Source organism: Desmodus rotundus, chromosome 12, assembly GCF_022682495.2.
Source record: "Desmodus rotundus isolate HL8 chromosome 12, HLdesRot8A.1, whole genome shotgun sequence".
NCBI lineage: Eukaryota > Metazoa > Chordata > Mammalia > Chiroptera > Phyllostomidae > Desmodus > Desmodus rotundus.
This window is the reverse complement of record NC_071398.1, coordinates 71,576,851-71,647,086: the sequence shown is the minus strand read 5'-3', so window position 1 is coordinate 71,647,086 and position 70,236 is coordinate 71,576,851. Positions and strand designations below refer to the sequence as shown.

The following is a 70,236-nucleotide window of genomic DNA, read 5'->3' as shown; positions in this document are numbered from 1 at the left end:
TGTCTCTAAGGTGAGAATAGTCATTGGGGAAACTACCAACCCATTTAGATTCCTCTTATTAGAAGAAAATACGAGGTTAATAATTTCCATTGCTGATTCCTACCCCCCACCGTCACCTTCATGCCTGTCTCCACCCCAGCTGTTGACTGATAGACTAGATAAACTGTACTCTCCCCCTCCCACTTGCACACTTAAACATACACTCTGGGAGGCCCTAGATAAATAGGAGGCAAAGGCAAAGCTGTGGAATTATTATTATCATGATGATGATTACTCTGCTTTCAGCATGAGAAACAGGAAGTGAAACTGACTAAAATGCCTGGTGCTAGATGCCTGGCTCCAACTCCTCAGCCAGACCTGAAGGCAAAGAAGCTAGCCAAAGACAACTCTGTGTGTTTGTGTGTGTATGCGCTCGTGTGTTTGACAAGGAGTGTCTTTAAATAACTAGTTTCCAGGACTTGTGATCTTTCAACCTCACTCTAATACCATGCTTCCTCCTTCATGCGATATCCTCAGTGTCCTTCCTCACTACTTCCTTCCCCATTTCCTAGAGAGAGTTTCCCACGGCTGTCAGAAGATGTTAAAAGACACGTCCAGTGATTAATTGGTCCCTCTACACACGTGGTACCTGCCGAGGTCAGGTCTGAGCCCTACGCCTTTCTCTGTAGCCCATTCTGTCCTCACAGGAGAGACATTCCCCGGGCCAGAGCCGTCTGCTTCCTCTCTCTTCGGGGAGTCATGTTTTCCCTTTTGGCCTGGCCACCTGACGCTCCATCTGCTTGGCTGATTATTCACCTTTGTCTTTTTCAGGAATCAATTATGGGTAAGTGGTCGTCAGAAAACAGGGTGTCAGGGCCAATGTAATGATCACAGGTTGGCATTTCCATCTGCAGTACCATGGCCTCTGGAAACTCTGAAAAACAGTGCAATGACCTAATTTTCATACCACCTTGTTAGCTCAACTTCCCAGGGAGAAAAGAGCAGGCAGCTGTGTGGCGCGTAAATGAGCCAAGCTGGTGTTTCAGAAATACCTCCTCACTTGTCCAATGGGAACGCAAAGAGGACAGAAGGAGAAAGGCGTCAAGGAGAGATGGTCAAGAGACAGGGAGCAGGGTCAGGCTTTTGTTCTCGTCCCTGGGCCCATGCCTTTTCATGGCATTCACACCAAGATCTTGAGCCAAATCCATAGATTATTGGAATTTTTGTTTGGGAAAAGCATAACCATCTTAGCCTCACTATGATTTTTTAAAAGATTTTATTTATTTACTTTGAGAGAAAGGGGAAAGGAGGGAGGAAGAGAGGGAGAGAAACGTCAATGTGTGGTTGCCTCTCACACACCCCCTACTGGGGACCTGGCCCATGACCCAGGAATGTGCCCTGTCTGGGAATCGAACCTGTGACCCTTTGGTTCACAGGCCGTTGCTCAATCCACTGAGCCACAGAAGCCAGGGCTCATTATGATTTTTTATGAGCCTAAAATAGGGGTCCAGTGGAGCCCACCCAGGGGTTGGATTGGAGATGAGGCCACAGCAGGGTAATGATGGAAGAAGGAAGAGTCTCAGGTAGAGCTATCCTAAGTGGCAGCAGCTGTCTGCCTTTGGGTGGTCCCTTTCTAGCGGCCCCATTCCCTGTTCAAGAGAGTACAGTGTCTAAGGAGACAGTGTGGGGTCCTAGCTTCCTGCATTCAAATCCCCGCTCCTGTCCTTACTTGAAGTCACTTAAATTCACACCGGGCCTCAGTTTCCTTATCTGGGCTACCTGGAAGGTATTAGTAACACCCACCCGGTAGGGTTGTTATGGGGATTGACTGAGCTAACACAAAGAAAGCACTTAGGACCAAGTCAGAACATAATAGGCACCCCATTAATGGGCGCTATTATCATGGCTTGTATTTGTCTTTCTCAGAGTGCCACCCCCCCCATCCCATCTGTTCAGCAAACTATGTGTCCCGTGCTGTGATAGATGTTGGGCAAGTCGCTTGGGCTAGGTGCAAAGTTTACAGAACATAAATCTCCTCAGTGGCTTCACTGCCTGCCCAGGTTTCTCTTATTTTTTAACACAGTATAGAGCACATGAGAATCCAATTCTTCCTGGTTCCTTCAGTGGTTCCTGACCTGTTCTCCTTCATTTGCTTTTCCGCTTCCCCGTTCTTTCTTTTCCCAACTTCCAAGAAGGTAGGTCCCAGGTGAGTCACAAGTCCTGCCAGATCTTTCTCCGACTTGTCCTGGCGAGGGTGCCTGGGAGGGGCAGGGTCCCGGAAGTCTGCTGGTATTCCCACTCAGCAGCTCTCCCTTCCCAGGCCCTGGGCGCCTCCGCAGGCTCTCTGGGGAAGCTGGAGGAGGGCCATGAGGCACTGTAATAACCACACTTCTTCGTAGTAAACAAGAGCCAGATTCCTGGGGAGTGACGTGGGGGAGAGCTCTGCGGCCCAGGCAGCTGTGATCACACCAGCACTTGAAGAAACACCTCTGCTCAGCCCTGACCTGTCTAGTGAAGGCCTGGGGAGGGCTGCCCCCACATCCTCCTTTGCTACCTTCGCAGCACTCTCCGCCTGAGCTACAGGGGCCTTTGCACCAGCTGGCTCTACAGATGCCCGTGAGCAGCTACATTCAGCCCCCTGGTTCACACTCAAAACCAGGGATCATCTGCCCCCATCTCTCCTGTTTTTTTAGGATTTGTCTCACTGTCTTCCCTATTCATGGATCCAGTTCCCACCCTTGGCTGTCATCCCCTAGACCTTATCACTCCAGGAAGAATTGTATGCTTTTCTCACCGGTGCCACAGGAAGTGCTACACTCCTGGGAGGACACCTGGGTCCTAGGCACCCAAGAGCAAAGGCTGAACTGGAGGTTGGCGCTGGCCAACAGGCTGCCCAAGCTCTGACTTCCCGTGGCCTGGCTGGTCCAGGGCTTTCCTCCTGAGTTTAGAATCTGATATCCTGGGATTTGGGGCAAACCCAGTCCCTGCTACTTGCTAGGTGAAAGGTGGGACTGACTGGGACACCTCTAGAAGGCTACGTGGGGAACTGGGTGGGAGGAAGTAGTTTACTGGATCTCCTTTCAGGCTATTGCATTTTGTACTGTGTGAATGTATTAAAGGTTAAAAAAAAAAGAATTTGTGGCTTTGTAAATGTCCTCTATGTTAAATATAGAGTCCTTTCCCCCTCCCTTTATGGCAGAAGGGACAGGGAGATGTCCGCACTGGGGAGGCCTCATTTGGGCCCGATTTCAGGCTTAGAAGAGGCTGTCAGAGGCAGGTGGCTGCTCAGGGTTGCAATTTCCCCAGAGTCTGGCATTAGAAGGGGACACATTGGTGAGTGTCATGGTCCAGGAGGGGCAGGATGGGCCTGCTGCCCTCCTGGGGTCCCTCTTGCCTGGACATCAGGACTCTCCCATGTCATGGACAGCAGGAGGCCTGCCATCCCCCACCCCACCCCAAACACACATTGAAGAAGTTAACAGGGGCAAGCCACTCGTGCTGCTGGCTTACCTGTGTACTTGGGAACCAACAGGAAGGAAATGAGCCAGTGTTAGGACCCTGGGGACCCAGCGTCCTCCCTGAGAGATGCCAGAAGCTGCCTCCATTTTCCAGGCATTGTGTATTAGTCTTTAGCACCTTGTTCCCTTAAAACACGTTTCTCTCTTTTTTGTTCTAAGTTCTTCCATTGATCAACTATGTTGAAGTGTGCCAGGCACTTTCACATACATTACCAATGACTCCCTATTGCCCGAAGTCCAAAGCCTTGGTGGAATTTCTAGTCCTTAAAATCTGCCTCTTGCCCTGGCTGGTGTGGCTCAGTGGATTGAGCGCGGGCCTGCGAACCAAAGGGTCACCGGCTTGATTCCCAGTCAGGGCATATGCCTGGGTTGTGAGCAGGTCCCCAGTAGGGAATGAGCAAGAGACAACCACACATTGATGTTTCTCTCCCTCTCTTTCTCCTTCCCTTCCCCTCTCTCTAAAAGTAAATGAATAAAGTCTTTTAAAAAAAAAAGAAAGAAAGAAAAAAAAAATCTACCTCTTGCCTTGCATCTTGACACTTTCCCCCACACGCCCTACATTCTTTCCTGTGCTGCCCACTTGCTGCTTCTAAACAGGCCGTGCAGTCTCTCATCTGTCTCCATTCCATTGTTCAGTGTTACCTCTCTCTCCTGTGTTGTTTTCTTCCTCTCTCTGGAGAGTTCTTTGATCATCTTTGGATACCTAAGTTGAATGTCACCTCTTCAGTGAGGACTGGCCTTTCTGGATGAATCTCTCCTGTTGATGAGCCCTGGAGCACTGTGCTTAAACCCTCTCAAGGCTACACCCATTAGGACAACTATTACCAAAACCAACAAACCCCAAAACCTGGAAATCACAAGTGTGAGCTAAAATTTGGAGAAACTGGAACCCTTGTGCGTTGCTGGGAACGAATGTAGAATGATGCGGCTGCTATGGAAAACAGAATGGCAGTCTGTAAAAAAGTTAGACACAGAATTACCATATGATCCAGCAATCTCACTTGTGGATAGAGACCCAAAAGAATCGAAAGTAGTGACTCAATGGATATTTGTACGCCCATATCCACAGAAGCGTTACTCACAATTGCCAAAGGGCAGAAGTAAACCAAGTATCTATGGAGAGATGATGGATAAAGAAAAGGTGCACACACACGCAGTGCATACACCTACACTGTGGCCTTCAACAAAGAAGGACATTCTGCCACATGCTACAACACGGATGAACCCTGAAGACAATGCGCTAAGTGCAACAAGCTGGTCACAAAAGAACAAATACTGCCCTGGCTGATGTAGCTCAGTGGAATGAGCGCGGGCTGCGAACCACAGGGTTGCTGGTTTGATTCCCAGTCAAGGCACATGCCTGGGTTGTGGGCCAGGCCCCCAGTGGGGGCCACATGAGAAGCAACTACACATTGATACTTCTCTCCCTCTCTTTCTCTCTCCCTTCCCTTCTCTCTAAAAAGAAATAAATAAAAAATTTTAAAAAGTTTTTAAAAAAGAACAAATACTGTATGACTCCACTTACGTGAGTTTTTTAGAGGATTCAAATTTATAAAGACAGAAAGTAGAATGGTGGTTGCCAAGGGGTGGGGTGGGGTTGGGGGGTGGGAGTGGGGAGTTCGTGTTTAATGGGTACGGAGTATCAATTTGGGAAGATGGAAAGTTCTGGAGTTGGATGGTGATGATGTGCTTAATGCCACTGAACTGTGCATTTAAAACATGGTTAAAAAGGTAAGTTTTATGTTATGTATATACATGACTATCATCATTTATACATATAACTTTTCAAGGCACTCAAGCCCAGGGAAACTTGGGTATTTCCACACCCAGTACAATACTTGGCACTAACTGGTACTCAGTCCATGTTTGTTGATATGAAAGAGGGCACAAAGTTGAAGGGGGGGCATGTGCACATCTCAGGCCAGCCCACGTGCCAACTTCTCTCTTCTAACGCATCCAATTTCCCCTATACCTACTGCTTTCCTGGAGGGGGACTCAAACGTTTATCCATGGGTTGACCCCTCCCCAGCCTCACTGAGTGAGCTTCCAGAATGACAGGGACTTGCCTGCAATGTGTGCTCTACGGGTCACACGAAAGGAAGAACTTCCTCTTGTGGTTGAGGCACTGGGAGTTCTGAGAGTCTAAAGTCTTTGAGGTCACACACCCACCCATAGGATGATGTAGCTGTGATCTTTGGAGAAGAGAGAAAGATCAGGTGATTTGCAATATGATCGTTTTCATAACCTAATGAGAAACACAGGGGAGAGATTAGCTTCTACCTCTGTCATGGAAAGGGCAAAACCCCCAAAATGTAGTATATACCACATATACCTTCTATATTTAGGTCTGTTCCTCAAAAGCTGATGTGTGCTAGGATGCCAAAGTTATTAACGCTGAAATAATTTCAGTCATTGCCTTTAACTCTGTTAGAGGGAGAGCCCTTGGAATCAAGTTGCAGGTCACGGACTGTGTTTCCTTCCCTTGAGCCACACACACAGGCTGGGGTGGCTTTGTGCAAGGGCATTTAGAAATATGGACTCCGATGTGTGTGGGAAAAGCCGGAGTCCGAATTCTGGCTCTTCCCATTCTAGTGATGACTCCGGCCAGTAATGCAACCTTTCTGAGCCAGTGTTTTTGATGATCAAAATAGCAGAAATAATACTGCTTATAGCCTTGTTGAGAAGACTGAAGAAAATGATTGGTAGGAAAGTACCTACCGCACAATAACAGCTCACCTTTATAGATGTAAATTACTACGTATCATTAACAGTTCAAACTGTTGCATGTGTATTCAGTCTAGAGAATATCATCACCCCCTTCATTATAGAAAGAGACTTCTGAGGTGCAGTTAACATAGTAGTAAGTGGTGGAAGCGGAATTTGAACTCCGGATTTGATTTCAACATGCTCTGCTGCCTCCAAATTTTATTCTCCTGTGAAGCTATTTATCATTATACCCTTAGGGAATCACTACCCATTCAACACACACACACACACACACACACACACACACACACACACACACCCCTTCTCTCCATCTTTCCTACCCTCCCACTTCCATTTACTTAAGTGATAGAGGAAAAAAATTCCAGGGGTCACCAGGCAAAGACCCAATGACACTTCCCCTTGACACACCCTAGGTGTGTTCCTAGAGGCAAATTCCCTTTTGCTTTCTCCCGTCCCCAGTTCACCTTCCAGGCTGAATACGCACCTGAGTTGCAATTGACACGGCAGATACAGGGTAGACTGGAGGGGCAAAGCCTTTAAACAGGGACACCAGCCTTGGGCCAGCGTGAATGTGGGGGAGTACTTACCTTTTCCCCTCGATTTCCAAAACTAAGCTGCAGAATTTCTAACTGTGCATGTTGCAGTCTTAATGAGTCCCATTTGTAGTGCCTTTGGACCATGTCATGTCTGTGGATGCGCTGAGGCTAAGTTTTCTGTTCCCCTTTGGGTACTTCCTTCTTTCTCTTTCCATTCCCGTTCTTTCCCACTGCTCCAGCTGCTCCCTGCTGTGGTATCAAACTGTCGAAGGATGGACTGCAGGAAGGGCACTGAGAACTGGGGAGCAGAACACTTCTCCTCTGGGCAGTGCATTGCCGACGGCACCCTAGTTGGGTAGAATTTCTTCCTACAGATCAGACCTTAGAGCGTTCGGAGATTTCAGAAATTTTTGTGGCCAATGATTCTTACAGAGCTGGCATGCTTGTTTTAGAGAATTTCTCATTTTATGAAAGACTCATGACATGAAGACTGCTTCTCTCTCCCTGGCCTAAAATCATGTCTCTTCCAAGAGTGAGTTTTCAGTAGACAGACTTTTCCTGTGACTCATGTTCGCTTCTGCATTGTTTTGTCTGACGTACTGACGGACAATGGATACAAAGACCACTTTATGTGTGCGTATGCATATCAACAGCCTACGGGAGAGCCTGTCTCCTCAAGGGCACATCACCTGAAAACTTCCAAGAAGTTCACCTCAGTAGATTTCTACCCTCTGTCCTTCGTTCATAATGTCACATCGTAGTTAAACAGAGAATTTTCACTTCCCGATGCTGTGAAGGCCGGGCGGGGAAAGCTGGGAGACTAGACGGTGTCATGGATTCATGATCTGTCCTGTAGTATAACCCAGACATGCAAATGAACACAGGCTTATACTTGAAGATCAGGAAATTGGAATGTGGGAGATTTAAAGTTCATCTAAAATGTAATATACCTTGTAGCTCTTTAGGCCATTCCTGCCCAGAAATGGCACATACTATATTCCCGACATCAAGAAGAATATGTGGGTGCATGTCTGCTCAGGATTCAGGGTGGGGAGCATGAATGGACTTTGGGTCAGAAAGACCTGAGTTCTGTCCTTTGCTAGCTGTGTGACCCTAGGAAAATTATTTAATTTTTCTAAGATTCAGTTTTCTTATTTATGAAACAAACAAGGATAACAGTACATACTTTATAAGGTTGTGTAATAGTTAGGATAAGGTTTGGCTGCGAATGACAGAAAATAGTACATCAGTTACTGTAACAGGAACATTTATTTCTCTTTTTTAAAGTCTGGGTAAGTGGTTTAGGGCTGATAAGATGAATCCATGCCCTTTAGGAATAGGCTCCTTCTATCATTTTGCTCTGTCATCCTCAACCTGTGGCTTGCACTTCATAAACCAAGATAGCTGCTCAAGCTCCAGCCATTAAATTTTCATTCCAGCCATCAGGAAAAGGAAAAGAGGATGTAAAGAAGGAACTAATTCTTCCCTTCAACCACTTTCATTTATAAGCCATTAGCTCAAATTCAATCTCACGAACACAGCCAGCTGTAATGGAAGCTGGGAAATGTGGCTTTTATTCCAGGTAGGCACATGCTTAGCTAAATATTGGAGGTTGTTTACTATCACAGAGGGGAAAATGAGTATTGGCCCAAGCAGGTAGCAATCTGCCACAGATCTTTTGAGATTTAAAAGAGATGATGCAGGTGGAGGGCTGGGCACAGTTTTGCCAGAGTTGGCACTCAGTGGTCATTGACATCATCACCATCACCACCACCATGAGTAGGTGGGGGTGCTTTGAAACAATGATAAGATATTTCTTTATTTGAACCTCATCTCGCTGATCAAGTCACCCTCATCCCTTTCCCTTTTAAGATACTCTGAGCTTCATCTCTTAGGAAGGTCAGATACCTACGTCTCTAATGTGTCCTTACAAAATAAGACTAGATAAAAGGAAAATAAGGGAATCATTACCGTTGGATTCAAGATAACTGTTATCTAAAGGACACATGGACAAAACCAAGGGGGCGGGTGGAGATGGGGGAGGGAGGTGGGTTCAGCTGGGGTGGGGTGGAGGGATGGGGAGAAAAGGCATACAACTGTAATTGAATAACAATAAAAAAAAGATAACTGTTATCTTTGACTGGGAAAGCAGGTGGGTTGGAGGGGGATGGAGGGACCACCCAGTTAGATGTATGTTATTGTCAGAGTCTAGTTTTAATTTTGGGTAGTGGATTCGTAGATGCTTCTTGTATTATTAAAAATAATAATTAAATAAAAGCAGCGATACATGGGCCAGTGATCCAATGATGAGGGTGTGTCATGAATCAAGGATTATAAGTGATCCCACACTGTGCACTTGAGGCCTTTAAGTTGTCTTTGTGTATACAATTTTGCGTGACATATGTGTCTGCATGTAAATGACAGACAAAAATAGTACTTTCTATTTTCATAGACTTAACTTTTAAAGGGCTTCTGCACATCCAGAAAAACTGTTTAAGTAGTTCATTACAGATGATTGCGTTTGATGTTATGGGACTTTCAACTTCTCTGTCCTAAGGGAAAATATTTTATTTTATCCTTCTTAATTTATCCTTATTTAACTTTTTACAGATGAGAAAGAGGGAACTGAGCGGGCAAGGGACTTTTGTGAGGTCATATGGCTAGTTAGTACTGGAGTGGAAGGAACTAAGGCTGCACCTCTTGCCTGGTGCTTCTTTCTTTAGCCTGTCTCATTCCCCACTTATTCATCTATGAGGCATTTATTCCGTGTCTGTTGCATGTCAGTAACATTGTGCTTCTGTGTTTGTGTTCACATGCGTGTGTGTTTCCTGAGTGTTACGTGCAGTTTATGTAATCTCTATACACTCTGTATAAGCCCTCAGAGTCCTTGTGTGCCCCTAGGCCTAATGGACATGTAATTCCAGGAGGAATCCCCAGCTGGGTTTCAGCTGTCTCGTTTTTCCTGTCACTGAGCTTCAGCACTTTCCCAGAGCCCCAGCTAGGCAGGCAGGCAGGTTTGGTATCAGGGACAGATCCCCAGGCAGTGGGCACAAAGCAGAGGAGAGCAAGCCAGCAATGCCTCAATAATGATAACATTGACTGTTTCATGATAATTTATACTTTATAATTTATAGTTTTTTAAAATATTTTATTTACATTTAGAGAGAGGGGAAGAGAGGGAGAAAGAGAGGGAGAGAAGCATTAGTATGTGAGGGATACATCCATTGGTTGCCTCTCACATGCCCCCAACCGGGGACCTGGCCGGCAACCCAGGCATGTGCCCTGACTGGGAATCGAACCAGCAACCTTTTGATTTGCAGGCTGGCACTCAATCTACTGAGCTACACCAGCCAGGGCTGAAGAGTTTTCATAAAACCATCTCATTTAATTCTCACTCAGCCCTGAAAGTAGATTTTATTATTTTTCTCATTTTTTTTCAGGTGCAAAAAGAGGATAAATGGCTTGCTCAAGGCAACTTAATTTGAGGACAGACTTGAATTCAGGTCATTTGTTTCTAAATTCTGTCCTCTTTCCATGGTGCCTGGCTGCTTCGGAAAGGGCTAAAAGAGCTTATTGTCTTTATAGCCTTGTGGATAGAAGCGGGAGACAGCTCAGTGTCAAGCAGTAGGAAGCCCCCAGTGACACTCTGCAGAGGAAAAAAAGACCAACTCAGAGCCCTGAGCAGCCCCAGACCCTGACCTCCTATCAGCTGAGAAAGACACTGGGCAGTTGGAGCTTCCTCCACCCCTCAAGTCCCCCCCCCCCCCCCCGCCATCATGACAGCAACACCCTGGAACTGGTGAGGTAAAGGTGTCTTCCAATCCCTGTGGCCTCTGGCAGTCTCTTTGTCTCTGAAGGTCAGGGTTTTGGGAAACTGCATTTACCCTCTAGTGCCAGCAGAAGCTCTGGTTACTGCTGCCAGTGGTGGATCCCTCTGCCTTGTCTCCCAGACCTGTGTCTGTGTCACTCTCCCAATGCTGTCCACGTCCACCTGTCTGTCTTCTTCCCCACAGAGTTCTGCCATCCACCACCACAAGGCACTAAATTAACTCTGCTTGAAAAAAGCAAATATTTGTGTCGGGGGAACTATTTCTCTCCTTGCCCATGGACTGAGCCCTGCCCGTCCTGGGGATATGCCAGGAGGGTCACTTCTTCCTTTCATTCCATCCCCTCACTCCTTACCTGTCTCGCCTAAGTCCCAAAAGGGCCCCCATGCCCTGGATATTCTTCTCTCTTTCTTCCTAAGCTGGATCTCCCTGGGCAAGGGGGCTCTGCAGTGCTGCGGGGATATATTAGGGGCCGTGTGTGGCCATAGGTTGGGCCCCATTCTCTAACTTGGCCTTATCCGTACTTAAAAGGAGATGTTGTCTTCACCTGTCTGGTTCCTTTGTCTTATTTCTCAATTGCTCTACTAGTCAGAGGGGGGAGCAGATCAGCAGGGATTATTTAATAATCCCCCAAACCCATCAGAAATGTATATAGAGGCCTTCTACGGCTTATATTTATGGCCTCTCCAGTTCCTTCCTCTGATGTGGGCTATTGCTATAGGTCCAGCTAGATCCTTAGTATCCTCTTCAGAGCCAGGGCTAACCTGGATTGGAACTCCACTTCCTCAAACATACCCACTTCTCCTCACGGCTGCAGGTTGGGGGTCTAACTTTTCCACATTGGAAATCAGAAACTAACTATTCACCAGACCTTCCTGTTTGTTACATTGTTTTACCTAATTCTCTCAGCAACCCTGTGAAAAGGTATCGCTGTTCTTCCACTGAGAGAGAGGAGCAGTGGCTTGCTCAGGATCAGACAGCTTGGTAGTGGGGGCTCCCCAAATGCAGGCCATCTGAACGTCAACCCATCCTCTTCCCACCCTGCATCCTTTTTGAAAGCTAATTTATGTAAGAAAAAAAGTCCGAAGGTATAACTACTCAATTGTTTAAAGTTAAGCAAGTCTTTACTGAAAAACAATAAATATATGAGAAAAGAAGTGCAAAAGTCAGAGGCAAACGCAAAAGAAATGAAAAAGTCAGAGCTAATTATTTGCTTCACATCTATTCCTACGATGAACTGCCTCTTGCTCCAGCCCACCCCTGAGGTCTCATTCAGCCCTTGTTTCCTGGTCATCCTCCTTCAAAATACACCTCCATCTTCCAATTGGTCGCTGCTAAGCGCCAGACAATTGGAGAAAAGTGGGTTTTCTAACTGAACTATGCAGCTACTTTCATACGCCTCCCCCTTCCCTTTGCGGGGGCCTAATTAAGAACCAGGATTTCTCCGCCTTTCCTCCCGGTCCCCTGCCCCGCCCTCCACGCTCCCTGGCCTCTCGTCCTTCCCTTTAAGGCCAGCCCCTCCCCCACGCCCACGCCTCCCGCCGGCCCCGCCCCCTCCCCAAGCCCTGCCCCCTCCGACCCTCCCCTTTAAGGACCGGCCCCGGACGCAGACAAGGCTGTGACGCGGCCGCCGGCCCAGGGGCTGGGTAGTTTGTCGCGCGGCCGCTTCCCCCCCGGCTGGGCCCCCGCCATCCAGCGTTCCACCGAGCGCCAGGCCCCCGGGGGGAGGGTGGAAGGGAGAGAGCAGGGCCGGTGGGCGCCAGCGGCGCACGGCGGGACCCACGGAGCCCCGCGACCCGCCGAGCCTGGAGCCGGGCCCGGCCGGGGAAGCCGGCTCCAGCCCGGAGCAAACTTCGTCGCCGGGCGGGGGGTGGCGGGGACCCCGTCCGGAGCCGGAGGAGGGGGCGGCCGGGGGTCCTCCCGCCCCTGCTCCCGCGTCTCCGGGCACCATGCTGTCCAACTCCCAGGGCCAGACCCCGCCGGTGCTATTCCCCACCCCGCCGCCGCCGCCGCCGCCGCAGCCCCCCGCCCCGTCCCAGCCGCCGCCGCAGCCCCCGCAGCAGTTCCCCCAGTTCCATGTCAAGTCGAGCCTGCAGATCAAGAAGAACGCCATCATCGACGACTACAAGGTCACCACCCAGGTCCTGGGGCTGGGCATCAACGGGAAAGTTTTGCAGATCTTCAACAAGAGGACCCAGGAAAAATTCGCCCTAAAAGTAGGTTTGGGGGCCGGGGAAGGGATGGGCGGGCAGAGGGGAGCACTCAGGGACGACCCCCCGGCACTCTGGAGCGGCCGGCGCGCACGGTCGCTCGGCGACCGCGCCGACCCTTTCCCGGGACCGGCGCCCGGGCCGCGACGGGGCGGTGGGTCTGAGCTCCGAGGGTGCCAAGTGCGCGGCGGGGGCGGGGGCGGAGGGAAGGTCAGGTAGGAGCAGACCACGCCGCGGAGACTGCGTTTCCGGTCACCTCAGGTGTGAGTGGCAGGGACCCGAGAGGACTCTTGGGGACTCTGCCATTTTGGGGTTTGAGCGGGATCCAGCCGAGTCTGAACGGTTGGCTCCGGGACCACTTCTGCTAATTTCACCGCGTCTCGAGGAAGTGATTTTCCGGGGTTGTGGTTCCCCATCCTCTCCTCCCTCCTTCCTTTCTTTCTGTGGGCACAAAAGGCCCATTACTCATTGAGCTGGTTGGTCGGTTGGTTTGGAGAAGTCGGATCTCAGAGGTTTATTTAGCCTCGCTCCTTATTTGGGAGCCGGAATGTGTGATTTCACTTCCCTGGGCCTCGCGAGTGCGCCGGGCCGCCTGGGCGCGCGCCGGCGCGGGAGGTAGGTGCAAGCCTGGGGATTCCGCGGGGCCACCGCCCCCTCCAGGGGAAGGAGGGATTGCTTTGATCTGAGAGCAGGCGCCCTCCTACCTTCCGTGCCTGTGAGGCTCCAGATGGGAGGGCAGCAGGCTCCGGCGCGGCGTCTGCTGTTTCCATAGCGTCATTGATCTTTGTAAACTGGGTCTGGAAACCACGCTTGGCCCGGTGCTAATTCCGCGGATCGGTGGTGGCCACTTGGTGCCACTGGTGGACAGTGGGAAGGAGCGTTATCCTTGAATTCAGGAAATCCTCCTCCCCTTTGTTGTAGGGGGAGAATGGGGATTTCAGTGAGCATACCTACTTCGGAAGTTAAACAGCAGAGACTTGGAGGTGTGTTGAGATGGATGAGTCCCCAGTGTAGTGGGAGCCGGTGTTCAGAGTCACAAAAAGGTTTTCCCCTCAGAGGATTTTCAGGTCAAACCGTATCTCTAAAGGTGACACATCACCCCTGTTTCCCCTGGGGTGTCTTAATGATTGGAGGATAAAATTACTTCCTGTGTTGTATTTCTCTCTTCCTCCTCAACCCCCACTGCTAGCTGCATTTCAGCTATTAATACAACACCCAGATATGTGTAATGGGTGGGACTGTTGGAATATATAATTAGATGTAGTAAAACCCTGGTATGCACTTCAGGGTTGTAGAGGGCAAGAATGTCCAATTTCCAGACTTTAGGCCTTTGTAAATTATTTTTTTCTTGCAGCTTTCATCCTCTCTTTTGGGGGAGAGCTTTCAGCTAGCCCCAACACTCTCAGATGTCTTTGGTTTCTACTTTAAGGTGTTGCTCTGGGCTTTTGATTGTTGTTTAGTGTTGGACTGTTGGAGAGGGAATATGTCAGTGTCTTGAACACCTTAACACTTTTTGTGCCTTAGATCACCCTTTCCGTGCTGGGGGCTTAGAGGCGGAGAGGTTGTTGGACCACGACTCTGACCTTGGGGAGTGGAGTGGAGTGAGTACTGTTTGACCACAGTTAACCTGTACTGTTGAGGAAGTGACAGACGTTTCTTTCCAGGAGACTCCTCTGTCCCCTCTGAGACACCATCTGCCTTCATCCATCAGCAGTTTAGGGACACTGGCTGCTCATTTTCTTGAAAAGTTGAAATATTGTGTAAAGACTTAGGAACAAAAGCTCTCAACTTCTGCTCCTCATTCTATTTCACAGGCACACAAAACCACCCTCTAAAATGCTTTTGGGTGGCAATTAAGATGTCTGTTGTAATTAATAGAAGAGATGTGGATAAGTTCCCCCTTTGAATAGTCCTGAAAGGGGAATCCAGCAGTACTTTAAATAACACTCACAGTTTATCCATCTCAGGTTAGCGGCAGGCGAAGATTGAAGTCAGTCTGTTTTGACAGGCAGTCTGCTCCCAGATCTTACAGGTTGACTAACTGTTCAGTTGTAGCTTTCCCACACATCTTTGTGTGGAAAGGTGATAATAGAGGAAGAAAGAAGGGAGGAGGCATTCAGAGACTGACGGCAGTGTGAGTAGCACTTGCACATCCAGAACACTGGCGAACACGTGAATACAGCCGGGGGGCGGGGGCGGGGCGGGGGGGGGGGGGGGGGGGGGAGAACCTGCTTCAAAGAATCCTGTCCCAGACACACACCAAAGAGTCGCGAGGCCTTGAATCTTGATTAGCTTGACCTTAGGTGCTGAGTAGTGCAGTGACTTTCAAAACCTGGAGTGTTTTGATTGTAAAGCAAGGGAGGAAGATGGGGTGGGACAGGAGGGGTCGCCCGTCATGAAGTTGCCTGAAGAAAGAGGGAAAGCCCTCTGCCCTGCACAGTGTGGCGTGCGGTTCCTGAGGACCTGGGGCAGAGAGCAGGGCCCTGATCGGGGTTCTGATACCCGCTGTTCCACAGCTCGGAGAGTTGATCGGAGGTGGAGGCTGCCCAGATGCCCCACTCCCTGTTAATGGTCTGGGACCTCTTAGCCTATAAAGTAAAATCAATGCTTAAAAAGATAATCTCACCTTGCTCTCTCTGCTGCTTTTCTACCTCCACCTGAGATCTCTAACATGTCAATGCTTTTGGTAGGTGCTCTGACCTCACCTCGCCACCTCTCCTGGCTGCTTCTGTTGAGTTCTGAGTCACTTCCATACTTCAGAGACAGAAGGGACTTTAAAGGTCATCTCATCTAATGCCCTCATTTTGCAGGTGAGAAAAGTAAGGCCCAGAGCAAAGACTTGCTTGAGGCAACATAGCTGTGCACTTGGCAGAGGCAGGATTAGAACCCAGGACACCTGACTTCGGGTCTCAGTGCTCTTCACACTTCGTAGCGGCAGCGTCATCAGCAGGCTGCTACTTGGGACGGGCTGCTGTTCCAGAACCCCTCAAACCCCACGAGGAGCGACACTGTCACTGCAGGCCCTTCCTGACTTGGGCGAGGGGGTGCTGGGTGGGTATTTATCGGCACTTCAGCAATAATCCCTGAAGTTGGAGGGGCAGTTTATGAACCAGCTCAGCAGTTCAGTGAGTTTTGAATCTATGGTAACAAGCTTTTTTCTCCTTTTTTTTAAACCACTCCCCTCTCCCCTTTAGGAATTGTTTGATAGAAGTCTTATCTATTATTATTTTTTGTACAAGAATAGAATTCTATTCTTGGGAATAGAATTGTTGTACCCAAAGTAGGAATTTTTTCCCATTGGAAATAGTTAATAGGAATTCCCATCAATGGGAATACTATTAACTATTTCTCTGACAGGGATGCCTAGTCTCAACCCACTTGAGTGGTAATTGGTTGTATTCCCTGTGGGTTCCTCAGCTGCTTCCTGCCTCACTGTGACATGGTGACTCTTTGGTGTTAGCTGGACAAATCTAATTAAGGCTGGCATCCTTGCCCCGCTCTGCCCTGCGACTCTGATTAGGTGAAACGTGTTACTGCTTTGAAAAACATACAGAATGCTGTCTCCACTTACCTCTGTTCATCTTTCCATTGCACGGACTGGAGAAAACAAGGTCCTGTGCGTTCTTCTCCTTTCCTTTCTCCAGCGGTCCTTTCTCCCCAGACCATGCAGTGTCCCCGCAGCGTGGCTTCCTTTGGCGTTCTGAAGAGGAGCTGGTTGGAACCTCTCACGGTCGATCTGGACACTGTCAGAGGGAATGCCAGAGCTCCCACATTCCCACAGGACAAGCAGCATCTTACCCAGCACCCGCCATGCGTACCTGTTGGGGAGCGAGATTGGTAGTGCGGCTGGGCGACAGGCAGTGTTCCAAATTGGGGTTTGCTGGAGGGAGCCACGAGGTGAGGAAAGTTTCACTGACCAGCCTCTTTATATCCACTGTGGTTACAGGTGGCTAATAGTTTGCTGAGCACCCTCCCATGTGTTGTTGTGTGGAGGATACACACATATAAAGTGCCCTTAAATTTGGGAGGGGTGTCAAGAAACTGATTTGGAGGAGGTGAAATTATCTAATGTCATCTAGGGCCGCACTGCCCAGTGTGGCAACCAGTAGCAATGCATGGCTGTTTACACTAAGATTAATTAAATTAAACTAAATTAAAATTTAAAAATCAGTTGCTAGCCACATTTCAGGTATTCAGTAGCTGCACATGGCTAATGGCTACTGAAATGAACCCTGTGGAAGAACAGTTTCATCCTCATAGAAAGTTCCACAGGACTTTGCTGGACTAGGGGGTTAAATCACGTGTTTGGGAGTGGAGGAGCTTTGGGACGGGGAAGTCCGTGAGGATGGAAGGAGCTGATAACAGCTCATTGCTGGGCCTCCGAGGAGTGAGCCGATCCGCAGGAGGCGATGGTGCTGTCGGCCCTGGGCAGTAGAGAGGAGGACAGAGCAGGAGATCAGTGGGTAGGGAGCAAGTGGGGCTGGTGGCTCAGAATTGAACGTCAGCCATCTTTGTATTAAAGGCAGCTTTTCAAGTGTTTGAGGGTCGTGAAGTAAGTGAACAGGATGTTGTAAAGAAAGGTTACAAATTGCTGAGATCGGGGCCTGTGGTTTTTGAGGGGAGGCAGAGACCCTGCCCCTCTCCTGGGGCTCTGGCCCCTGTGTCCTGCAGCAGGGCTCTTGGCGTCCACTGAGGCAGGATCAAACCCGGGTTACCTTGTGGTCCCCTTTTCACTTGTGAATTCTGGGACTTCGATAGAGCTTGAAAATCTCCAACTAAGATTTGGGATCAGTGGCTCATAGGAGGTGGGGGTGGAGAAGAGCAGCCCCAGGCCTTGGGACCAGCTAGGGGTAGGTGTCTGGGAAATGAGGAGGCTCCTCTTCAGGAGGGTGAAGGTGCTGGTGTCCATGATCACAGTGTTTTGACTGTGTGGGACCTGAGAAGTTGGCTCATCATCAGTTGGTGATTTTACTTAAGAAGCAGGTGCAGGGGGTTCAGGTTGAGGCCTGGAGGAGCCATGCGTCAGGGCTGCTGGAGGCTGACTTAATCCCTGGCCAAATCTTGGGGTTGGGGCGGGGGGCCGAAGCCTCTGTCACCCACTTGCTGTGCAGCCTGTGCCAGGAGGAATGTCAGTCACAGTGGGGAAGGACGGGGCATGGGTACCTGCTTCTGAGCCATTTCACAGTTCCCCGGGTGGCCCTCCCGTGCTCTGATCCCGGAGTCGTCCCGTGGTTTGATGTCTGCCACAGGATTTGTACTTTTCTGCTTCCCCTCCCCTATTTCAGGCCCTTCCAAGGGTCACGTGGGCTCTCTTTTCCCCTCCTCCCTATACTGCGTCTTTCCAGGTGTCCCAGAGGGAGGTGAACAGGCAGGCAGGATTGTTCTTTGTGTTTGAAGGGGCTGCAGTTGCTCTTAGCAATGATTTAAGGCCCAGTGGTAAAGGGACCATGCCTCACGGCACCGCAGAGCTGACCACTCTCCCCGTCATCTTTCTGGTCGCCTTTCCTCTCGCTGAGGAAAAGGCTGGGCCGGCCCAGAAGGGTTGAGTGGTGTGTCCAGGGTCTTACCTGGTGCCAGCATAAGAGCCACGCCTTGGGACCTGATTCCTCTCCATCTGGGCTCCTTTGGTGTTTTGGTTGCTAGAGGTAGTGGTACTGGGGCTGCGGACCTGACAGTGCAAACTGAGCTGCACCAGCTGGTCACTAGGATTTTTCTTATAATGGGGACTCTGGTAAAGAGTAACGACCACACCACTGTGGCGGGCATGTAGCCCAGATTAGATTTTTCTGTATTTTCTAGTTTTTAGGGGAACACTGAGATCTTGTATTTTAAGATATGTATGGATAGAAATATCTAGAGGTGAGCCCATTGCGATGAGTTACGTGCCAGATTAGAAAGAAAACAAAAGGTTTGGTCTTTGTGCCCTGCTAGCTAGTGTGTGACCTTGAGCAGGTCAGTTAAACCTCCCAGGCCTTAGCGCACACATCCGAGCGTCCGGCGGTCAGTGGCTCCTTGAGCTCCGGCAGTGTGGGGCAGTGGAACGCTGCCCTGGAAGCAGGAGGCCGAGGGTGGGCAGGACAGCGTGCCAGCTTGCTCTGTGTCTGACCATCAGCAGTATCTGGGCCAGCACGGACGCCCTTGTTTTTTGATGGGCTTAATGCTGGGCTCCAGGGCAGCTTGTGTCCAGTTAGCTGTCATCACTGCCCAGCCAGTAAAGGGACCCATACCTTGCAGCGTGAACACTCGGGAAGTGTTTCTGTTAGCAGAGAGGATGGGCTGTGAATCTACTTCCCTTGAAATCAGAAGGGTCTTATCTTAGTGCAGTGGTGGCTCGAGGTGGAGATGGGGAATTCTTTATCTTCCCATCCGAAATGCTTTTCCCGTTTGAAGACATGGGCCAAACATGGCCCCCAGTGATGGGTGGTGCAGGCTGTGCCCTGCTCAGGGCACCTGCTGAGCGAGGGAGTGAGGGAGCGAGGGCTGCCAGCTAGCCCACTGTCCAGTTGTCAGGCTTTGCCTCGGTGTGTGGCTGCGTCCATCCACACGATATCTTCTGTTTCACTCACAGATGCAGCGAGGGCTAGGGCCTGTTCTGAGGTGAGAGTTGGAGACTGATTCCCAGAGCTGACGGGATAGTAGGGTTTACGTCCAGGTGCCGCTTCTTTCCCATAGGACTGGGTAAGAGGGATCTCAAGAGTCTGAGGAAGCAAGGGGAGGAGGGATGCCTGGTGATGTGTGTCCTCTTTTCTCTTCTTCCTGCTGCCCATTCAAGGCCAAAGCCCTGCAGCCCTGGACTGTCGCGCCCCAGGTGCCAGGCCATCAGGCGTGGTTGGCCGTGTAGAGTTCTCGGGGTCGTGATTCTCTGGTCCAGTGGACACCTTTGTGTGCCGTCCAGCCGGTCAGTCCCTGCCTGTGAAGAATGTTCCCTCCAAGACCAGCCAGGCTGTGTGTTTATTCTGGTAGGAACCTGAGCTGTCCCAAAGAGTCATAAGAAAGGGCATCTTAACTCTTAAGGGACGTTTCCAGGCATCTCCATAGCCAGTGTTCCCCTAGGAGTTGCCTGGGAGGGCAGGAGCGGTGACCAAAGGCGTAAGCTTTGTGGCCACCTCGGCAGCCTTTTCGTCTCAGAGAACATGAGGAAAAGAGAGGGAACCGTTCTGGCCAGGCCTTCTCTCTGTTTGGCTTTTCTCTGTGAAGATTCTTTTTTTTTTTTTAATTAAAATCTTTTTTTACTTTATTGATCGAGTTTTTAGAAACAGGGAAGGAGGGATGGGGAGGACTGGAGAGAGACAGACAGACAGACAGACATCAGTTTGTTTTTCCACTTATTCATGCATTCATTGGTTGAGTCTTGCGTGTGCCCTGACTGAGGATTGAATCTGCATCCGTGGGGTATTGGGATGATGCTCTGACCAACTGAACTACCCGGCCCTGACCAGGGCCGAAGAGTCTTCTTCTGAACAGGAAGCAAAGGTGAAGTCTTTGCAGTCTCGGGTGGGGGGGGGGGGACTAAGAGGAGGCCTACTGACAGTACACCCACCAGCTCTTCCACCCTTGTGTCACCCCCACCACCAGCACCTCCACAGGCAGATGACCGAGTTGGTCACTTTGCTACCATTGTGAGTATCCATATTGTTCCAAGGCTGCCAGCCCACCCTGGGCATTTGCAAGCCGGTCTCCTGCCCAGGGTCCAGAACTCTGTCCCAACAGCTAAAAATAAACCTGCCACTGCCGAAGTCTCACCTCACTGCCAGGCCCTGGTATCTGTCCCTGGCCTTCCTGCCATACTGCGGAACTTCTCTCTCTTCCCTCCCCATTTGCCCCTTTGCTTCCAGCCTGAGCTTGGTAGGTGTTTTGGGACCAGTTTGATTTCTGAGTGCTGGGAGTGAGCCGTGGCAGGTGCTTGTCCAGGTAGCAAGCTGCTTGTGCACAAAGGCTCTGGGGAGCTGCTTTGCATATTCCCCACTGGGGGAAGGGGAGACAGGGAGGAGGGTGAACAGTTCATAAGAGTTTTCTAGACTTTCTCGGCTCTGCTTGCTCCAGCCCCCTCCAGTCTCCTCCACTCTGCAAGCGGGCCTCTCTTCCAGAGGTGTGGGGACTAGGAGGAGAGCCCTGCCTGCTGCTGTCCCTGGCCCTCACCCCAGCTGCCCTGTGACTGAGCATGCTCCCTGCCCTAGGACTCTTGCCCCCGTTGCTAAGCAATACTCTCCACCTCTGCAGCGCGGGGCTTCGGGTTACCACATTCACAAGTGTGACCTCATCTCGTTGGCTTCCAAGAATAACTGGGCCCTGGCTGGGCCTCCTTCCTGAGTCAGGCCATGGCCCCTCTGGCCCTCCCAGTTCAGCCACCTGCAGGGTGTCACAGAGAGCATGGGTCTCATCTACCTCCTGACTGTGGGGACAGGGTGATTGGTGATCTGTGTCCATTGAGGTCCATTAAGGTGACCTCTTCCCTTGCCACCCATGGATCCTGGGCACCTAGAGAAGAAGGTGAGGAAAGGAGCTCAGGTAGCTGGGACACCTGCTCAACTGGTGATTCTGGGCAGAATATTTCTTTTAGTTTGACTGTGGCATTCTCTTCTTTCTGCTTTTTCCAATCCTTGGGCAGGTGTTGGTACTAGGTACCACAGCCTAGGAGGGGACGGTTCTGTGTCTGTGTTCTGGGATGAGGGTTTGGGAGAAGCAGTGTGTGGGGCGAGTGATAGAAGCCAAGGGAGGACTTGAGAGGTGTTTTGTCTTCTGCCGCAGTTACATACCCAGACCATGTCTCCACGTCTGCCTTCTCCTGTCTGTCCTCCTTTCCTCTGCAGGGAGAGGTCTATTTGCCAAGGCCCATTGGCCTCTGTAGGGAGGAGTTAGGTGTAAATTGCTGAGTTTATTTTTAACTCTAACAGAAGGAGCTCCTGTCCTTGGGTAGCCATGCTTCCCCTTCTGTCCCTACCCCGGGCCTCCTTCCCTGGCATCCGTAATTCTTAGAGGAAGGCTGGTAGAATTCGAAAGGCCAGGCTTCACAGGAGCCGGAAGGGAAGCTTCCTAAGTGAAGAATCTGCAGATGGGTCGGCATGCCTGACTTCTGCAGAGCTCAAGGGGTCGTGGCAGCAGGATAGGGAGAGGGGTAGCCCCAGGCATTGGAGGCCCTGTGCAGGACTTAGAGTACTCTAGGAATGCAGGTGGGCTGATGAAGAGACTGTGCCTTAGAGCTTGGAGCTCTCTGCTCTGCTGCGTTGGGGAGGACAGCAGTGGGTTATCTTGTACCTTTCCTGCCTCTCCCAGATCTCCTAAAGGCAGAAGACCACCGGCACTAAATGAGCTTGCATCGTAGCCTGCTTTGTGAACGCTTCTGCTTATAGAAATGCTGAGTTTTATTATTCTCTTTGGCTGCTAGGCTCACAAGCATCATGGTCTCTCCACAGGTCCTGTGGGGTTCTCAGGGACTTCATGCCCTCGTGTCCCCTACCTTTGCACTCTTAGGGAGGAGCAAGAGGGGCCTGGGTGCCCTTTGCGTGTGTCTCCTGATGTCATGTAATTGTTTTGGTTACCTTGCTTTAGGTGTTTTCAAAAGAACATAAAATTGGGTTTGAGCTGTAATTAGAGAAAGAGGGAATACAGAATAGTGGGGGGGGGGGGCTTGGGAAGCAGAAATGTGTTGCTGACTCTGAGACCGTCAGCCACGGAAGGAAGGTTTTGGCCCTCAGTTCCTTGGAGTGCATGGGGGGTTAGTTTGCTGAAATTCTACCTCCCCAGCTTAAACCTTTCAGTGGGTTCCCTTTGCTTGCAGGACGCAAGAGAATTCCAAATCATTCCCTGATTTGACCTTGTTTTTTCTTTAATCCTCACACAAGGACATACTTATTGATTTTAGAGAGATGAAGTAGGGGGTAGTGGGGGGAGAGAGACAGAGATATCGAGAAGCATCAGTTGGTTGCCTCTTGTTCACACCCTGTCCAGGGGCTGAACCCGCAACTTAGGCATGTGCCCTGACTGGAATTGAACCCACGACCTCTCTGTTTATGGCACAGTGCTCCAACCAACTGAGCCACACTGGCCAGGGCTGACCTCGATTAAAAAAAAATGCATGCATGCTATGTTTCATTTTAAGTGGGCTACCTATACTGTTTCCTTAACAGGACTCTGCTTTCCCAGCCCCTCAGCTTGGCCATGGCATGCATCTCATCTGTCCATCTGTAGCTCCTTTGACTGCACCCCAGCCCTGTCTGTACCTGCCTATTCTGCCTGTACAAATGCTGCTGCTTCCGTGAAGCCTTTCACAGCAGAGCTGGTTCCCCATTCCCTCCCCATCAAACTTTCCAAGACACTGCTGGGGAGTGTTACCTTTTATTCCACATTTTAAATGTCTTTCTCCATGTTCAAGGTGCTCCCCTAGGTATTGGAGTCTGAGTTCCCGAAGACCGCCATGTTTACTACTTTTGTATCCTCTTATTTCCGTGAAGTGACCCTACGCCATTATGAAATTGGTGGAGTACTTTGGCGCTGTGCACTATACCAGCTGCCTAATAAAGGTGTGATGTTGCCACTGACTAATAGTGGTGCTCCCTACATAAATATTACAGGGTACTAGCAGTGATCCGCAGGGTTGAGGGGGAGGTTCTGGGAGATGGACAGTATTGAGCTGGACTCTCTGTGACTGACCCAGGTGTATATGAAGGTCCCCCTAAGTGTCTGTCCTTGTTATTCCTCCTGTCTGCTAAAAAGCCACTCTCACAAGAGTCTTTTGGGCATTTCTTCCCTCCACCCACTCAGATCTGCTGACTCAAGCTGGCACCTTCTGTTTCTGCTAACGGAGTTCTCTTTCTTGTAAGGGCCCTGACCACAGTTTCCCATTGATGCCTCTTCTCCTTCTCCTCCCTGTTCCAGAGCCCCTCCTTTTCCTGTCCTGCTATGGAGATGACCCTTCTGCCTCTCGCAAAACTTTGAGGGAGGGACAGATGTGGCACTTGCCAGCTTTCCTACAGCTCTTGGCATCTTCTAGTTAGCTCCAGACACATCAGGGACACACGGATGCCGTCCAAGGTGATCTGTCTGCTGGCCTTTCTCTTGTGTGTTGCAAGAGGACCAGTGTTGCACACCAGCTTGCTGGGACTAAGGTCAGAGGTTTGAAGCTCGGGGCCACTCGACTCCTTACCACAGATGTCCATGGGAAACAGGACTGAGAGCTGGCTGTGGGGTCCTCAGCAAGTCCTAGAGCCTGTCGGGGCCTCACTCAGTTTCCTCATTTGTCAGTCAGGGGGCTTAGACTTGATCCAGCGGGACTGCAAACTGAAGGGCTTTCTTTTTTTATTTTGTTGCAATCCCCCTACTTGGAAAACAACCGGATGTTGGGAAAAAGGTGGTCAGCCCAGGTTCCAGGGAGCCAGGTTCCAGGAGCCTGGGGACTGGGAGCCACCCTCTGTGTCCTCGCTGTCTGCAGGCCAGTGTTCTTTCACCCTCCTCCTAGCTGTAGTACTTTTACCCATCCAGCCATTCAACCAATGTTTACAAACATCATTCTCCTCCGTGCCTGCCTCCTTTCTTCCCTGCTGGCTGGCTATCAGGAGCTCAGAAGGCAGGATCGGCCTAGAACGGACCCCTAAGACTGATTGGGGTCATCCCCTTGGGTTTAGGCCCCTTGAGTGCTTCCGCTGCATGACATGAGAGGAATTTCGAACAATGAGCGTTGATTTCTAGCAGTTTAGACTAGACCCCTGCCTTTATAAAAGCAGGATTCGCCTCAAGGTGCTTTCTGGCCCTCCGAGATCCAAGGCAACTTTCTACTCAAGAAAATCAATTAGTAGAGCCAAGACTGACTTCTACATTCTCCCTGAAGATAAAATCAGAACAACAGATTGCATTTGATACATACAGCAGTCTTCTATCTTCTGCTTCATTCAGACCAGTTGCAAGTTTAGCAACACTGCAAAGGTTTCCTAAACTAATAACAAGTCTTTGTTGAGCAGATACAATGTATCAGGCATTGTGCTATGTATCAGGCATTGTGCTAGGTGTTTTACTTACACGTTTGTTAATCCTTAAAATAATACTGCAGAATAAAAGTCCTCATGTTACGGAAGAGGAAACACATTCAGGTGTGTTCAGAATAATTATTTGTTGAGCACCTACTAAGTACTAAGTATTATTTTTGGCTCTGGAGATATATCACTGTACAAAACAGACCAGAAAAACAAAACAAAACAAATCCTGCCTGCATCGGATTTATATTCTATCAGAGGGAGCAGACAACAAGTCATCAGTTAAGTGGTACAGTTTATTGGATGGTGACAGGTATAAAGGAGAAGAGAGAGCAGAGGAGGCCCTGGAACGCTCTGTGTGTGTGTGTGTGTGTGTGTGTGTGTGTGTGTGTGTGGTGTTGACATTTTAAATAGGGGCTCAGTCAGGGCTTCACTACAAAAGTGACATTTGAGTGACCCTTGGAAATGTTTGGAGGGGGAGGGGCAGCAGGCCCACGGTAGCAAGTGCAGGGCCTGAGGCTGTTACTGATGGGAACGGAACCGGAAACCTGGACTCCCTGCAGTACCGCCTCTCAAAGTTCTGTGACTGCGTTATAGTTCAGTACATAGATGGCCTAGCAATTCAGGTTTTATCAGCAAGTGTTTATAGAATGCCGATTTTGTGCAGATTGCTACAGTGGTAAGATGTAGGGCCTGTCTTTGCACACTTAAGTTTAGAGGAGGAGTGAACACCTGTGTGTGTATAAACAGTGAAAGGAATGAGAAGAGACGGCCTCCTAAATCCGGACTGTGCCCTTTCACACCTGTTCCCACTCTGACAGGCGGGATGGCGGGCCCTTGAAGGACAGGCACCGGTTCGTCGGAACGCTGGCGGGTGCTGCTGTAGGAACGTAGCTCTCGTCTGCAATCCAGTAGCCTTGGATAAGACTGGTTTCATGACCCAGTGTTCCGCTGAAAGTCACAGAACCTACTGACAGTGTTAAGTGAGGACTCACTGTACCTCTCTGACAGGCAGGCCAGGTGGTTTGCTTCCTGGTTTTATACACGAAGAAGAAGTTCAGGGAGGTGGTGCTGGGCAATGATGGAGTCAGGCAAGAGAGTGGCCACAAACAGAGGTATGGGATGGGCTCCCTAGGGCTGGAGGGGGTTAGGGGGCTCAATCACTTGTGCCTGGCACTGACAGGGACACTTCGTGGACTCACCCCTGTGACACGCCCAGGGGACTGTGCAGACAAAAGTTGGGCGGAGAGAGGAACTTCACTGGGTGTTCTCACCTTCTGTGTGGCCAAGGGGAAAGGCAATGTCTCCCATGGATCTTTCCGGTTATAGGAAATGCTGGGATGGGGTGTTGCCTGACCACCGCACAGAGCCAGGTGGAAGGGGGTGATGAAAAGGAAATGGCCAGGCTGACGCTGTGGTGGAGGTTATTTTTGTCCTCCTCCGGGCCCTCACAGGGCTTCTCTCTTGCTGTGAAGAATCAGGTCTTTCATGTGTTCAGCCTCCCAGGTGGAGGAGTGGCAGGCAGCCGGCAGGGTGACTGGGAGGCTGTCTGCCCCCAGCACGGGCCACCTTTGCTCCTGCCTCTCAGGAGCTGGGGGAGCAGAAGCCGGGGCTCGGGACAGAGCCGGCCCACTGGCCGTTAGAGCAGATGGGAAAGTGAAGCAACGGGCCAGGTCTTTTTCCTGAGCGAGTGCTGTGACAAAGGAAGTTGCAACATTTTTTTTTTTCTTCTTTCTTTCTTTTTATAGAGCAGGAAGGGGGAAAAACATCTTCCAGTAAACTTGAGCAAAGCATCTAGTCTTCGATGGATGGTTATTGCTCCTCTCCCCAGCAATGCTCTTTGTCCGTAGCCTTTCTTCCACCCGTCCTCCCCAGCACATACCTTCCAGTGTCCCGCTGAGGGACTGTCTCTGCTGCAGGCTTGCTACCTCTCCAAAGAGAAAGGGTCCCTGACCCGGGTTGAGGGAGCCTTGAGAAAGCACCTTGTCTCTTGTCCTCCAGGCAAGTGGCGGACTGCGGCAGCCCACGCCTGCAGGGTGGCGGGGAGGCCTCTCCTTGACAGTGAAAGCTGTTTAATACACAGGTGGTTCCTGGGCCCCACCTGGCCTCATGTGCTCCTGTGTCGGTCTGTGTTCATCTTTGGCCTCCCACGAGGGGGAGGCAATACTGGCTTCTCAGCTTGGATGCCCACACTTTTTGGTAGACACTTCAGAGCACGTGTCTTGGCAGACGCTGGGAAAAGGGGCCTGAAATGTGGGAGGCAGAAGTCCAGGCTGGAAGACCACACATGTGAATCTGGAGTCCTTGGTCAGGTTTGAATTTGGCCTTTGTGCTGTACCTGGGCAGGGATCCAGTTGTGTTTGGAAGTGTTCAGATGATCTATTTTCCTGATGAAAAGTTTTGAGGTCTGGAAAGTTGTGGAACTTTTTTTTTTTTTTTTTGGTGAGATTCATTTCCTCTCTCTTGCATTTCTACACCCCAGTACAGCCAAAAAGTTCCAGGCAACCCTGCTTTGAGACTCTAGCTTGAACCCGCTATGGGGCGAGGTCAGCCCTGAGAGCCAGGCCCGCTCGCTCTGAGGAAGCTGCCTGTCGGGACAGTGGCGGCTGCTGGTGCTCCGGGTGCAGCAGCTTTACCTGGCCGAGCAGGGCCAAGTCCTCAGGCCGAGGGTTTTGTTGAGGCTCTTGGTTCTCTGCACCTGTTTTGTCTGGGACAGCTGACACAGTGCTTTTCCTTTTCCTGCTGTTTGCTTTGCATTTCATCTTCCTGTCATCAGGTGGGTCTCTTCAGCCTGGAGATGAGCTCCAAGCCATGTTTGTGGAGGGCAGGGAGTCAGAATTGTCTCGTTTTGCCTGGATTTCACAGTGAATATGGAAGCTCTTTCACGGGAAGCTGTGCTGGCCAATGTGGTAGCTACTAGCCACATGTGGCTGTTTAAATTTAAATAAATGAAATGAAAAATTAGTTCCTTTGTAGCACTAGCCACCTTTGAAGTGCTCACTAGTCACCGTTTGGGGCAGCACAGACAGAACATGCCATCATCATACAAGGTTCTTTAAGGTAGTGCCAGACCCCGTATTAGTCATTCTGCTCCTGCTAAAGGTTCATCTGAGCTGGGAGGAGATTTGTGGAAGAGCCTGGGGGAGGTTTGAGGTTTTGAGGTCCAGGCCAAGGGTGAAGAGAAGGTAATCCTTTAGAAGGGGATCTTAAGTAGTACAGTTGTGTAGTTTGTCTCGTTAGGGCTGCATCTGGGGAGATGGTCATCTGGCCCAGTGACTCCCAAACCAAGTGCATTGTCAGAATCATCTTAGGTAACATTTGTAAATGCAGATTCCTGGGCCCCACTCTTTGCATGTTACTGAGTTCAAGACCCTTCCGGGGGTGGTATTCAGCAGTGTGTATTTTTATCTGGTAATTGTCTGGGTTTGACCACCACCAACCTGTGGAACCTGTGCTTCAGTTCCTCCAATCTGGAGAGCTTCCTCCTTGTCAGACACTTAGCATTACAAAAATTGCTCTTGTTAAAGCTCTGTGTTTATTTGGTTTCCTGCATTTGGAATACCGCATCATGCTAGTCATGTGTTCCTGAGCCTCACAGAACGCTTCAGGGCCATCTTCTGCGGGAGCTTGAGCGCCGCCCTGGTGCGCTCCCCTGCCGCCCAGCGGCACGGCACATTTTCAGAGTGCGCAGCCTGCCGAGGGCTCTCAGGGATGCGGGGATGTGATGCCAGGCCCAGTCCTTCTCGAGAGGTTGAGGAGAGGTGCACATCTTGGTGGGCCCTCACAGTGGGGTCCCAAGGGTGGTCCATCTGGGGTGGACCACGTGTCCTTCCACCTCGCTGTGTGCTTCTCCCTGGGAAAGAGTCCCTGATTCTCTTCATGGTTCACGCTTGCTTCTCGAGGGCATTGGTCTGGTTTTCTTCAGAGGCATTGAGGGACTCAGCCCTGATCAGACAGGACCGTAAACACCACTTCTGTTTAGAGATCTTAGTAGCTTCCCCTCCCCTCCAGTGTAAGGCTCAGACTTCCGAACACAGCCTCCAAGTAAGCTGGCTTTGACCTTCCATCCCACCTCACCCGGATCACACACACACACACTTGCCCTGGCAGGAGATGCCTCCTCCCCACTCTGCAGGGCAGTCTTATGCTTCCGTAGTTTCTCTTGGGCCTTCCATTTATTCATCCTCTTATGTCCTGGTAGAATTGTACTTGATTCTTCCAGGCTTACATTTTACCTGCCCCCACCCCCCATCCCAGGCAGGATAACTACCTTTTCTTGGTCACTGCTAGTTGCCAGTAGCTGTGTGACTGCCATGAATTAGAGTGTCAGTCGCTCCCATGGCTTCCCCTGCCGACCCTGTGCTCCTTGAGGATGAGTGCTGTGTGTCTGCACGGTATCTCCCAGTGCGGGCAGTGCCGGGTGCCTGCCCACAGGGGTGGCTAGTGACTTGCCTGTTTGTTGTCTTTTGGGTCTGATGAGACTGCCACACAGGGAGTTGGAGCCCCTCGCCCAGCATCTGCCTTGGTTCTCCAGTGGCCTCAGGCCTCATCAGCACTGATGAGCAAGTGATGAGAAAAGTGCCGTGTTCAGCAGCTGATAATTAGCAAGTAGGCATAGAGCCTCAGCTGCCTCCCAGGCAAACTGGTATTTAAACAATAAAGTTTTTAAAATCAAGAATTGAAGTGTCAGCTTCAGAAGCAGCTACATCCAAACACAACCCTGTCAACAGCCGTGCTCCCCCCTCCTTCGCTTTCCCCCGTTAGAGAAGATAGTGGAATAGCGAGTGAAACAAGAGTTCTCTCTGGCCTTGAGGGAGTCCAGGGGGCAGAGGCCTGGGTGGGTGGGGAGCTGGCAGGGTTTTGCTCTCTGGGGTGGGGCCTGGGGCTGCGTGGGGAATGGGGAGGGGCTTTACTAGAAGGGACTCTCAGTGTGCCTTTCCCTCCCGGTTTCTATAGGCTGACTGATCTTGCCAGGTGGGTAAGAAGAGACATTTAGAAAAATAGGGTAGGAATAAAGTCTGGGCTTTTTCCTAAGCTGACAGAGCACCCATTTTTTTGTGTGTTTGATGATCAGTAGAGGTGCTTCAGTGCTGCCTGGTGGTTTGTCATCTTGTTTTCTTCCGATGCTGCAGGGGGTAGGAGGGGGTTGCTGGCGGTAGGGCCTCCTCCCTCCTAGGTCAGAGCCAGAGCGCCAGGAATTCCCCAGCCCCTGATGGTGCCAGATGCTAACCACAGCCTCCATCTCTGCTGGAGGTGTTCTAAGAAATGTGCATGTGTGCCAGGAACAGTCTGGGGCTTCAGAGCGAGGGCAGCTGCTCAAGAGGAAATGACTTCCTGTGTGAGGGGTGGGGGCACGAGAGTGCCCTGCAGCCTGTCACGGGGGACACCTGCTGCCGTGCTCATGGCAGAGGTCAGTGGGAGACACCCTTTCAGAGTCTGCTTCCTTCTGAATGAAGCAGAAAGCCCATGAGAGGAAAACAGGGTCTTTCCCCCAAGTTCATCCCATGGTACATGGCCTCAGTTTTTCCAGCCCTAAATAAAGGTCTATCTGAAAAAGTTGTTTTTTGGTGTGTGTGGGAGGGTCTGCTATCACGTCTAAGAGACAGTCTGAGATATATAGTTTGAGTACGAAAGTACTGGGCTCCCTGGGCAGTGCTGACGATCGATGCCATGTCCGAGTGTCGTTGTTGCCTGTCCGTTGGTACCTGGCCCTGATGGGAGGAGGGGTGGGCGGGAACCCTTGCTGTTCAAGCTTGGCCAGCCTGCTCTTCCTTTCAGGTTTCTCTGCTGGAATTAGTGGTATTGGTGCCTGACCTTGTGTGGCACTTAGGGTTGTGACTTCCCACTGACCACAGGTGTGTCCTTTGACCGCGGTCACCCAGTTACCCTCACAGCCAAATGCAAAACAGTTGGGGAAGTCTAGGGGGAGACTTGAGGGAATAAAACCAGCTGGCTTCTCTGGGGTTGAACCCTTGTCCTTGGCGACATAGCACAGGTGATTCACAGCCAAGGTTGGCTTGAGCATGTACAAAGGATTAATCTCGTTGACGAAGTTCCGATGGACCTTGCAGAAGCTTCCTCACCAGATGAATTGAACACGGACGAAACCACAAGCGTGTGTGCGCTCATTAGCTCTTCATTCACCCATTTACTGGAAGTATTTCTTAGATGCTCCAAGCGGTAGAAGACTGTGTACCGGGACTGAGTGAACACGGAGGACAGAGGCCCCCATTTCTCCAAACACTATAGCCTTGGGACGTGCTGGTGGAGGGCCTGTTCTGAGATGCTCTGGGATCACATAAACCTGGGGAACATTAACATTTTAAAGGCTCTGAGAAGCTCTGTAGTAAAAGAATCTATTTGATTTTTTTTATAACCTAGTGTTTCTGACATATATTAGGACCCTTTTTTACTTGTCACTTACTGACATCCTACAGAATGTATTTGAGAAATGGCAGTACAATCTCCCTGCTCTAGAAGAACTGTCCAGTGGTTCAAAGAATTCACCTGACTCTAGGTCAACACAGGTTTGAGAGGCATAGAAGAGGGTGTGTGTGTGTGTGTGTGTGTGTGTGTGTGTGTGTGTGTGTGTGTGAGAGAGAGAGAGAGAGAGAGAGAGAGAGAGAGAGAGAGAGAGAGAGAGAGAGCATATGAATAAGTGCTGGGGGTGTGGCAGAGAAGGGCCCCTGGCAGGTGGCTTCTATTGAAGTTGGCCCTGTCTGCATCAGCGCTGGCTTTGTGCTTCTGGAGAAGGCTTTTGTCCTGGCTTGAAAATACTGAATAGCAGCTACATCTGTCATGCCTGGGAAGCGGCAGTTTGCAGTGTGGGGGGTGAACCAGCAGTGAGCAGGCTCCCCTGCTTGAGGCCCAGGCCCCTGAGAGCTCCTCAGTGTCAGAGCAGGGAGGGGCCCGTGATCCCGGGGCAGCTGCTTGCTAATCCTGGAAGTGGAGGGGAGCAAGATTTAGCTCCCTTATCTCTCTGCCTTCTCCTGTCTGATGGGGCGATTGTGTTGAACCTGGAGGTGGCTGCCAGGAAGAAACAGGTGGGCTGGGTGTTGTTTCCCCTGTTCATCAGCCAAAGGGCATCTGGAGGGGGGACCAGGGTAGAAGGGCACTTGGCTCTCCATCACTCAGGGAAGGAAGATCACGGCATTTCAGTTTAAATTGAAGGAAGAGTTCAGAATTGTGACATGTGTTTACTGGAGTTTGTGGGGTTTTAAAATTTGAGAGTCCTGCATAGGATTGTTTTCAGAACACTGGTGGTGGAAGATGGACGTGAATGACGGCCCCTCAGGTGGCCAGCTCCCCGAGAAAGGCCTGGGAGGCCCTACTGGGTTCTTCTCTCGGAGGAAACGCAGGCCCAGAGAATTCCTGAGCCTGTGGCAGGCCTCAGCACCCCCTGGGACAGCTTTGCCAGGTGGCTGTCGTGATTTCTAAGGGAGTCAGCAACTGGGGAGAAAATGGGAATGTGGGTGGGAACCAGCCCCTCTTGCCGGGAAATAGACACTTCCAGTGTGAGTAGACCTTGGTCTCATTAAGACAGGCCCAGGATCTCCTGTCTTAGTACGTGTGCATGTGTATGTTTTGTTACGGTGGGTGCTTTTCCTCGTTTGACCTACCCAAAGGGAGGAGAGTTAGTCTGCCCTTAGGGAATAGGGTGAGGTGTCTGTCACCTCTCGGCTCCTCTGTCCTCCCTGCCTTTCCCCAGCCACAACGGCAGCCACAGTGGCTGGTGTCACCCAGATGGGAGAGAAGCACACCCAATCCCTCTGACTGTTGTTGCCTGGGTTAGAAGGGGCAGATGCTGTCCTTCAGTTTCCCCTGCACAGGAAGTCTGGGTGGGCCAGCCTTTGGTTTGGGAAGCAGGAGTATTAGCTGCTGCTGCCAACTGGGGCTGTGGTTGTAGACTCCCAGGCTCCAGTGTCCCTGGAGTGACCAGTGGCTCTGACCCTGTGGACTTGCTGTGGCCCCCAGAGGGGAGCCCTTGCCAGGAAGCCCTGAGCTCACTGAGGTTGGTCTTGGGTAAGGGTGGAGGAGGACCGGGGAGTAGGGGAGGAGTAGGGGAGGAGTAGGGATGACTCCTTCTTCCCCCGCCAGCCGGGGATGCATCACCGCAGCTGGGAATGTACTCAGGCCACTTCTAGACGTCTTGGTCATTACGGAAATTCTTTAGGATCCCAGATTTCCCTGAGGTCATTTGCCATGGTTACTACAGGGGAGGAGTGGGATTTCCCCACTCCAGGCACTCCAGAGGTTTCCTCCAGGCTCCCGGGCTCCCATTTCCGCCTGGATCTCTAAGCAGTCTGCCTATCAACACCATCCTCCCCCCACTGCCAGCCCTCAGCCCCAACCTTGCTCCCAGGAGAATGGTGGGAAGGAAGTTCTGCCAGAGGTTGGTTTTGGTTTGCAAGGTAACGGTCTTTGGTTTGAGAAGCACATCCATGTTTCCCCTCCCCTTTAAGATCTAAAGACAGGAGCCCTAGACTCTTGAGTGGGTAAGGCAGAGAAAAGAGGTGATGTTATAGCTACTGAAATCTAGGAGGGGTTCCCCAGGGTTCCCACGATCCCCAGCGCTTTTCCGAGAAGTCAGTGTGGTCTGTTCCAGGCCCTGGACTTAGTCCTCTGTCCTCCACTAACCAGCTGTGGGACCTTGGCAAACGTCTGAAAGTCTCTGAACCTCTCTTTCTGGGGGCTAAATTGAGGATCGCATCGGATCCACCTAGATTGTAACTTTAAAGGGCTATAGAATATATACAAACTAAACACATTTTTTACTTAAATTTATTGAGGTAACGTTGGTTAATAACATTATATTCAGTGTGCCGTATATTGGGTAAAGGGGTTTACTCATATCCCCCTATCTCAACCCCCTCTGCTCTTGTAGCCACCTTTCCATTGTCTGTATCTAGGAGTTTGTTCTTGAAAACGAAACGGATTTCAAGGTTACATTACTTACCTAGGGGGAGAGAACGACGCCAAAGAATTTAGAGTTGGAAGAAACCTTAGACCTCAGGTAGGCTAGGCTTATGTTAGATTTTCCAGAGGAGGAGACAGTGAAAATGTCTTGTCTACTGGCACTCAGCTAACTGTGGAACAGGGACTGGCACCAGGCTGGCCAGCTCTCCGTCATGTCCCGCCACCACCTGGTGTGCCCCAGGGTGTGTGTCCTTGGGGCAGAGAGCTATAGAGCCGAAAGACCAGACAGACCAGACCACAGAAAGTCTTGACAGTCTTGTTTGCAATTCTGCTTAAACTATCCATGCCGTTGGGGGTGAGGGAGGGGGAGATAGTAGAGTAGATAATCTAAAAGTAATGGAAATTGGATTTCTCAAAATATTGGTGCATTTTTTCTCTCTGGCAAATGTATCTCCTTAATTCTCTTGGGCTCCCTAAGGTCTGTTCCCAGAAACCCTGCTGTGTGTTGGGGGGTGGTGCTCCTACTCTTGGGTTCAGGGTTTGCTGTGGCTGATCTGCAGCGTGGGAGATCCACGCGCAGACGGTCGAGAGCTAGCGCACCCAGGCCCTGTCTTTGAAGACCTGGGTGACACAACAGCGAGCTCCATGCCTTTGGTGCTGAAGCTGTAATTGCATCTCTGCATCCTTTGGCTCTTGTCTAGAGAAACACAGTTTGCACAGACTGTCAGAGCTGGAAGGCACTTTAAGGATCCTCTAAACGGGTCCCTTCAGTCCAGGGGAAGGTATCAAGGCCGGAGAGGGGCAGAGACTTGTCCTGGACTCAGGGTAGGATAGCGATGGAGCTGGTCTCATGGGAACAAGAACTGCGACAACAAAGGTCTGAGCACCAGCCTCACCACATTGTCCATCTTGGCTGAGGTCACCTGCCCCCAGGCCAGCCAGGCCCCATGCACTTCTGCCCTGGAGAGGCCACTCTGTTGGCTGCAACAGCCCCTCTTCTTCCCCTTGCCACCTCTTCTTTTCCTCGTGCTCCCTGTTGGCTGTTACTTCTCCCCTTCGACTATGAAACATGTTAGATACGCAGCAAACTTGAAAGAGTTGTGCAGCAAACACTTAATACCCAACCACCTAGCTTCCGTCATTAACATTTTACTCTCCTTGCTTTGTCGTGTCTTTCTCCACCTTTCCATCTGTCTGTCCGTTTACCAGCATACCTTATTTTGGGGTGCATTTTATAGTAAGTTGCAGGCATCAGTACACTTTACCTCTAAACATTTTGGTGTGAATAAGTATTAATTAGAGTTCAATATTTGTTTATGCTTTTATTTGGGGGGGGTTGGTGGTAAAATTGATATAAATGGAAATTTATATCAATTTCAAAATGCTCAAAATTTTAAGTGCATCATTTTTTGAGTTTTGATAAATGCTTCCATCCGTGCAACCCAAACCTCTGTCAAGATACAGAATAAAAAGTTTTTATTACCTCGTAAGTTCCCTCATGCTCCTTCCCAGGCAGTCTCATTTCTGGTGATTTCCCCCATGGATTAGTTTTACCTGCTCTGGAACATCGTATAGACGGAATAACCAGTATGAACTCTTCTATGTAGGGTCATCCACGTGGTTCCCCGTGCTGGCAGTTGGTTTCTTTTTACACTGAGTAGTATTCTGTTTTATGGATACGATAAAATTTTCCTGTCCATTTTGCTGTTGATGGGCATGTGGAGTATTTCCGGGTTTTGGCCGTGATGACCAGAGCTCCTGTGAACATTCGTGCCTACGTCTCTGTGAGCATCATGTTTTCATTTCTCCTGGGCCAATTCCTAGGAGCGGCACTGCTGGGTCAAAGGAGACTGTTATTTTTGTGCCTGACTCTCTCTGCCCGCTCCCCTCTCATACTCTGTACCCGAGGTTGTATCAGGAAGTGGCTTATTGCTCATCTAGATTATTGTCTTACTCAATGTAGGAGTCCCCTGCAACCCCACCCGACAGCCTCTGCTGGGACGTTTCCAGGGATAGGGAGCTTACTACTCTCCAGGCCCCTACTTTTTTGGGGCAGCTCCTTGCCCTCTCTACCTTGGGGAGCCACATAGGACAATTCTAAGCTGGCTCTCTTCCTTGCGACAGCCCTCTAGAATTTCAGGACTGTTACTGCATCTCGTTCCTGAATTGCTCCTTCAGGGGTTTCTCTGCTTCAGGCTGATTGTCCCAGGGAACCTTTCTCATGTACCGTGGGTCTACATCCTGGTGTCACCTTTGGCATCTTTTCAAATGTGTTGCCCAGAAGTGAGCACTGGATTCTATGTGTGGTCTGAAGGGTGGAGGGCGGGCTGGGTCTGGACTCCTGTCTCCATCTAGGCACTTGATCTGCCAGTGAGCCGAAGGTGATAGGAACTTCTTGACAGCCACATCATGGCATTGGTGAGTTAACATTTATTTAAAAAGTACCACAAGTAGAAGGTGGTATGAAGATACTCCTACAGCCTGGAGTCATTGAGAGTGTGTGACATCAATAGCATTTATTGCATTAATTAATACTCATAGCCACATTACTTATTCTGCTTGCCACGATCTCATAATCTTTGCCATCACCTAATGAGAAAGGTTATTACAAATAATCTTACTATTACAAATAACCTAATAAACACTATTTGGATTAAAACAGGGTTTGTCAACTTCTGCACTGTTGACATGCTGGACCAGATAATTTTTTCCTTGTGGGGTATGGTCTTGTGCTTCTTTGGATTAGCAGCATCCCTAGCCTCTACCCAACAGACCATAGTTACAACCCTCTCCAGGCCCCCCAAGTTGTGACAATCAAAAATATCTCCAGACATTTTCAAATGTCCCCTTTGGGAAAAGTCATCTCAGGTTGAGACCATTCCTAAGGTGTAGAACTTAGTCATTGAAAAACATTTAGATAATATAGCTCTTCCCAAAGCGTAGCCTCTGCTACTCTGTAGAGGATATACTTGTGTATTATGTCCCTTGTGCAGATAGTCCTGGCTTTTCATGGTTCCAGTATGCATGAACTTCAGACCCCACGGCTGCGTTGAATAACACTAGGCCCCCGACATCACGGCCCAAAAGCCAGGCGTCATGTAGGTGAACTCTGAGTAATTGCGTGGAGTACAGACCTTGCTGCTAGCTCTTCAGCCCACGCATCGCCATGCACGTAGCGGGTGTTTGTTAGGATCAGTGACCATTCATGCCCCTTCTTTCAGACTATGTTGGGGGGCCACGGCCCATCTGTTGTTGGGTTCACATAGAGACAGGACAGTGTACAGCTGTGTGACCTCCTTGTCTCCTAATGATAACCCGTGACATTTTATCCAGAGAGATGATCAAAGGAGGAATTTTTCAGCCAAGAAATGAAAAGTTGGAGCCGAACATGAAACAACCATAGAGAGAATGAATCCCTGGTTGTGTGACTGTCGGCACTGCCCCAGTTCGAGACCGTGGATGCAGCCAGGGGAGCTCGTTGGGGGCGAACGCACCCACACGAGTGGTTGCGCCGAGAAAGATGAAGTAATTCCAGAGGAAGTGACACTGGAAGAAACTTCACATTGCGGGCACTCTTAGAGGTTATTTTGCAACATTGAAAGTGTGAAGGATGAAATGTTGGAAACCGGTCCAGACTTAGAAAGGAGCACGACAGTGTGCAAAGTGTAGAAACGATGCTCGATCTGTCCTGTGTGACGAGGCGAGCACAGTTCAAACTACTCCAGGGAAGCTTTTTACAAAGAAATAAAACGCTCATTCTCGGTGTCTGTAATATCTTTTATTACAGTATGCTAAATAAATACTAGTTTTACTATTGTTTCTCATTTCTCTTCATTTATAACTGAGTAAGAGAGGTTTTAATGTTTTGGCAAAAATTGCTCAAGGTGATGGATTCAATCCTGCGATGAAAAATCATCAGTTTTTCACTGATGATTAAGATTGGTTTGCACGGTCATTTCTATGATTCCATGTTACTGCACAGAGCAACGGCTGTCTGTATTTACAAAAGCTGGGGTGAATATACCCACCTTTCTTTTGCTTTTTCGAAGCATTTTACAGAAATGGAATCAGACCGCATGCATCAATCTACATCTTGCTTTTTTCATGGAGGAATATCTTTTTGGGAGAAATTTTGGTCTCCGTATATATCTAGACCTACCTTATTCTTGATAATTGCGTATTATTTTATGTACCATTATGGATGTACCATAACTTATTTGATCAGTTTCCTAGTAATGGGCACTCAGTTTACCTCCATTTTTCCCCATCGACAAATGCTGAGGTGGATGCATCTGACAGATACTATCAGGAGCCCCATGTGATGCATGAAGACAGTGATGAGAAAGTGAAATAACTGCTGGAGGTTATTAGGCAGTTACTAAGCTTGGAGCTGGCATTTGAACTTGAGACAGTCTAATTCCAGGTCCCTTGCTTTTACGTACAATACTTTACAGCTTCTCCTTTCTTCGAAGTCTCTGTTCACAATAAAACAATAGCAGCAAACAATAATAGTAAAGTTTTGAGCTAGGCACAAATCTAAGTGCAAATACATTATTAGTATTATTAATTGAACAACTCCCCTAGGAGGTAGGTACTGTTGCCTCTGTGCTGTCCTGAAGGAAACTGGAGGTCTTAGAAGGCGAGGACACTCTGGGGCCCCACGGCAAGCTCGATCGAGTTAAGTGGGGCGGCCGGGACCTGCCCAGGCAGCCTGGCCCCGGAACCTCTGCTCGCTCTCATTGTGTGTCGTGTGTGGTCCAGCTGGAGGAAGGTCTCTTTCATCACAAGCTGTTTAGGTGGTCTTTGTGAACCCTACATACGACTTTGTTTTGGGCTAGTTTTAGCCCATGTTTTCACTTACTGTGGTCTTTTTAAATCTTGGCACACTTCCAGTGTTTAGTCACTTGCAAGTTTGATTAGCTTGCTGTCCACTCTGTCTTCAGTCAGCTTGCTGGTAAAACACTAGGCAGAGCCAAAAGCGGCATTCCTTGGTTTGCCACTGGAGCTGTCCCCTGGGCTCAGCCAACAAGCACACTTTGAATATGTCCGTCATGCCCTGTATCGGGTGGGCCTAGGATTTGGAATCAAAGGTGAACAAGATGGCGTCCCAGCCTCCAGGGGCCCAGGCTGTACAGCAGGAGGAGGACCAACCAGTCTCGCGACTATTCTAGTGAGTGAAGTAGGAGTTTAACAGTTGTGGGCACAGAGAGGACAGAGGGGCTCACTCTGCTTGGAAGTCCTCAGGGAGGCTTCACAGAGGAGGTGACGATGCACTGGTTCGTGAAGGATGCAGAGGTGTGGCTTGTTGGGGGGCACTGAAGTTCGGTGTAGCCTAAGTAAGATGGGATGTGTTGGGAGGGCAGGGTGGAGGTCTCATGGGTAGGAGCTGAGAAGGACCAAGTTAAGGAATTTGGGTTTTATCACGCTAGCCTTAAGGAAGCAAATGTCCTGCTCAGATTTGCCCTCCGGTGATTGGCCCACCAGCAGATTAAGTACCATCTAGAAGCCAGTTAGAAGGCACCCAAGGGCAAAGGGAACCAAGCAAGTGGCAGCAAGGCTGGAAAAGGGAAGATGGATTTGTGAGATCTTTCCAAGACAAAATTGGATTGCTTCGGCGGGGGAGGGAGGGAGACAGGTTGAGGATGGCTACTTCAAGATTTGTATCTGCGAGTCTGGCCAGGTGGTGATGTCATTGTCATTAACTGAGGCTGGGGGGCAAGTGAGAGGGAGCCGGGCATTCAGTTTGGTGCGTGTCAGCCTGTCCTAGACCCATTAAATCACACTTCATTCTTGGTCATTTGTAACAATTGCAAGTATTATTGAAATGCTTTGTCATCTTACCCCCTCTTTGTCATCCCAAAGGTCTGCCAGGAGACTTTGTATACTTTTATAGAAGTCAAAGCCCCATGTATCTGGCCTTTGCTCTATAATTTAGTAACCCTGCTACAAATGGTAATCAGACTACTGGCATTGGCTTCTCAGGGAACCCAGGCTGGGTCGTGACGGTCCAATTCGTGATCTGTTCTAGAGCTTTGCCGGAGACACACGAAGTTGAGCAGTCTTTCTTACCAACAGTTCTGTTTGCGCATTGTTTCTGTTTCATGGACTAGACCGTGACCCCCTTGAATGCCCAAGTGTTTAGTCTGGTGCCCGGCGCATAGCGGGTGCCGAGGGAAAGCGTGCTGCCCCAAAGCAGGGCATTGCCCATCTCGGAACCGACAGTGGTTCTGAAATCACCTGCAGATTCTCTCTGCATCCTGGGTGTGATTCTTCCAAGATTGGCCTCTCTTAACTCACTCACCCTTGGGAGATTATAAGTTGGCTCTTGGTCTCGCTTGGGTTTGAGGTTTCCCTTGAGAGCGTGTCCATGTGGAGCTCATTCTGATCTGAAGAACGTTCTCCTTCATAAGTTATGATGGAACGCAGCAGAGATGAATATTCCCCCGCATCTGTTATTTTTGTAGACTACAGCCTCTGTCCCCATGGTGGGCCCACTTCCTCCCCGGTTCTTCTTCCAGCTTTGCATGCAGGTTTAAGGCATGCTTCTCAGAGTTCGTGCATTTTTACAAGCTCTGCTCCTTCTGTCTCATGAGCCACTCTCTTTGGGTCTGTCCCAGTTACAGGCAGTTGCTCGTGTCTTTTGGACACATCCTTTAACACCTGAACTTGGCAGAGCTGGCCCTGCGGTGGCCTTGGCATCTGTGGCTGTCTGCTTCTCGTTTCTTTTTCTGGATCATTGTGCTTTAGATGATCACAGTCCACTTGTTAAAGAGCAGGGCGTAGTTTTCAGAACGCGTTCCCTTTGGGGATCTCTGCTCATCTGCTCCTTTGTGTCAGCATAGGAATCCTGGTTTTCTGGAAGTCTAGGCTACACGATAGTTTCTGTCCCCAGGTTTTTTCTTCTCTTCTTTAAACTCTTAAATGACAAGATTACCTCCCAATGTGGTATTCTTGTTATTACTGTTTTTGCTAACTAAGTTGTTTTTGAGTTGGGTTTTTTTTTTTTCCTTCTTTCAACATGGTTTATGAGACTTGGCTCCCTGGTCAGAATTGGGTTTAGGGTTTTAGTTCCCTTCCTTGCCATGTGAAAGGCAAACTGTTTAGTAAAGCAAGACAGGGATTTATCAGATGCCCTGCTCTTAGCAGAAGACTGACATCTCTTTCTCAGATGTCCTCGTGCCACGTTGGGTCCCTTGAGCTGTGTCCTGCATCTGAGCCGTTTTTTGCTGACTGTGTAGGAAAGAGTGGTCCGTGTCCTCTGCCTGGCCACGTGTTCTCCCACGTGGTACCATATCTGGTTCTTTCTCCTCCTCTCCTTGCTCGGTTGTCCTCCACTCTTAGGCAAGTGGATTGTGACATTGCTGTCCGGGGTGCCGTGTCCGTGGACGCACGCATGTGCGCCCACTGCCCCTTGATGTATATGCCCCTTCTCTTCTTCCACCTTCCCGCTCACCTCCCCCTAGAGCTGTCGATTAAGGTGCACTTGCCAGGAACCTTCTTCCTTAAGTCGGAGTGATGGAGGTGAAGTGGCACTTGTGACTTCCAATTAAAAGTTGAAAATTGCTTTGTCAGTTGTATGGGGTTCAATTGAGGGAGACTGGGTGGGCCAGAAGCAGTGTTCCTCACCCCGCCCGTCTTAATTTCTCTTGGTAATTTCTCCATCTCTGTGGGTTCCCAAACATGGCATGTTTCTTCCTGCCACTCATATTTAGCTTAAAGCCAACTGGGAGAGTTCAGTGTGTTTTCTTCTACCCCCAGCTCTGTGTCCCGAGGAAAGACGCCGTGCATCTTGTTCTAGGCCACGGCCCCCAGGTTGTTCTGATACACAGTCTGCCCTCTAATCTGCGCTGAGCTGTGTGCTGGGCCTGACGGGTTCAGAGATCATTGAGGTAGAGGCCTGTGAACAGAGCGGGGAAGGGAGGCGTTTAGGACCAGCGAGACAGGGCAACAGTAGACCAGTGCTAGCAGCTCAGGGTTTTGCAGAGCCTCCCTTGTCGTGGGGAAGAACAACGGGACTTGAAGGTTGGAGCCTGAATTGGGTTGGAGTCTTGTCTCTATCACTTTCCAGCAGGGAGCCCTGGGCAGGTTACCTCCCTGGGCCTTGGTGGTCACACCTGTCATGGAGTCAGCAGTTGACTCTGAGAGGGCTCGTGGGAGGCTGGCGTGTGGCTTGTTTTCTATTTATAAAGTGCACCTGACACGTGTTGGTGCAGCACACGTGAGAACTCCTTTCTCTTTCAGAGTCATAATCGTCTACTAGCAGAAACAGAAACATCTGTGTCTTCCACTTTTTCAGTTTCCTACCCCAGACGGGGAGTGCCGGACACCCCGGCTGTGTGCAGTGCTCACGTCCACATGCGTCAGAAGTGGCCAGCAGCGGTGCTCCGGGGCTTTGGCCTGCTTTTGACCATATTTTGGTTACATTCTCCAGGAAGATGCCAGACCTTTATATCAACTCAGTTTCCCTCATACTTAAAAGTTAACACGGAGTCCTTCTTCCTGTGGCCTATGTGGGACTATTTCTGTTCCTAGTGGGATGGTTGGCATGCTTTGGGGCACATACAGGGGGGGAACCCCCCAAAACAGAATTATCTTCTAGAGGGCGGGCCCCTTGTAGTACAGGCTTCCCTCGCTAGGTGAGTGTTCTAGGAACCTGTCTGCATCATTTCACCAGCTGGCGTTGTTGTGAGAGGCTGTGTTCAGCTTCAGTGAATTGTTTTTGAAGATTCAATGTATTTGCCCATTTCATGGTGATTTACAAGCGTACCTGCCCACACTGCACTGAGTGATCAGCAGTTTTTGACCAAAAATGGCATGACCCCTGTGTCCCACCCTCCCTACTCACCCAGTGTCCTCCCCTGCCCCCCAGTGCAAGCGAGTTTGTTTCCCTGGATGAAAAAAGCCCTCAAAGGGAAGTTTTGCCCATGTGGAAGAGGTGAAACAAAAGGCGGCAGAAGTGCTAAAAGACATCAGAATCGATGAGTTCAAGGACTGTTTTGAGGAGCGGAAAAAACATCTCTATAGGTGTTATTGCATCACATGGAGAGTACTTGGAAGGTGACTGAAATTTAAACATGTAGGAAAAAGTATGCACTTTTTTAATAAATAAATTCCGTTTTCGGGTGCCTCCTCGTATAGCTGTCACTGTCGGGCCAGGGGACAAATTAAGGCCGAGGCAGACTGCACTTCAGAGTGTAAACACCTTGACTGAAGGAAGAAAATACGTATAGATGGTAAATACTTCAACAATAGAAAGATATAAAATAGAAAGGAAAAAATAAAAGAAAAATATGGTCCTCTTTCTTGTACTTACTGTACCTTAGTGGTCAACACTGTTAACATATTTTGGGGGTAAATTCCTCTAGAACAATTTGGAGCATCCGTAAGTCCATATATCTTCTCCCTTTGCCTTAAAACATGAACAAAACAAAAATGACAACAAAAACACCCAAATGGGTATTATTTTATATTCTCTTCGGTATTTTATTTTGGAAATTAAAAACCACAACATTTATTAACCTTTTGGTGTGTTTGCTTCTTGTCTTTCTGGTTATACTTTAAAAGTCAGTTACGGCCCTGACTGGTGCGGCTCAGTGGGTTGGGCGTTGTTCCGCGAAGTGAAAGGTCACTGGTTTGATTCCTGGTCAGGGCACACGCCTGGGTTGTAGGTTCGTCCCCGGTCACGGCTCATACGGGAGGCAGCTGATCAATGTTTCTCTCTCACATGGATGTTTCTCTCCCTCTCTTTCTCCCTCCCTTCCCTCTAAAAATAAATAAATAAAATATTTTAAAAAATTTCCTTCTTAAAAAAAAAGTTAGTTACATAATGTGAATGCAGTTCCATTAAAAAAATGAGATCATTAATGGTGAAGCCAAAGTGTCAGCCTGCTCTTTGTCTTCTGGCCCATTTAGTAACCTCCCTCCCACCCACAGCGGTGGGTGCGGCCGCGCCCCCGCAGGGCTCTGCAGGGCTCTGGTGGTCTGCCGCCGCCTGTGTGACCAGCACCTGAGGGGCAGGCATGTTGGCTGTTACCAGCTTTTTTTCTTTTTTTGCCATTAAAATGATTTAAGAACACATTTCTAGGGCGATTTCCTATCTGGGTAGTTGCTGGGTCCAAGGTTTGGACATTTACAGTTTTGACAGATATGACCAAGTTCCTCTAAAAATATATCCCTACTGGTTATGTGATAGGGTGCCTTTTCCTCCCCAAATCTTTGCATGAACCCGAAAGTTTTATTTTGTTTTCGGTCAAGCATTAAAAGAGTTTTGCCATTCTGGTGGAATTATTATTACTGTTTTTATAAACGTTTCTGCTTTAATGAGTCGCATCAAGTGTCTCCCACTTGGCCATCTGTGTTTCTTCGTCTTCGAACGGGCTGTTCTTACACTTTGCTCATTTTTAAATTGGGTTGTTAATCTTTTACAGTTGATTTGCCAGAGTTACGTTAGCCTTTTATCCATCATGTGTTGTAAATATTTAAAAAATACTGTCATTTACAGTGTGGCTTTTAAGGCTCCTGCCTTTTCATGGAAGCTTGGTCCTCTGGCTGCCCCGGGAAAGTCTGGAGGGCGGTGGAGGGCGGTGGAGGGCGGGCGGGGAGCACAGGAAAGGTTGTGCTCACCTCTGGGCAGTGTGGCCTGGTTGTTTTATGGCTTTTGGAATTGGATTTCCCATTGTAAGCTTTGGCTTTGTTTTGGGTGGGGATTTCCTCCCATCCCATGAAAGAAAGTCAGTAACAAATAGAGGCTTTTACCTCCCAAATGTGTGGGCGTGTGTGCGCCAACCTGAGGGGCCTCAATGATGTACTTCTGTGTGTCTCTTATTACGGTGACCTTCTGAGGTTAAACAAATCTGCGAGGTTTATGGGGGAGGACCTTCAGTTGCTCCTCACTGAGCTTTGCGGAGGTTCTGAAATGGGGGCGCACTCCCCACCCCCAGTAGGTGCAGAGGAAAATCATCATTTCATCAAGGCCTATCTGTCGGTCACCGCTCGTGTCCCGGAGCTGGGCTGGACGAAAAGAGGCCTGCGCCCTGTCTCCCCAGCCGTTAAGCTGTTCTCTGTGACTCGGGGGATGAGAGACTCCCCTCACCACCATGGCTGCTTTTGTGGCAGCTCCCTGTTTATTTCCTTTGCAGCGCAAATCACAACACACGATTAAACATTAAAACCAACCAACCAACCAACCTTGTTTATTATGTACCTCGTGCGTTACAATGTAAGTCTCATGGGGCACAGGCCTTCCTTGTCACGTTCTTTGTTACATATCCCACAGCCTTCGAGACCGGTGTGTGGCACACTCTGGGTGCTCCAGGTTTTTGCTGAGTGGCATTCCGGGAAGGTGACATCAAGCACTGCCTGTACTGTGTGTCTCCTCCCCCCGCGCCTCCCTCCCTGGCTGCAGATCCAGGCGTGGAGGCTTTGGACGGACTCTGTAGAGATAGTAGATGATGTGAGGACCTTGTGTCCTGGCCCTACAGTCTTGTGACCTCCTCACACCTCCCCTTTTCACCAGTACAGGGCTTTGGGCAGCCCAGTTCCCCAGGTTGCAGGCTGAAAGGAGAGGGCCAAAGATCTTTGAGCCAGACGCCGATGCCCCAGTCCTAGCTGGGGAGCTCAGAGGGCTAGGTTGGGGCCAGCGAATGACTGGACAGCTGCACTGCCATTCTCCTTATCTTCTCCCCTGGGCATGAGCTGCTTTCTTGCTCAAGACTCCATGGACTTGGGCTGGCTGAGTCGCCTGGCAGAGCTGCCTGTAAGCCACAGGCTGCTGTTCCCTGGCCGTATAGGGGCATGGATGACACCCTCCAGTGAAATTCGGAGAGCTAAGCTTCTTTGCCTCTGTAAAAAGTGTATATGCTAAGTAGAAATCACGTAGCAAGTAAAGATAAAGAAAATTAAGTCACCTGTAATCCTATCTTTAAGATGTAATTACTGTTAACAGTTACTGAGTATGAATGCCCTTCCTGTTATAGATATAGACACATTATGTATATCTATGTGGAGATATACAATGTATATCTATGTGGAGATGTACACATAGAACCATACGGTACATAGGCTTTGCAACTTGCTTTCCCACTTACTATCAGATACTTTCTGATAAATATATTTAAGGAAACTATGTGTTGGGATTCATGCTGCCAAAAAAAAAAAGTAGACACAATGATGGTGACTAAGAAGCTAATAGATACTTAGGAATCCATTTCCTGTAAATATTATTCTGAAACAACATTTTAAAGATTATAGATTGTATAGGTAAATATCTCACTGTAACTGGCACTCAGCTTGTTAGCCGTTTTAGTTAAGTAAACAATTATTGGGAGATATAGATATATATATGATATATATATGTATGTATATATGTATATAAAATATACATATATCTCTTTGAAAAGCTCCATCTATGATTAGTACCTTAGGGTCAAATTCTAAAAGGAATTTCAAGGCCAAAGGGTTTATACTTTAAGGCATATGTACATTTTCAGCCCCCACTTTGGGCTCTTGACACCACAGCCTTGGGCAGATTTCGTCCCCTTGGCCTTGCCATGGGTGGTGGACAAGAGGCTTTGGGAGCAGTGGGGATGGAGTTCATGTTCCAGCCCTGCCACGCACAACCGGCTGACAGGCCTTGAACTAGTCGCTTACCATCTCTGAGCCTGTTTTGTTATTTATAAAATAGGAGACTTCCTCCTGGGGTGGGTGTAAGGAAGGGTGTGAGGGTTCCCCATTCCTACTACTTAGCACCCAAGTTACACAGCGCGCTCCCAGCAGGCAGCAGCCTTTCCCTTTCCCCTGCTCCTTTGGATCTGAGGCTGCCTGCTGCTTGCTGGGCTCTGTGGGAGGGGGTTGCTCAGATGCCAGCCCAGGCAGCTACCCTCCTTCCCAAGTTCTCCTCTTTTCTTCTGCCTGGAAAGACCTACAGGTCAGCCCCAGCCCTCTCTGTGTGACCTCTGCCCCTGCTGGGAGTGCAGGGCCGCCCTGTTTAACAAGAAGACACGCTGCACACCGACAGCACAGAGTCTGATTCAGACTTCCGAATCCTCTTGCCACAGGGTCGTTCCTGGGAAGGGCTGGCTTCTCCTCTCATTTCACGGCAGCCCTGCTGCCAGTGGCCCTGTTTAGGTGGCATAGGCAGGGGGCTGGACTGCTCAGGGCCTAGGAAGCCCAAACCGCTTCCCTTCCGGTGTTCTGGGTGCCCCTCTGCCTAGTGCTGATGCCTTAAATGAGATGGGCAGGAGTGGGAGTCCAGCTCCCCACCTGAGTGGGACTCTCACACTGCGGGGGCGGTGGGAGTTAGGGTCAGCAGAACAATCAGCAAACACGAATGCAGTGCTCACTGTGTGCCAAGTGCCACTCTTAGTAATTTACATAGTGTATGTGTTAATTTATTTAATACAGACGGGTACTATTATTACCCTGTTTAACAGATAGGAAACGGAGGCACAGAGGGATTAGAAACTGGTAAGTGGTGGAGGAGCTTGGGAAGGGGAGGCTCCACTGGGGCCTGAGCTTGTTCCCTCCTGTCCTCGAATCTACTTTGCTGGTGAGCACGGCCTCTGGCCTGGGCTCTGTTTCTTCCTCTTCTCTGGCTCTGCTCAGCTAGGCTTGGTATGCTGACTCTTTGACTATGCAGTCTTTTCATGTGAGCCCAGGATGGGAGATTGGTGGGGGAGATAAGTGGGACCACCTCGCCTCCCTGTAGGTTCCAGCAAAGACAGAGAGTTAGGAACAGCATTTTGGGAGCCCTAGGGGTCCCTCCCAGGCAGTGGACTCTGTGGCTTGGTGCCGGGCCCCTGCCACATTGGGAGGTGGCCTTGCCTGCCGCGTTGCAGTCTAATACAAAACAGCACGAGCTGCAGTCCCTTCTGCAGTGCAAGAGTTTCAGACGCAGGCTTGGAGGGAGGGGGGAAGTCACAGTATCTGTTCCGGGCTTAGCATGGGTTTAAAGTATTTCACAGTCCCTTCTAGGCAGACATTCCTTGCCCAAGAGCCTGTGTGGCTTTTTAGTAGGAAGACGCTTCCCCCCTTCAGATTCAGGCCCTTGGGTGTCCTCTGCCCTTTTCCATGCCAGAGAGGTGGAACCTTTCCTAGGTGACTCGGCTTCTGGTTGAACTTTCCACCGCATCTCTGCTGGTTGCCCCTGTCACCACCTTGGGAATCCTGCTTTCTCTCCTTGTCTCTTCTCTCTGGCTCGGAGCTCAGGCACCTCCCCTGCCGTTCTTTACTTAGCCCTGTACTCCAGATTAGCACATTCTTGATTTCCTCTCTCCAGGCTCGCTGCGCGCCACAGCTGTCTGCAAAGCCTCTTTGGCTCTTCCCAGCTCTGCCCCATGACGTCAGCCAGCCTGCCCTCCTGACTGATTTGAAGGTCTTGCTTTCATTGCTTGCGTTGGTTGTCATATCCACTCGGGGACTTTTGATAAACATGTCAGTTACCAGTCTTCATGGGAAATTGTTATTATGTTTCTCTCAGAATTAAAGAATATCATTCTTTACAATTGCTTGTTTTGTTGAATGGAATCCAGTATAGCAGATGAGGAAACCCTTTTCAGAAATGTAAAGTGGCCTCGTTGACAAGCGGGGAAGTGCAGAACTGGGAGTGAGTTGTGTGTGCCTCCTGAGGCCAGGTGTGTGGTACTAGGTCCAGCCGGTTGCTCTGCCGGTGGAGAGTTGTGTATGGGCCTGGAGGGGATGTGAACCCAGGCTTTCTGGCTGCAGTTCTCTTTTGCCTGATGCCACACACTAATGTGCCTCAGGCAGAGAACAGAGCTTCAAGTGTGTGCTGTCATTTCAGGAGGGGTGTGCACTTGGGTTTGGGCCTTGGCGCTTCTTCACTCAGCACAGCTCGGAGCTGGTTCCCGGGCAGTGGTCACCAGGCTGCAGACAGAAACCCAGCCTACAGGCCTCCAGGTGACTTGTGCATAGACGTGATGGAGAGACAGTTATGCTGCTGGTTCAGTGATGAGTGCCTGTCTGGTGACACGGCACAGTTAAAGGTGTTATTTCATTAGATGTTTACAGTGGCTCTAGGAGGGAGGGACCCAGGTAGGTGTTATCCCCCCTAACTTAGAGCTTAGAGCAGCCAAACAGGCTTAGAAAGGTAAGGACCTCTCCGAGGTTACACAACCAGAAATTGACCCATGCCTTCTTGTTGCCTTTGAGTAAATTTGACAACTTTCTTTTTCTCAGGGACTCAGTTCCTGTGTGCCCATTGGGGGCGATAGAGGTCTTTCCTGTGTGGCTGCTCTGGGAACCATTGCTCCTGAATCCTTCGAGCTTCTCAGTCAGTCTTACAGCCCATTACCTCACTGGGTTATAAGTATTTCCTGTGTGTATTCCTAGTGCACCCCGGCCCCCCATCCTCAGCCTGCGTTCTTTCGGATCAGAACCCTTCTGTTTGGTCTTGACGTCCTATACAATGTACAGCCCGTAGTAGGAGCTCAATAAATGCTTGTGGAATTAAATTACATGCACATGAAATCAACCAGTGCTTCCTTCTACTCCTCATAGAGCTTGAGGAAGGAAAATAAATTTTTTTCCTGGTGCACCCAAATGCATGAAGTTGAGGCTCGCTGAACTCAGGACTTGTGCGGTGTCCTCATTTGGCCACTAGGTGGCAGTGTGACCCCACAGGGACCTTCCTCTTGCCGGCTCCTCAGGAGACTGAATTAACTGGGCGTCTGTTTGAGGATCGCCTACGCAAAGTCAGTCTGCATTTGGCGGTCTGAGACTAATAAGCCTCTGCCTCCATTCTGTCTCTAAAAGCTGCGTGGTGTATGGTGGAAAAGGCTTGGGCTTTGCAGCCCACCAGTCCTGGATTCCAACCCTGGCTCTGTCTTTCTCCAAATCTGAGCCCGGCACACACTGTTTCTCTGAGCCTTGGTTGTCCCATCCTGTAAAATGGCAATTACTGTAAAATTAGAAAAGGCCGAGTGTATCATGGGCCATAGCATAAAATGAGTGCTAGTTTTACTGTTAGAAATTCTTGTGTTTGCCATTCTTTCATTGCCCTTTGTGTCTGGCTCCATCTTGGCCATCTGATCTTACTTACTAAGTACCAAGCTTCATGCACTTTCCAGCAGGTTCCTCAGCTCACCCACCCACCCCAACCCTGCACCCTCCGAGTCAACCCTGATTCCCGCCGTTTTTCCCTGCCTGTCAGCCTTCCCTGCTGCCTGCGCCTTTCCTTCTCAGCCTGGCTGCCTGCCTCATACCCAGCCCTCTCCTGTCTGAGGCAGTTGGGGTGTGTCCTGTGTGGTGCTAATCTTGCCTTTCCACAGAGTCGCTAAGTCTGTGAGGGTCCTTGTCTTAATGATTGTGGCATCTGCACTGGGCGCTTAGCAAACATTCTGTAATGAGAATGACAGTTCCGCTTACTGAGCACATGCTAGGCATTTTGCAGAATTCTTTTATTTAATCTTTATAACAAATTTATACCCATTTACAAAGCGGTGTATCAGGATGCTTTTTGGCTCTTACCAAAAACAAGCCATAAAGGATGTGTGGTGATACCAGCAAGGATCCAGGTAGCCCCCTGTCCTGGTTGCCTTCCTCAGTGTGTGGGTTCTTCCTCTTAGGCTGGTTCCCCTCATGGCACCAAGGTGACTGTCATGGTCCCAGGTCTCATATGCAGGGGAGTTGACGTATGGTCTTTGTGCTCCCTTTATGAGCCTCTGAGCTAATTTTCCTACCAAGTTCCCCTTGGCCGACGTTGGTCTTAGGCTGACTTCCAAGCCAGTCCCTAGTAAAGTGCCTGGACTTAGTGAGACTTGCTTGGACTAGTCCAGAGTCAGCCCCTGAGACTCATGATGGATTTAGGCTCTTTTGATGCCCCTGGCCACCTGGTCCAGGAGAGATGAGGGGACGGGAAGGAGGCTTGGTGAGTTAAAGAACTTGCTTAAGGTTGCACTTCTCATGAGAATCAGGATTTGAACTACTCCGGGCCAACTCCAAGGCCATCTGTGGTCAAATGAGGTAAACCACAGAAGTGGAAAGAACGTGGCTCGGGATTCGGTGTGCTGGGTTGGAGGGATTGTGGAAGTGCCTTTTCTTACAAATCCTGAGTCTCTGCTCTCCCCAGACCCCTGTCCACTATTGGATTGATTTTCCTTGGTCTGTCTTTCTCCCATGCCTCCTGCACCCCTGCCTTCTGGTGCTGCCTGCTGCCTGCCTTCTAGAGTGGACTTGGTGCCCTTCGCTGCATAGGGCACCCCAAGGGGTCACACCGGGGTTTCTGTCAGAGGAGATACGGGAGCTGTAAAGCTCTGAGTCAGGATTTAGGAGAAGGAGCGGCCAGGCAAAACACCAAGGGGACTGGCTCGGTAGAGGATTGGTGGTGGAGGGAATTTATAGTGCATCAGTGGGGATGTCAGCAGGCATGTGGGCCAGCAGCCAGCTGTCCCCCTCCAGAGATGGTGCCATTATTCAGGAGGCTGTTTGGCTCGTAGATGCTTCAGGACTGCCCCAAGGCCCGGCGCGAGGTGGAGCTGCACTGGCGGGCCTCCCAGTGCCCACACATCGTGCGGATCGTGGACGTCTATGAGAACCTGTATGCGGGGCGGAAGTGCCTGCTGATCGTGATGGAGTGGTAGGCAGCCTCGCTGGTTCTGCTGGCCCAGCCTCCCCACTCCCTGCCCGGGACCCTCACTTTCTGAGGGCTGGCCAGATGTGCCCCAAAGCTTTAAAATACGAATGCTTGAATTTGGGGGGAAAGGGGATGATGGAAACTGGTGGTGGGGTGTTGTGTTCCCCAGATCTAACTGTGGCTTTTTTTCAGTTTGGATGGTGGAGAACTCTTTAGCCGAATCCAGGACCGAGGAGATCAGGCATTCACAGAAAGAGGTAGAAAGGGTCGGTTGTGGGATATGCCATATGCCTTGGGCAGGCAGGGCAGAGGGGTTTCGGAAGGGGACCCTCTGCAGTGCCTGCCTGCTGGGAAGATGCTGAGGCCTGCTGCCTCCTCCGGCTCGCTGCCTGGGCTAGTGTCCTCAGCGTAGCCTAGGCAGCTCCTTGTGTCTTGGTTTCTGGGGTGGGCGGTGAATGTAGGGAGCCTTAGGCTGCATGGGGGTCGGGGGTGGGCTAGTATACTGAGTTTTTAAACCTAATGACAGTCTTGTGACTTTGTTTCCCTCTCCTCTATAGAAGCGTCAGAAATCATGAAGAGCATTGGTGAGGCCATTCAGTATTTGCACTCAATCAACATCGCTCATCGGGATGTCAAGGTGCCAGCTGTTCCTCACCCACCCCTTCCCCACTCCGCTCCCCAACTCAGGTGCTGCAGAGGGCTCTGGGATCATGGTGACCCCAGGAAGGATTGCCAGAGTCATCCTGCCTCCTTGCTGCCTGGTTCCTGAGGGCAGAGGGGGGCAGGGTACCATTCTCTGCTCTGCAGGGTCTGCCCTCTCTCGGCAAACCTCCAAGCCAGCAGGGAAGCCTCTGTGGCCACACTCAGCCCCGTGGTCCCCAAGCAGCAGCACACAGTCATACCTTTGGTTTCTCTGCCTGTGGTATTTATTGCCGGCTCTGTGCATTAGTCTCTTACCTCCCAGCACACCGTCAGCTCTTGGAAGGCCAGGAGCTAGCTGACCACATGCAGCCGATGGCATGCAGATCATAGGGGCTAGACAAGTGGCTGTTGGCGGAGGAAGGAAGGAAGTTATCTGTACCCTTTCGATTTTCCAGAGCCCCTCATGGCAGGATTATTATTTCTCTGTGTCTCTTTCTGTAGCCCGAGAATCTCCTGTACACCTCCAAAAGGCCCAACGCCATTCTGAAACTCACTGATTTTGGCTTTGCCAAGGAAACCACCAGCCACAACTCGCTGACTACTCCTTGTTATACGCCATACTATGTGGGTAAGTCCAGAGGAACCCAGACCTTGTCCTTCCCCAGAGCCTTCTCATACCCTCTTCTCCCGATCTTGGAGCCACAGGTCCTAGGAGAGCTGTGTCCCGCAGTGCTCTCTGGCACCGGGTCTGGTTCGGCCTGGTCTGACGGGGGCTCTGCAGAGCTAAACTGGGATTGAAGTGTCGTAGGAAATTGTCTGCCTGAGGTTGTGGGCAGGGCTTTGGGCACATGGGCACTTCTCCCCAGAAGAGCCTTCATCTCCACCAGGGGCGAAGTGGCGTCGGGTACACAGGTTCGGTTCTGGACCCCTGCTGATGGCTCAGGGTCAGCTCGCTAATGTGTCTGTCAATCTCCTCGATGTCATTGGACATCATGGGTCTGAAAGGCTCTTGTCAAGGATTTTTTTCTTAAGGTCCGAGCCCTTGGTTCCACTTGGAGGAAGGCTTTTGCTTTATTCCCCTTCCACCCCAAGCTATGGTCCCATCATGATTGGCTGGGGGGCTTGGGGGGAGCATCATCCACAGAGAAACTGCGGTAGGTCACCGTGATCGTGCCAGCCCACCCACACTGCCCTTTGGTTTGCAGCTCCCGAAGTGCTGGGCCCAGAGAAGTATGACAAGTCCTGTGATATGTGGTCCTTGGGTGTCATCATGTACATCCTGTAAGTGTGCCGGGGAGGGCGTGGGGAGGGAGGGGGCTGGGCCTGGGCCTGGGCCGGGCCAGCACAGAGGTGGGAGGAGGCCTGACCTCTCTGGGAGGAGAGAAAGAGGCAAAGGTTAGCATTCCCCTTCTGGGTGGGGAATTCCCTGAGAATCTCCCGCATGTCCCCTTGCTTAGTGGGTTCTGATAGTTAAGTGATGGGTGTAAACTAGCTAGTGGGCAGGGAAACCTGTGGTTTAGGGGCGTGGTGTATAGGGATCCTGGGCCCTGCCCTTGGCTTTCTATATTGTGCCTGAATCAACGAGTCCCCGTTTCTCTGTGACCTTTACAAGAAGTCTGTTTCTCAGCCTATTCCTGGTGCAGTTACCCTAAATAACACCAACTCTTCCTCTTTTCCTGCTTCCCCTGGCTCAGGCTGTGTGGGTATCCGCCCTTCTATTCCAACCATGGCCTTGCCATCTCTCCGGGCATGAAGAGTCGCATCCGAATGGGCCAGTATGAATTTCCCAACCCAGAGTGGTCGGAAGTATCAGAGGAAGGTGAAGACCCTGTGTGTGTGTGAGTGTGTGTGTGTGTGTGTGTGTACACGTGTCTGTGGGGGGGGGAGGGTGTAGCTGTGGACTGCGCACAGCAGCTGGGCGTGCCCAGCCTGGGTGAAGGCCCTGCCCCAGGGCCAGGCAGAGCCTGCGGTGGTGGGTAGCTGGGATGGCCCTTGGGCAGTCTGCCCCCGTGTAACACCCCCAAGTGTCTCCCTGATGATGGTGGGAAGGAGCAGGAGAGTGGCCCCTGAGCTGGCTCTGTCCCCTGTGTCATCCCACAGTGAAGATGCTCATCCGGAACCTGCTGAAAACAGAGCCCACTCAGAGGATGACCATCACGGAGTTTATGAATCACCCCTGGATCATGGTAAGCCTGGCAGCCAGGGGGACCTGGATCCTTGGGGACTGTACCTTGGGACAGGGCCTTAGCCAGGACTCTGCCCTGCCCAGGCTTTCACTTGGACCCCTTTTCTCTCCCCTCAGCAATCAACAAAGGTCCCTCAGACCCCCCTGCACACCAGCCGGGTCCTGAAGGAGGACAAGGAGCGGTGGGAGGATGTCAAGGTGAGGGAACCACTGGCCTAGAGAGGCTTGGGGCGCAGCTCACGGTGCCGGCCGGGGAGGATTTGGTTCTGTGTTCTCTCCCCGGGGGGCTGCCTGTTCCTGTGACAACAGCGACTCTGAGCCACTTTGCTGACCAGGCTGGGGCAGAGGAATCTGTGTGCAGCCTAAACTCAACTGATTATTCCCTACAACTCTCTACTCCCGGGGTCTCTATAAGGACCTGAGAGGACATTTGCAGATAAGGAAACTGAGGCCCAGCGAGGGGAATGATCTGTTCAAGGTCACACAACTAATGAGTGGCTGGGGCAGACCAGAGCCCAGGTCTCCTGGCTCCTTGGCCTCTTTCTGCCTCCCTGCGCGGTCATTGGAAGGCTCTGGGAGAGTGGCAGCCGTGGTGGCCAACTCGGTCAGCTCAGCCTGGGGCTGAGGCTGCTGTCAGTCCTGGACCCACTGCCCGGCCTGCCTGCCCTCTCTCTGCTCTGCTCGCCCTCATCCTACCTTTACTTATGTCTCTTATGTCTCTCTGTTGCCGGAACCCCTTCCCCCCAGGAGGAGATGACCAGTGCCTTGGCTACAATGCGTGTCGACTATGAACAGATCAAGATAAAAAAGATTGAAGATGCCTCCAATCCCCTGCTTCTGAAGAGGCGGAAGAAAGCTCGGGCTCTGGAGGCCGCAGCCCTCGCTCACTGAGCCGCTCGGCCCGTCCTCCCCCGGAGGACAAGCAATAACTCTTGACCTGGAAATATATTTTAAATGAAGAGATGCGGAACCGTTTGCAGCTGCCTCCCCTCCTCCTCGGCTGCACGGAGTCTGTCTGGAGCCTCCTGAGAGGCTGAATTCTGCCTTCAGTTCCCGCCACACCAGAGAGGGAGTGGCTCAGAGGTCTGGAGGGCATGAAGAGAAGGGAGCAGGATGCTCTTGAACCTGTGCTCACTTTGCAGTTTTATCAGTAATTTGACTTAGAATTTTTATGAAACTTCTCTTACTGTTCTTTCCCCTCCCCTCTCCTCTCCCCCAAACCCCTTCCTCTTGTTAAAGGGTATTTGTGGAACCTGTTATAGAGAGTGTCCCTGTGTGTTGTCCCACCTGCCCCAGTCCCCGCCACAGCCTGAGCTTCGCCGCTGGCTGAGGTGTTCTGGAGCTCAAGGCCATGGAGGGCTAGGGCCAGGGTGCCACCCATGTCCTCTACTGGAGCCCTCAGACATCACCCATGTGCCAGGCAGATAGGAGTGTGATCAAGTGTGCGTGTGCGCCCGTGCATGTGTGCCTGGGACTGTGCGTTTGTGGGGCCAGGGCGGGCAGGAGGGGCCCTGCTGGGGCTCCAGAACCTTTCCCTGCGTGAGCTGGCCCTGCCTGTGTCGGGCCTGCCACAGTGCCTGGAAGCCTGTCTGGACTCCGAGCCGGGCCCTCCGTGGCCTCTCTCTGTTGGCCAGTCTGGGAGGTGGAGAGGAGTGAGTAGGCACTGGCACGAAATCAGGAAGACTGGACCGCCCACCCCTAGGACCCTCACTCCCCATTTAGTGCTGGTCCTAGTCCTCAGAGGCACTGATCTGCCGAGTAACCTCTGCTTCCCCTTCCTGCCGTTATCAACCCTTTCTTGTCTGTTTTTCTTACATTTTTAGCCATTTCTCAACAGGCCTCCTCTCAGCTCACGTGGGTGAGCCTGGGCACTTTATAAGTGACATAGAGCTTCTGTATTTTGCCCTGGGCTCTGGGGGCACTGGCCAGCTACCCCTTATGGGCAAAGGTAACACCATCCTTATGGTCCTCCCACACATTTCCATTGTGTGGCCTAGTGGGTGGGGGGGTCTTCACACCAAAGATGTCCTGACTCTGCCCCTTCCCCATTAGCCACGTCACCCCCACCCAAAACAACTTGGCTTCTTGTGTCCAGGCCAGTGAGGGGAGGGCAGGGGCCCTCCCCCAGTATTACTGAGGTGCAGCACGGGAGAGGTCCTCAGGGCCATGGTCCCTTTGGGGCAGGGGTGGGGGGGTCAGTGATACTTCAGTTTTCATCTCCCTCAGGGCAGGGTGGTGGAGGGGCACCCAGGGTCTTCTCTGTCTCGGGGGAGGGGCTCCGAGTGCCTGCAGTGCCTCCCGTGTCTGGAGGTGTCCAGCACTCAGAGTGTTGTAAACTGTCGTTTTGTATGAGCGAATTGTCTTTACTAAACGGATTTAATAGTTGAAAGGTTTTGTTTCTCTTTTTTCATGGAGTTTAGCCCCTTGACCCCTCCACCTCTCCTCCCACATGTTGGGAGGGCAGAGGCTGGGTGTCCCTGAAGAGAAGAGCAGAGGACAGGAGGGGTGGGGATAGGAGGAGGGGGAGGGGAGGGGACCTGAGGGTCTGGAGGGAAGGAGAAGGTACAGGAGGGGACGAGAGGAGGGGAGGGCCTCCTGGGCGAGCAGCAGCCAGTGCCTGCCCTGTGGGCCTGGCCAGTGTGTCTGGAGTAGGGGCTTTAATGCTCATCTCCTTTGGAGCAGGATGGAGGTGCCAGGAAGGGCCTGGGCGCCCATACTCTTGCCAAATATGAATCAGGAGCCAAGTTGCTTCTTGGCACATGCTTCTTTCACCCATTTAACCATAGTTAGACACTGGCACCCTCAGCCTGGCCTGGCCAACTGGTGTGGGGGGTCTAGGGAGAAGAGGGTGGTGGTTAATTGAGTTCAAATCCTGAGAAGACCAGGGGAGGTTGGTGTAGTTCCTGAAATTCCCGGTAGGGGGCGATAGGGGTCAGGCAGAAACCAAAAAACACAGTGGAACTGGAAGAGACCTCAGGGTTCCTGTGACCCATTCCCCTCCATTCCCAGAGGCCCAGAGGGGGATGTGTGAGATCACATGGCTTGGTTTGCTGTAGGGCCCAAGGTAGAAACTGGTGTACTGACCCCACTGCTCTCCATCCCAGTCAGACAGTAAAATCCACATTTTCTCACTCGAGCCTCAGAGCTGTCGGGGGAGAAGGGTGAGGCAGGGTGGTTGCCCGTCTTTTGAGTGAGGACGCTGACGGAGAGGGTGAAGGCATGTGCTGTGGGCCACGCCGCTCACTGGTTAGGACTAGAACTCAGGACCCCAAGACCTGCGGAATCTCCTCCTCAGACCATGTCTCCTGCCTGGATGCCAGGCCTCCTTATGTCCTTAGTCGTTGGTGGGTCACACCCCTTCCGTTCAGGCTCATGGGCACAGGCAGGGTGGTCCCTGCATAAGTCTCGAAAGGACAGCTGTGGTTGGGTCTTATGTTGAAACTCGAGTCATCACTCTAGAAACCACTGCTCAGATGAACCAACGTACGGTTTTGCTTTCAGAGAAATCGTTAGGTTGTGTGAGCTTACGAAGGTGTCCGCGGTGACAGCCTGGGGAACGGGCTAGGGTGGTGGGAAGGGACTTGAGGTGAGAGAAGGACTTGTCAGCACTCTGCTGTCTGGGGAGGCTGTGTTAGTTTTCTGGTGCTGTCATAATACGTTTCATGACTTAGCACAAATTTCGTGTTTCCCGGTTCTGTAGGTCAGCAGTCTGATAGGGCATAACTGGGCTAGAATCCAGGTCTCAACAGAGCTGTGTTCGTATTTGGAGGCTCTGGGAGAGTCTGTTGCCTTGCCTTCTAGAGGTTTCCTCATCCCTGGGCTTATGGCCCTATTCCCCCATCCTTGAAGCCAGCAGCAGCACGCCTCGAGGACCCTCCTACTAGCGCACCCTCCCCCCTAACCAGGAAGGAGTCTCCACTTGTAAGGCCCCATGTGATTAGATTGGGCCTATCCAGATAATCCTGGAGGTTCTTGACCCTAATCTCACCTGCAGAGTCCATGTTGCCATGTGAGGTGACATGTTCACAGGTCCAGGGATTAGGATGTGGCGTCTGAGGATCACGGCTCCACCAGAGGCCCGTCTCACAGCCTTCTCATCCTCTTGCCCCACACACTTGCTTATTCTGGGTGAGCCCAGTTCAGGACATCCGTGTGGCCAGTGAGGGTGGGCCTGGAGTTGGCCTTCAGGGAGGATGGCCAGGGTGAAGGGCCAAGAGGAGTCTGGCTCGGTGAGCTGGGCCTTTCCACTCTCCCCGATGCTCTGACCTGGCACACTGGCCTGGCTCTGTGATGCCCTCCCTGTCTCTAGGGGCAACTTAACCTCTTCCCAGATGGGATGGCCATGGCGCTTTTGTACCTAAACACAGATGCTGGCTTGCACGGGCACTACAGGATGAGATTCGCCAACACCCTGCAGTGGTATGAGATGCAAAGAGGGCTAAGGACACTCATGGGCGCCTGCTGAGCCCCAGTACCGTGCTGGGTGACTCAGTACTCTGATTTCTTCAGTCATGAAAGCCTTTGAGGTAGTCGGTGTGGCCTCCAACTGCCTGTGAGGAAACAGCCTCAGAGAAGAAGAAGACTCTCCCAAGGCCTCCAGAACTAAGCAGAGGTGAATCCGACCTGGATCTCATGCTTCCACGTGTAGAGCTCCTCAAACACACTGCCTCTGCTGAGTAGAGTGGAGTTTTCTATGAAAACGGGGGGGAGGGGGGGGGTGGTGGTGGTGATAGTGTGAGGAGTTCAGGGAGATGGTTTAAATTCTTTGTAAGGTGCCAGGTGTCTGGTGGCCTTTATCACTACCGCAGTCCCACCCTCAGGTGGGCTGCCCTGCCCAGAGGGCGCAGGGAACCCCAGGTTTGGAGCCAGTGGTCTGGGTTGGGTGTGTGCTCCTGCCCTCACACTGGGGGCCTGTCTCTGAGCCTTGGTGTGAGGAGACAGGTTGGTAAACAATAACAGTAAATTTGGGGTTTTCCTTTGACTCGGTTAGAGACAGGAAATGCGGAGGGCTGTGAGTGATGAGTGGGTAGGCTGGGCAGGTCCGTCTGCTCAGGGTGTGAAGGAAACTCAGTTATTTAAGGGAGGCGGGTGGGGTTGCTGAGGCTGGGGAAAGTGGCTGTGCCGTCCACTGGTGCATGTAAACAAGCCTGCCGGGCACTCCCCAGGTGGGCCAGAGCGGGCATGCGGGAGGCTTTAGGGGGCAGCCCTGGCGGCCTCAGCCCAGGAAGTACAACCCCTCCCCGGCTCTTTCTCTTGAAGGTTAGGGACCTCAACCACCACAGGGGGAGTCTGGCCAGGTGTGGGGGTAGCCACTCATTTGGAAGGGACACCAGGCTCCAGTTCTGGGGGGGGGGGGCCTGTTGGTGAATTCATCTACCTCTCCCTGCATTCAATCAATCAGAACAATGTGAAGAGATCACCCAACAAACCAAATCACTAAGTACCCGGCACTTACTACATGCACGATGCTTTGGAAAAAACAAACAAGCTCTAGACCTGGTTCCTGCCTGGTTCCCTGTCAGCGAGGCACAAAACCTGCGCCACAGTGAAAGGCCTAGTGCTGTCTTTCCCGGCATCCGCAGGACGCAGCCCTCTGTGGTCTGAATTGACCTGTTCCAAACGGGCTCCAGACAGTGAGGGCTGTCATCCAAGCCCAGGTGGCCCAGGGCAGCCTCCTAGGGCCCTAGAAATTGGAGAGATGAGGTCAAAAGGAGTGCGCCCCGTGTCCTCATGTTATGGAAGAGGCCATCAAGTCCATGTCTTGTGGATAGTATCACTGGCCCCCTCCCCTGCCCCGCCCCACCTCACCCCACCCCAGGCACGTGAGGATTAAACTCAGCCACATGGGGACTTTGAGAGGCAGGAAGCCCAGCTGGTGTGTGTGCAACAGAACAGCAGGGCCACTGACCTGAGCCCTTTGAGGCCACCCTTCCAGCAGGGTCTGTGCTTTGGTCTCAGGCCCGAGCTGCTCTTTGGGAAGACTTTCCCCCTCTCCAAGAGTAAAGACAGACGCCAGTGTCTCATTCAGCTCACCTGGAGCACCTGCTATGCGCAACGCCCAGCGCCAGGGACATTGGGTGGCAAGGTTGATTATGGGTGGGTCTAACCCTCAGGGGGCTCCTGGGGGGGATGGCAGACGTTAGCAGGACGGGAGGTGGGAAGAATCAACCTTTCATGAAACAGGGCAGGTGTCTGGTGTGGGAGGGGGCGCCATTCCGGCAGACCCCGGAGCGCCTCCTGAGGAGCCCTTGGGTTGGCACTCAGGACAGTTTGGATGGTAAAAAATGAGAGAACTGCACGGTGGAGACTTTCCCATCAGGGCCAGTGTCTTCCTTCTCCGAGTCTCGGGTTGGCCTGTTTGTCTCGCAGTCTGAACTACTTTCTACTCTTCAGCTTGACCTTTGACTCCATCAGCTCTGTCTGTGGGGAATCTGACTTACCCTGTTGGGAGTGTTCTTGGTGTTTTCTGCCCATATTCTCTTCCCAGCCTTTCTAACCTGGGTTCCCCTCATCCACCATGTTTGCTTCCCCCAAACCAAAAATTGGGAACACAGGGATTTCCCCACCTACTCTTCACCCTTCATTACTTTTTCAAGAAGCCTTATGAAGAAGTCATACTTCACACCGAGGTCGTGTTTTGTCGCACCTTTTACAGATCACTGTAGAAAAGGACATTAGGTGCAATTGGAGCTGGTCCTTCGGAAAACTGGGATGAACGGCTGTCAAGGGCTGCGTCGTTCCTCTGCCCTCTGAGCGTTACAGAACACGTGGGGGGGGGGCGGTTCACGATAAATTATTACAGAAAGGATTCCCTCTTTCTGTCTCTGGGGGTCCCCCCTCCACACATACACACCTACTAGGTTCGAAATGCCCGCCGCCAGCGGAAAGACTTCACCAGTCTCTGGCATTGAGAGACAAGGAAAGAAATTATTTATTTAAAAGTTACACAGGCTTAGAGTAATGACTTAATGTTTTCACTAAGATACTAAAGTCTTCTAGAATACCCACAGATGCACAGTCCTTCCCTCTCCCTGTGCTCAGTCTGGGTACCGTATCTCAGGAAAATAAGTAGAAGTCCGTGATTCAGGCTCCCGGCACCATCAGCTGTGTGGCTGCTGCGATCTCCAGTCAATCGAAAGCCACGTGGCACCTTTTCATGGCCCACCAGCAAGAGTCCTTTCTCCCCTTTTCTTCCCGGCAAAGTCTCTCCTGCTGCCTAAGCCGCGTGGCAAAAAGAAGCACTCCAAAACCACACGGTCCTCTCCTATTCACTCTGCCAAAGCTGCATGATCCTCTCCCTTCTTCCCCAAAACCTCGTGGTCCTCTCTCCTTTCCTCCAGAACCGCGTGGTCCTCTCTTCTATGGCTGCCACGCCTAGGTTTAAATCCCAGCGCCCATATTCCTTTGCAGCCCCATTTCCGACTCCTCCTACAATCAGTTACACCTGCCAGCATCCCCGTATTTTTCCAGCTTTACTGGGCTGCCATAGTAAGTCCGGGCAGGTGTGGCTCCATGGCGTGGAGCCAATCATCTCCAAGCTCTCACGCAGGCCCTGGAACCAGGGGGAGTTGCTTCCCAGGCCCATCTTGGGTGGAATTCTCTCCCATCCCCCTGGCTCAAAGCAGGGGCACAGCTATTTAACATATCTATGAAACCAGTTAAAGGTTATAGATATGTTAAATGACTGTGCCAGGGGTTAGCTGCAAAGCTGTTGCTACCCAAAACAGCTCTGAATGGCCCTGTTCCATGTGTCCCTTCCCCTGGCTCAGGCTTGTGGGGGTGAGGACATCCTATATATATTTTTCTAACATTTCCTGGACACCTTGAGTTCTGGACCCCATTACAAATCCCTTCTTGGGGCCCTCCTCTTGGCTGCACCCTGCTTCATGAACGCCACGGAGAAGCCAGAGCTCTCACGCCAGATCGCGGCGCTTCCATCGCTCAGTATCTCAAACACAAAGCCCTTGGGAGCTTCCCTGTTACAAAAGCTCATTTTAATGTACTCAGGCTTCCACACTTTATTTTTTGCAACTAACATCTCAAACCTGGGGTTCCCTTGGAGTGTACATCCATCCACTGGAGAGAATAGTAATTGCTCCAAAGGGAAGTTTCTGCTAAAAGCCTCTGGCCAAGGAAGCCTTAGCTGTCAGGGCTGCAGGCTTCTAGGTGGTGTTGCCCTACGCGTGTGGGGTGGGGGTGGGGTGCTGAGAAGCCCTGGGACCCGAGGGCCATTGAACTGCTATGCAAATGTACTTGTTTGCATAATTTTCTGGCTCTTAGGGACTGTGAAGTTTCCTACCCCATCCAACAACCATGCCAGGATTTGCAAGTGAAATCTGGGAGTGGCTTTTCCCCTTTGCTATCCCCACCCCCTTCTCAGGCTCTCTTCTCCCTCTGTGTTCCTTTCTGTCCCTCAGGCTCCCTGTGACCAAATTCTGGTCTTAACCTCTCTGGTCAACCTCTTCGATCCTAGGGGAGCAGTGTTTCTGGGACCCTGCGATGCAAAGCATCTGCAAAGGTTCTGCAAAGGTTATGCAAATGAGCCCCCAGTCTGGTTCGCTCTGGCCCGAGTGCAGGCCAGCTGCTAGCACAGGCCACTGCTGTTTGAGACCATGTGAAACGTGATTTCGGTCCTTTCTCAATCCTGGCAGCTGTGGGCCTCTTGTTCATCCAATAGCTTCAGCTTCCTCCCTTGGGCGAGGAGGCCTCAAGTTTCAAAATGAGCAGAGTTCTCCCAGCCCTTTTCTCTGATTTGGAGACCTGTGGTTCTCCAAACCACCAGCTGGAGGTTTGCTTTTCAAAGAAACCACGATCTCATTTGAGTCCGACCCAGACCGTGGTTAGCTGTGACTGGAGCCTGCTGAGTCTGACCTAGACCTTGGTTAGCTGTGACTGGAGCCTGCGGTGCATGGGGAGCTGGTGTTTAGAGTAAGACCTGGAGGGGACTGTGGGTTTCTGGCACTCAGCCGTCTCCTTTTTCTGGTCAGAAACCTGTTCTAAGGAAAAGGCCCTCATAGTGAGACTATAGCCTTACCTCTCACCCCACTCACCCACTCACAGTGGGGGACCAAAGCAGGCCATTCTCTAGCTGGTCTGCACAAAAGAAGAGAATAGAGGGAAATCCAGTCTGGTCTGATCTGGTAGCAGGTTCTGAAAATGACAGCCGACCCAGTGCTGGTGCTCAGTAGCTGTTGGATGGTGAATGTATCTAAAGAACAATGAACACAAGCAATTTCATTAACTCAAACATGGAAGTGATTATGTATGCCCAGTTATATATGCACACGGTATGAAATGTGAAAGCTCTTCACATCCTCACCCAGCTATGCCAACTCCCCAAATAACTTCTTTTAATAGCTTGGTTGGATTTTATCCAGCTTAAAACTTTTTTGTGTTAATTTATGTACACACATACATGCTTATAAACACAGTAGGAATTTCACTGAAGGTTATAATAAGTGTAAGTGCAATCATTAGGCCTGGTGTCCTACAACTTGCTTTTTTAAAAGTTGCGGTAAAACACACATAAAATTTACCATCTTGATCATTTTTTAAAAGATTTTATTTATTTATTTTTAGAGAGAGGGGAAGGAAGGAGGGAGAAAGAGAGGGGGAGAAACATCGATAAGTTGCTTCTCACACACCCCTAATGGGGGACCTGGCCTGCAAGCCAGGCATGTACCCTGACTGGGAATTGAACTGGCGACCTCTCGGTCGGCAGGACGTTGCTCAATCCAATGAGCCACGCCAGCCTGGCCTCTTAATCATTTTTAAGTGTAGAGTTCAGTAATGTTAAGTATATTTTCACATTGTTGTGCAATTAAACTCCAGAAGTTTTTCATACCTGTCAATCAACATGCAACTCGCTTTTTTAACTTAGCATATCTCAGCGTGTGTTCACGGCAGGCCTCCGAACCACCGTGTCCGTTTTTTCTAAACAGATGCGGAGTTTTCCACAGTGTGGATGCACCGTAATTTATTTAACTCTCTGCTCTGGATAGATGTTTCACTTATTTCCATTTGTTTGCGATCGGAACGAATGCTGAGAACATCTCGTACAGTATCTTTGTGCACATGTGTGAGCGTTTCTGTAGGACAGATTCCTAGAAGCGGAATAGTTAGATCAAAGGTTACATACGTTTTGGTAGGCGCTGCCAGAAAAGACAGTATCGAGTTGTGAATGAATGCACTTTGCATATTGCTTTCTGAATGAGAGGTCAGTGAAAGGATTTGCTGTCAGCAGTGGGGCAAACTGGGGATAGAATAAGAGGACATTTGAAGTTCCCCAAACTGATAAATACAGACGTCCTTGCTCACATTGTGGGCGACTGGAAAAATCAGACCTGGAGGAGACAAGGGGATTCCTTCAGTCTCTCCCCATGTCAGCAGCTCTGCTCACCAAATTATGGTTATTTGCATGTATTTTGGGTGTGTAGGCAGGATGGCTCAGAGACAAATCTGAGACTCAGCCTCGTTCGGTGCCCTCTGGTTTCTGATCTTGAGCAGGTTACCTGAGCCACTTCTAAGACTGGGAAGTGAGTGCCCCTGATGGGAACACCGAGGAGTGACTGCAAATGACGTAGATGTAAGGCAGACTGGCAGGTGCTGTAAGAGAAGCCCAGAGTGAGGGGGAGGTGTCCCCTCTGATTAGGGAGCTGGGGAAAGGAAGGCACATGGCGGAGGAGGTGGCTCTGACTCAGGGTCCTAGGTGTTGTGGGGGCATAGGAGACATGCCAGGATTTTTTCTTCCTACACAGGAGCTCAAACACATTCCCCTCCAAAACCCTTGGGATGCTGATGGTGTGCCCTACCCTCTGCTGAATTACTGAGTCTGAGAAATCAGGCCTGTGATGTGGTGGTCAGTAGCTCAGAGGCACACTGCACGGGAGAAAGCTTTGGAGTTGTATTAAACTTGGCTTCAAACTATGGGCAGGTGACTTAACCTCTCTGAGATTGAGTTTATCAACTAGTACAATAGGGATAATAATTGTGGAATCCCACAATTATTAATTGTAATCCAATTATTATAGTATGTATATACTTACAAATATAATTATAATAAATATATGATTATACGATTTGTCATAATTAATAATTATTAATATTTGTGATGTTACATAATTATTAATTATGAGGAGATGCCTCACAGACCTCCAATTCCAGCATAATCATCCCAGGGACCCAGCTGCTGTGCCCTGAAGTCCATTGCTGCTTCTGCACCGAGGCCACGCTTCTCTCACCTGCTCTCCACCAGTGACTGGAAATAGCAGGGACACCAGGGCACGAAAGTTCCTGAGGAAATAAGGACTCTAGTGACAGCTGACTTTGGCTAGAGGATTCCCTGGCAATTCTGTAAACCTTCCTGAGACTACACAGTAGTCCAGCACACTTGTACACTCCTGTTCTCATTCCTCTCAGCAGGGGCTGGGCACGGTCTGATGGCTTCCCCGCTCCCCTCCCCCTGCACCCCTGGCCTGGCCTCGCCTGGCTCCCTCCATCTCTCATAAAGACCTTTCTCCTACCAGACTTCTGGTCAAGATGGCAGCATAGGCAGACAGGGCCTGCCTTTTCACACAACCACATTAAAATTACAGCTAAAATACAGAACAACCATCACTCAGAACTGTCAGAAACCAAGTTGAATGGAAGTCTGACAATTACAGAATTAAAGAAACCACATCCATCTATCCAGACTAGTGGGAGGGGTGCAGATGTAGAATGGGCTGGTCCCACACCCATGTGTGGTGGGTAAAAATTTGGGAGGGATATCTTGGGAGTGAGGAGTCCCAGCCCCACATCGGGCCCTCAAGCCTAGGGTTCCAGTGCTCAGAAGATAGGTCCCCAGCTCTCAGAAGATAACTTATGGCTGCAAAAACCAGTGGGGATTGAGTTGGCAGAAGAAAATTCTGGAGCACCAAGCAGTTCCTCTTAACCCACACATGGACTCACCTACTCAGACTCACTTGCTCTGAGCTCCAGCACTGTGGTAGTAGCTTAAAAGGCACCAATGGCATAAGGGGAGGAAATGAAGTGTCTGACATCAGGGCGATCAGAGACCATTGTCTCTTTGCTAAACTCTCCCCCCACAGAGCCAGTAAGCTGATGCCATATGTGAGACTCCATCAACTTGGCTAACGCTGTTTGACCCACCTTGGAGATCCCCAAGAGACTCTGCCCCACCCAACTTATGGGCCCTCCCAAGCTGATTTTCCATATGAATGGCTGGTCATGGCTCATGCTTCACAACTTCCTAAATCTTATCAAACAAGCAACAGCTGGCTTCAGTGAGCACCTCCAGACCCCACACTAGCAGCTGCCAGCTTAGTTTCATAGTTTGGCTTCACCTGGGAATCTCCAAGCCCAGCACAAGTAGCAGCCACCTCAAACTGCTTCATAGCTCACTCAGGGTGCCCCAGGCAAAACATTGGCCTGCACCACCCTGGAAACACCAAGGCCTGCACACTCAGTGGGCAGCTTCAGACCACATCGGAGGACCACCACCCAGGCCCTGTACGGCTGATCCTCCATAGGGAGTGGAGGTTGGTGGTCAGTGGTTGGTCATAGCCAGGCCTTGCAGCTGACTGACCTGGGTAAATCCCTCCCATCGATCTGCCAATAGCAACCAAGGCTCAACTACAAGAGGTGGGTGTACTCAGCCCACATGAAGGGTGCACCCTGAGTATCTAGCTTGGGTGATAGGGGAGGCTGTGCCACTGGACCCTCCAGGATGCCTACTACTTTAGGCCACACTACCAAGACACTGAGTCAAAGCAGCTGTACCTAATACACGGAAAAAAACACAGGGAACGTGTCAAACAAGGAGACTAAGAAACATGGCTCAAATGAAAGAACAGATCAAAACTCTGGAAAAAGAACAAAACAAAATGGAGATAAGCAATCAATCAGATGCAGAGTTCAAAACACTGGTTATAAGGATGTTCAAGGAACTTAGTGAGGACCTCAGCAGCATAAAAAAGATCCATCCAGTCAGAAACGAAGAATACACTAATTGAAATAAAGAACAATTTAACAGGGAAACAACAGCAGAGTGGATGAAGCAGAGAATCACATCAATGATTTGGAATATAAGGAACCAAAAAACAACCAATCAGAATAACAAGAAGAAGAAAAAATTAAAAAAAAAAAATGAGGCTAGTGTAAGCAGCCTCTGGGACAACTTCAAGGGGCCCAACATTCGCATCACAGGTGTGCCAGAAGAAGAGAAAGAGCAAGAAATTGGAAATCTATCTGAAAAAACAGTGAAAGGAAACTTCCCTAATTTGGTGAAGGAAATAGACATGCAAGTCCAGGAAGCTCAGAGAATCCCAAAGAAGATCAGTGCAAAGAGGTCCACTCCAAGACACATCATAATTAAAATGCCAAAGGTTAAAGATAAAAAGAGAATCTTAAAAGCAGCAGGAGAAAAGAAGTTAGTTACTTATAAGGGAGTTCCCATAAGACTGTCAGCTGATTTCTCAAAAGAAACTTGGCAGGCTAGAAGGGACTGGCAAGAAAATTCAGTCATGAAAAGCAGGAACCTACAGCTGAGCTTGCTCTACTCAGCAAGGGTATTGTTTATAATTGAAGGGCAGATAAAGAGTTTCCCAGACAAGAAAAAAACTAAAGGAGTTCATCGTTACCAAACCATTATTATATGAAATGTTAAAGGGACTTATTTAAGAAAAAGATCAAAACTATGAATAATAAAATAGCAAAAAATACAAATCTATCAAAAATCGAATCTAAAAAATGAACTAAACAAACAAAGAAGAACAGAGAATCATGGATACCGAGAATGTTTTGATGGTTGACAGATGGTAGGGGAGTAGGAGAGCATGAGTGAAGAGGTGAGGGGATTAAGAAGTACAAATAGGTAGTTACAGAACAGCCATGGGGATGTAAATGACAGTATAGGAACTGGAGTGGCCAAAGAAACTGCTACACATGACCCATGGACATGAACAATGGTGGGGGGATTGCCTAAGGGAGAGGAGGGGGGTGGCTGGAGGGGGGCAAAGGGGGAAAAATCAGGACAACTTTAATAAGGTAATCAATAAAGTATAATTTAAAAAAAGACATTTCTCCTAATAAGACCGCTGCATGTCGTTTTGGCATCTGCTTCTCCGAGGACTCGGACTAACACAGCATCTCCTACCTCTTCGGGTGTGAAGAACAAATGAAAGTGGTACAAAAGCTTGAGCGTCAATCCCTGGCACACAGCGAGCACTCGCGGTCACACCCCCGGGTAAGTAGTCTGATAACCGTAGGGGTGTGTGCAGTTACCGAAAAAGGAGAGTTTGGGTTTGGGAATTAAGAAATGTGTCTCCTGCCCTGGCTGGTGTGGCTCAGCGTATTGAGTGCTGGCCTGTGAATGGAAAGGTTGCCGGTTCAATTCCCAGTCAGGGCACATGCCTGGATTGTGGGCCAGGTCTCCAACCGGGGGTATGCGAGAGGCAACTGATTGATGTTATCTCTTGCCCATTGATGTTTCTCTCCCTTCCTTCCCCTCCCTCTAAAAAAACATAAATCAAATCTTAAAAAAAAAATTTGTCTTCCTGCCCCTTCCCTGCTCCATTTTCTCCTGAGTTCTCTGTTCCCCCCACCACCCACCGCACACGTGTGCTTTTGTAACGGTGGCAGCCATCCGCCTTGGCAGCCGGGGTGGGCCCCTGGTTGCTCTCCTTAGAGTACCCCACCCATGCTGAGACATGGACTTGCTGGGAGGCGGTGTGGATAGCTGGGTGGGTCACTGGGTGGGTGTCAGCAGCCAGGCAGAGCTGGGGGCCAAGGGAGGATGGTGGGAAGACAGACTGCCTTTGAGTAAAACAGGGGTCATGAGAAGTGAGGGTGAGTCACAGGGTTTTTCTCAAAACCCCCATACTCCTGGTGTTTAGAATGAGCTGAGATAGGAGCCTGCCGGCCCCAGCCTCAGCCCCAATTCTGAGAATGCATCCCCTTTCCTCCCCTCCCACAGTTGCCGAAATTAATCAGGCCCCTCACTTCGGAGGTATTGTTCTCTTCTCTCAGAAGAATCTGGCAGAGAAAACCACTGGGTCGTATCCCAGCAAAGGAGGCCGCAGATTAGGGCTGACTGGGAGGAAATGTGAAGCAGCTGTGTCTAGTCTGGGTTTTAGCTAATTTGTGTAAAACTTTCATCCAGTTCCAGGCACAGGTGAATGAGTACCCACTGAAGGAACCCCGCAGCCTTGTTCAGAGGCCCAGGTCCCCTTTGTGACCTTCTTTTCTATTTTGGATTTTGGAATTACTGTTCCCATTTTACAGATTTATACACTGAGGCTCAGCTTAAGTATTAAGTACAAGTTAGACAATCTTTTATAGTGCAGGACCCTAATGTTCAGCAGAAGTTTATAGCCAAAGGCACAGAGCAGGTAGCCAAAGCCTCTGAAGTTCAAGGCCTTTTGTCAGCGGCCAAGCCACAGTTTAGGGGCATATAGCATTCACAGGCCTGAAGGGCTGGAAGGGTACAACATTGGCCACTATATGCACCTCCCCCCCCCCCCCCCCGCAAGATGGAATGTTCCTTCTTGAGATATCTGCACAACTCATTGCCTTTTTTGCATGGGCCACTTTTTCAATGACACTTATTGTATTGCTCTATTCAGAACTGCGATCAAACCCCCTACCCCTGACTCCCCACTCTAAGCACTCCGTTCCCCTCCATGGCTTTGTTTGTAAAATTGGTTTTATTGAAATACCATGTCCACACAAAAGTCACCCTACTGAAGATTTCCCTAGAGATCTGATCATCTTCTAAAACTCTGCGTAATTTATTTATTTGTAAGGACTAGAATGGGTGGTCCACAGGGCAAGAATGTGTCTGCTTTAGTTACCGTTACATCTCCAGTGTCTGGCACATAGTAGGCCCTCAAATATTTGCTGAACGCTGGTGGAAACTTAGCAGCGTCCGGTACTCTTCGTAGAGGATAGAAGTGCACTTGACAGTTATGTGAAGGAGAGCACCTGGTGCGCTCTGAGTACGTGTCAAAGGATGCGGCGGGGACAGCACAGGCCTGGAGACACCGCAGTGCCCACAGCTCTGTGACACCCAGGAACGCCTCCTGGAGGAGGTTAGCTGGCACCCCAGAACTCTGAGCTTGCCTGTCACCTGAGATAGCACCTCCT

At 50.5% G+C, this 70,236-nt stretch overlaps 1 protein-coding gene across 2 annotated transcripts; it reads left to right on the top strand.

Annotated features, from left to right (window-relative positions):
- Window positions 1-12,198: 12,198 nt before the first annotated feature.
- On the top strand, window positions 12,199-56,482 carry MAPKAPK2 (MAPK activated protein kinase 2). Of its 2 annotated transcripts, none has more exons than XM_053915228.2 (10): window positions 12,199-12,803; window positions 51,130-51,269; window positions 51,459-51,523; window positions 51,824-51,903; window positions 52,410-52,536; window positions 53,114-53,189; window positions 53,603-53,727; window positions 54,009-54,094; window positions 54,211-54,291; window positions 54,841-56,482. In XM_053915228.2, the coding sequence occupies exons 1-10, from the start codon at window positions 12,537-12,539 to the stop codon at window positions 54,982-54,984; spliced, it is 1,191 nt and encodes a 396-aa protein (XP_053771203.1). In that variant the 5' UTR covers window positions 12,199-12,536; the 3' UTR covers window positions 54,985-56,482. The 2 variants fall into 2 exon arrangements, with proteins under 2 accessions (XP_053771203.1, XP_053771204.1); XM_053915229.2 differs by having other exon boundaries at window positions 53,603-53,746.
- Window positions 56,483-70,236: the final 13,754 nt, after the last annotated feature.

Bases quoted from the DNA above. Each gene is read 5' to 3' on its own strand.
- MAPKAPK2 (XM_053915228.2), top strand. From the start codon at position 12,537: ATGCTGTCCAACTCCCAGGGCCAGACCCCGCCGGTGCTATTCCCCACC. The intron at 51,524-51,823 runs GTAGAAAGGGTC...TCTCCTCTATAG, and splicing joins TCAGGCATTCACAGAAAGAG to AAGCGTCAGAAATCATGAAG. The intron at 54,292-54,840 runs GTGAGGGAACCA...CCTTCCCCCCAG, and splicing joins AGCGGTGGGAGGATGTCAAG to GAGGAGATGACCAGTGCCTT.